The 72,089-nt window shown below is 43.5% G+C and overlaps 3 protein-coding genes across 7 annotated transcripts in view; all 3 read right to left on the bottom strand.

Moving 5' to 3' along the window:
• Positions 1 to 16,970: 16,970 nt before the first annotated feature.
• On the bottom strand, positions 16,971 to 19,386 carry phlda1 (pleckstrin homology-like domain, family A, member 1). The gene is made up of 2 exons (XM_042078458.1): positions 18,607 to 19,386; positions 16,971 to 17,957 (listed from the first exon to the last, which is right to left on the bottom strand). The coding sequence occupies exon 1, from the start codon at positions 19,102 to 19,104 to the stop codon at positions 18,634 to 18,636; it is 471 nt and encodes a 156-aa protein (XP_041934392.1). The 5' UTR covers positions 19,105 to 19,386; the 3' UTR covers positions 16,971 to 17,957; positions 18,607 to 18,633.
• Positions 19,387 to 22,363: 2,977 nt separating this feature from the next.
• Positions 22,364 to 45,314, bottom strand: nap1l1 (nucleosome assembly protein 1-like 1). Of its 5 annotated transcripts, XM_042078457.1 has the most exons (16): positions 45,181 to 45,314; positions 40,958 to 40,997; positions 39,250 to 39,332; positions 36,947 to 37,049; positions 31,695 to 31,836; positions 31,143 to 31,235; positions 30,301 to 30,435; positions 29,718 to 29,789; positions 29,435 to 29,574; positions 27,795 to 27,940; positions 27,675 to 27,694; positions 27,383 to 27,505; positions 27,246 to 27,278; positions 26,929 to 26,979; positions 26,201 to 26,239; positions 22,364 to 24,413 (listed from the first exon to the last, which is right to left on the bottom strand). In XM_042078457.1, exons 1-15 carry the CDS (start codon positions 45,296 to 45,298, stop codon positions 26,234 to 26,236), a joined length of 1,305 nt encoding a protein of 434 aa, XP_041934391.1. In that variant the 5' UTR covers positions 45,299 to 45,314; the 3' UTR covers positions 22,364 to 24,413; positions 26,201 to 26,233. The 5 variants fall into 5 exon arrangements, with proteins under 5 accessions (XP_041934391.1, XP_041934389.1, XP_041934388.1 ...); XM_042078455.1 differs by lacking the exon at positions 26,201 to 26,239 and having other exon boundaries at positions 30,307 to 30,435; positions 31,155 to 31,235; XM_042078454.1 differs by lacking the exon at positions 26,201 to 26,239 and having other exon boundaries at positions 31,155 to 31,235.
• Positions 45,315 to 69,314: 24,000 nt separating this feature from the next.
• osbpl8 (oxysterol binding protein-like 8) overlaps positions 69,315 to 72,089 on the bottom strand; it is an 85,276-nt gene continuing 82,501 nt past the window's right edge. Inside the window, 1 exon segment of the mRNA XM_042078471.1 lies at positions 69,315 to 71,874. Within this exon segment, the coding sequence (XP_041934405.1) occupies positions 71,742 to 71,874 (133 nt within the window). The 3' untranslated portion in view covers positions 69,315 to 71,741.

Consider the following 72,089-nt stretch of genomic DNA (forward strand, 5'->3'; position numbering starts at 1 on the left):
CTCCGCAATTTCCTCCATTCATTCTCTATGGCGAGTCTTAACAGTAAACATGTAATACTCTTTTTGTCCACCGGTGGTTGTTTTGGCGCTGTTTTGCGTTTGCCATCGAAAACGGAATGAAATGTAGGCCTACCTGCAAACAATGTAAGAGGCCTATGCTGACTGCATCAGTGCTCAAAGTATTTTAAAAGTTTATCAATTAATTGTTAATAACTAACTAACTTCTATTCAAGTCATATTTCTGGGACTTTATTTCTATTTTTTATTCACTCGTTCAAATGTTCATACAAAGAGTTCACAAAGTTCTCATCAGGTGACTGAAAGTTAGAACGGTGGTCATTTCAGACCACTTCAGCACTTCATAAAATTCTCATAGTTTGAGAACTTTAAATTATTTGTAGGATATTCACAACTTGAGCTGTGTATGCAAAGACACAGAATTCACACATTTTTAATAAAATATACTTTTGGGACTCCCTGCTAATACTTTTGGGAATGCAAACGGTTTTTAATTAGAATTATTTAATTTTACACTGATATGGCATGATGACAATATAAACACAGCTAACAATGGTATTACATTGCAATAGCCTATGATTAAATGTAATAGAATATTCAACTAAGGTAGACTGCTGTTGTTCACAGCACTAAGCTATTTATGGTTACTGATATAGAACTACTCCGAGTCTCTGGACCCTCTCTTGGAGCCAGGCATATTGAGCTGGCCCTCGGAAGAAAAAGTTTGGGGACCACTGGGTTAGATGTAAAACAGCATTTCGTTTCAGACTACTGTTAGTTAATTTGTGCATTAACAATAACGTTTCAGACTACTGTTACTTAATTTGTGCATTGACAATAACTAAAGATGACTAAAATCTTATGTAGAAGAAGAAACATTCACAAAAAATCCATCCATCCAAAAATTACCTTTGTTTTTGATAGCTGTTGAAAACGGCATGGAACTGACAGAGATGTTTTGTTTCTTAATAAATAAATAAATAAATAAATAAATAAATAAAACATTATGCTGATACCTTTTGCTTTTCCCAAATACAATGTAGCCTACAGGTGTAAGTGACCTTTCATCAATCCAGTTGCAATGGATGAACTGTGATGAACTGCCCTACTTGTGATTGTTTAGAGATTTTAAAGGTTTTATAACAATGCTACATCTTCTTTGGCTATTCTACAATCTATTCACCTTTTCAGCACCAGTAGGTTACTTTCTGTGCAGCCACACACACACACACTCAGGCATGCCAAACAAGCATACACAAACGTTTCAAGAGTGGGGGATGGAGTAAAATATGGAGACAAATTGAAGTGTGATTTATTTTCGCGGAACGGATGTACAGGACTGAGCGGCGGTCATATTTTGTACCGCTATGTGGTACATCTAGTTATTACATTAATTCATCTGTGGGGGTAGGCACATGTACACCTGTTGTATGAGTGCACACAACCGTTGATTTGAACATATTTGCTAAATGGAGTGTTCAAGAGAGAAAACAAGGAATTCATCTACTTTCTATGTATACATACTTGAGAGAAAGAATTAGCAAATTGGTCCACTTTCCATCTGTGAACTATTCCAGCGTGTGTGTGAGCGAGAGCCAGAGAGAGAGAGAGAGAGAGAGAGAGAGAGATAATAGACTTCCAGTTTTATGTCGGTAATGGCTGTATGCTTTCTCTAGAATGCTTTGATCATGGAAATGTGTATTTGTCCATGTAAATGATTAATGCTAAGTTGAACCGAATACAGGGAATTACAGAAAGAGAGAGAGAGAGAGAGACAGACAGACAGACAGAGATAGACAGAGACAGAGGGAGAGAAAAAATAAGATGAAAGAAAGAAAAAGATAAAGACAGAATGAGACAAAGAGAGATGTATAAGACTCAAATCATTTCTGTTGCTAATAAATGATTGCGTGCTGTCTCCAACATCCTTTGACAATGCAATGTGCATTGGTCATCTTGGTGATTAATATTGAATTAAACTGAATGGGAGAAAAAGAAGGAGGGAAGAGAGGCTGGGAGTGAAAGAGAAGACACATTGAGAGCTGGAGAGAGAGGGAGAGAGAAAGAGAGAGAAATCCCTCTGGAGATCCTCATTCAACTGTATCCCATCTGGAGGTACTAACACCAGGGAACTGTTAATTAGTATCCCACTCCACTCCACCCCACTGCCCACCCACTAATCAGCATTCAGTCGCCGCTAGCCTCACTGTCTGCCCGTGGGCAGCTCTAGTCAGCCTCAGCTAACGGTCAAATGCCCAGAGGTGTGAAAGATCAATTTACAGAATAAAAGTGTTACTAGGGTGTATTCTCCCTTCTGTCCATGTTTTGAGTCAGCTGATGTGATTGAGTGTTTCTCTCCTTTGGATCAAGAACTGTGCAGATGGAATAACCCGAGGAATAATTTGGTCTTGAAGAAGGGCTATATATTATGTTACATGATATTACATTATGTAGGATGTCAAAAGACTGTACTATCTGTAGAGCCAACTTGTGATTCACAGAACCATGTAACTTTGTCACTATCTCAATATTTCATTACAACATTTTCACCAAGTGAATTGAGCAGCTGAACTAGATTTATTCCAATAGTAATTATTACCAAGTTATTACACAGATGTTGTATCATGCTCTTATATTCAAATGGATATGAAGTATCACTGCTCGGTTTAGTGGTGTGCTACATCATAGTTCAGAAAAACACTATAATTGTTTGACGTGTTCATTTTAAAATTGCTATGCTCACACTGAAAACACTATTATGCTCACACAGTTAATTTCTCTGTAGAGGAGTTTAAGTAATTGGGGCTGTTGTCTTAATTGAATGGCCCTCTTGTCTAGTGCATTCTCTTGTGAGCCTTTGAGGAGCTGGAGACAAACTGTGCCCTCAGCCGCGGAGCGAATGGGAACAGAAAAGCGATGGGCACACTCCAGAAAAAGCGAAGACAAATCCAGCAGAGGATATGCAAAAAGCTGTCGTCTCGAATCCTATGCCGGCCGTCTCGGAGCGAAGCAGCTTTGTGGTCGACCGCACAATGGCTGCCCTGTGTTTTTGCCAGGCTTTCGGGCGACAAGCTTTGACCCATCAAGGGCAACTCTCATGAACTAGTGAATGTGTATGGAGGAGAAGGAGAAGAACATTTATAGTGCATCTCTACAAAGTGGGTATTCAGGCTGGATAGTCTATCCAAATTAGTTTTCCTGTTCTGCCAAAAGCTAGAACAGGGTAGAAGATAAACAACGGTAGTGCATTATCTAAATCTTTTGTATTCAGTCAAATTGTTATCTTTACTACTTGTCAATTAAGAGATACAGACTGTTAATGTATGATGTGATATGAATCTGAATTTACAATTTAAAGATGAATCATTCAGTAATTAACTGTGTCAGTTACCTGAATTATTTGTGATTAGCCATTGAACTTGACACACTACACACGGTTGCCTCATTCGAGACTGGTAAGTAAACAATTTTTGACATTGGGTGTGTGTTGCCTATTATCAATATATTTATAACGGTTGGGAAATAAATACACCTCTACTTGAGCAAATATTGAATGTGTTTGGACCTGAGCCAGCATGTGATGGCTTTTGCATTCCTCAAACAAAGTGCCAGTCATGCGTAGCATACAGCCGTCAATCACACTTGCTGCAATGCGACTGAGGTCCCATTTCAGACAGTAGGAAAACGATGCCAGGCTTTTAGGAGCAGAGTTAGCTCATACTGGAGAGAGTCCAATTAGGATTTAATAAGAACACTATCATGTCTATCAGTGACCATTTGGCTGGCTGATGCATGGAAAATTACTGTGTCTGTGATTGAGCTCCCAGTGAAGCATCTCTGTGTATTTAACAGGGCAGGAGTGGCTCTGTTAAAGTCATCGTGATGATGGTTTCTTTTCTCCCCGCCTTATACAGGAAACTGAGAGGTTACGCTCAAGCTCATAAAAGATAAGGAGGCTGTGACGCATTAGATGGCTAATATCCGCTAATGGATGGTGTCTTTTGTTCTAGTGGTGAGTTTGAAACAAAGGCCACAGCCGCCTGTGATGTGTGTGTCTGTATATGGGTACAGCACAGACATATGGTCGCCAGATGTTTTACGGTAGTGGATGACAAATTCTGTCGACACGTGGCTTTCCCGGCCAGTGACGGACCCCATGCATGAGCAAAACAAAGTGAGGTGGAAAGCTGCGGCCACATATCATGTGCATACACACACACACACACACACACACCTCAAACACATTCAATGTCACTGCCATTATTGCTGAGAGAGGAGAGAAATGTCACGCAAACAAAAGAATCGGTGTCGGTGACAGACAAGCTATCATTTTCTCTCATTGTTCTCAATTCTTTTTTTTTTTTTTTGCGTCACTAAAATTCCCCTAACTATCAGCAATTTTGACCACAGCTGCCAGTCTTTATTCCCACTTCTGATCAGACAGAGACAGAAAACAGTATAAGGCTGTTGGGTTTGTTGCTACTTTGTGGGAGGATCAAAACGTTTCCAACTCTAGCATCGGCAGTCAGGAAACAATGTATTTAGGCCTACCTTTGCTGTACATAAATTTACTAATTCTTCTTTCTTTTTATGTTTGCAGGTGTTGCTATACCGTTTACCACAACCACTTTCGATTTTGAAACTAATCCCATCCCTTCTCGTTGCTGATTGGCCGTATTGTCAGGTGCCTGACCAGTATCTCAAGTGAGATGAAAATGAACAGAGATACTAGGTGGGTGGGGCCAGGTTAGCTCTTTGGATGCACATCTGAGAGATTCTGTTGTTGAGGGGTCCTCATCCAGAGCATCCAGACTCATCCAAACCATCTGGCGGCCAGGACAGGTACCGGGGGTTTGGTTAATGACCCTGTCAAGAGCGGCCAGATTTACAACAGCAGTCGGTTTTAGACAACAGCACTGGCTGGCAAAGAGGTGCTGAATATTCTCACCTTGGAAAAAAATGAGAAGTCTTTCAGGTTATTGACCTAGCTTGGATCTGATGTTCATATTTGAGGTCCTCTAACAATGGCATCATAATTCAGAGCAGGTATCACCATCCCAGGGCTCCTAGGAAGAGGTCAAATGTCAGCCCTCCTGAGGTGCAGCACCAATCAGAGAGGATCGAGAGAAAGAAAGAGAGAGAGAGAGGGAGAGAGACGGACAACCAGGAGGACTGCTGCACAGCATGCCTTCACAACTCTCTCTCTCTCTTTCTCTCATTCCCTCTCCCTAGCTCTATCACTTTCTCTCTCTCTTCATCTCTAACGCTTTTTCTCTTCCATCCCTTTAAGTATTCCCTCACTCTTCATTTCTAACTCGCTGTTTTCCTCTCTCTCTCTTGCGCTCTCTCTCTCTCTCGCTCTCTCTCACACACACACACACACACACACACACACACACACACATCTCACTCTTTCTCTCATCCCCCAAAGTATTAAGGACTTTCTCTTCCGTCGTATTTGCAGTCCATCACTCTGGTCTGATAGCTTGCTGGCCCCTTGCTGACCCTACTACAAACACTCAAGAGAAACTACCCACTACCATGGTCAGATCATTCAACAACAGCAACATTACCACACTCCACATTAAGGGAACATGAGAAAAACAAGCTTTCTTGAAAGACTGTTGAATGGTTGCTTTTTCTCACACAAGATGTGAGAAATGTGATGTTGAAAAACAACTTTTCTTCATTGATATTCTTACCTGAGAGTGTTTGAAGAACTATATTGATCAGTGGTTATAAATCTTTAAGGGGGTGCAATTGGAAAGGTCAGACAGTATCACCTCACCTCAAACAGACCCAGCCTGCAGACAAAAAGATGAGCCGTTCCCCTCAAAAGCAAACACATGACCAGTCAACATGAGAACTGGCAGCAGCTGCTGCAGAGATGTAATTTGCAGACACACACACAAACACACACAGCGAGAGACAGACACACACACACAGACACACTCACTGGCACACACAGACATGCACACACACACACAGAGTTTGCCTACCAGGATATGGATCCTTTATTTGTTGAGTCTTGACCGAGATGGAGGGCAAATGGAAGATTAAAGTCTTTACTTTCCAATTAGCAGGGGAAGAAAGGGTTCTTAACAGCCATGGCGGCCATATTTTTCCTCTTTAATGTAATTCCGCTGCCTTGATGTGCCTGCTTTGTGACAGCTGGCGACTTATAAGGCACTGTCACATGTCCCCTTAATGTTCCCTTTGTTTGAAGCCTTTCATACATTTCCACTTATCCCCGAGGCCGTTAGAGCTCGGACTGAGTTCATTTAAGAGCTTTAATTGGGCTTGTATGTGTGTTATCAAACTGAACAGACCCCAGAAGCAGGCTGGCTCTGTCCCTGACTACAGCAGGTAGTATAGGCCCTGGCGTTGTATTGTTCTTCACATTGAATGAATCTTTTCAGCGCTGTGAAGTATTGACAGAACGGGATATGCATAATTTTTTGCAGGTTATTTTACCAAGAATTTAATCCCAGTCATTTTTTTTTGTGTGGATACACTGTTCTTTTATTTGGGATTGCATTCGACCACACATTATATTAAAGACACTCTAATGGGGAAACTTAAAAAATGTATATGTTTTTGTTTTTTTTACCTCATAGTCTTATAGTATTATATCATAAGGCTATGCTCTATGCTCTATGATACCAAAAACACATCAGTCAATCACAAAAAAGGGCTTGGCCCTTAGAATTAGAAAGAGAAGGATGGGCATTCCTATTCATAATGATGCTGTGTTCAATGAAAAATCTGAATAGGATAAACAGATCCGGTAGCCTGGAAGCCAGTCTGAATTTAACCCCTCCCACAAAATTTGAGGTTGGGAAATTCGGTCTGAATTTGTTCCATTGGGAAACCTCTATGCTCATAGGAAAGCTGGGCACACCAATCAAATCATCTGGGTGGGCTTTATACCATGATGGACAGATGAGCAATGGTGCCTTGTCAGTCACCTGAGCTTCTGTTGATTTTGTTTACAACAAAAAGGCTGCCAATAGAGAAGCTAGGTGTTTAGATTTCACTATCAAATCTGTTGTACAAGATATTGACTGTGCAATAACATACACAATGATACAGAAAACAATTATTAAAGCATTTGTCGAGAACAAGGATGCTTTGGCTGTTCTCCCAATTTTTTTTTTTTCTCATATTTCGCTTGATGGTTAGGTCTATCCAGTTGTGTGCAGAAGCATTTTTTCCCTGTGTCGGTTTTTTCCAGGTTTTTGAAAGACACTCCTTAATCACCTCCAAATGCTGCGGTTCCAGACTCAAATTCTGAATAGAATTGAGTCTGGCTACGTCAGGCTACAGATCCAGTCCAACTGGGGCAACAATGACGGAAAGAATATGAAATAAAGATTTGTTCAAGTGGTGGAAGCATTTGCCTCTGTGACCTCCTCTCCTCCACCCCCAGTTCTACCACTCCTGCATGCTACTGTCTCTCCCCCCAGCCCCAAGTGAACTCTCTCCAATCGGGCCGACTTAAACCAAAGAAGCCTTGGCACTGCCACTGACAGCACTCCATCACAAAACCCCAGCCCTGACCGTCTTCCCATTCTCTTTGTTTCCATAGAAACACCAGCCTGTGGAAAAGTACAAGAGGAGTGTGTATGTGTGTGTGTGTGTGTGTGTGTGTGTGTGGAGGTGGGGTGGGACGAGGATATGGAAAAAAAGGAGTGAGCACTGCACAGACAGACAAACAGAGGCAACAATAGTTGGTGGCACGCTCACTGACAGGGACTCGCCACGCAGTGCGAGCTGCCAACAGAGACAGGTGGAGGGGGGGGGGGGATGTTTCACTTTACCGCTCGATTTATGCAGTCTGACAAGCTCAAGCGAATACCGTTTAAAAACGAGTCCACTCCTCCATCACCCCCCACCCAAACACCCTGGCTGTCTCTGCCTACCTACTCCTGAGAGATGCCACCAGTGTAAATCACTGCAATGATTGATGAATGAATTAAAAGCAACTGTATTGGGGAAATTAACAACATCACTCATAATGTGTTAATTACTTTTTGATTTTTTGTTAATTGCTCTTTTTTGAGCCTGAAAGCAAGCCAGAGTGGATAACAGATTAGAGGCTTATCAGGAGTTATGTAAAGTATGTTACCTGTGCTCTCTGTTAATCTAGTTTAACTGGGCGGTACAGACAGAGGCGATGGCATCCTGTGTCTGATTTCTGAGGAGGGTCATTATTTCACGCAGAGCAGGCCGACGAGCCGAACACAGAGTGAGAATGAGTGGGAAGATGGATGGAGAGATCTCCCTGTGATTAACTGGCTTGGTCTGGCTCCCGGGTTGGTGCTGAGTGGTGCTCACAAATCTCGGCTTGCCTCAGCGGGCATGGTGGCAGGTGCTGAAAAGCATGTGTGAAGTATGTGTGTGGTTGTGTGGGTGGGTGGGTGTGTGTGTGTATGTAGGGAGTGTCTGTGTATCTGTGTGTGGTTGTGTGTGTGTGTGTGCGTGTGCGTGTGCGGGCAGCAGCCAGAATGTACGTGCTCTCCACTCTGTCGGGCCAGAGAGAGGCTCTTAGACAGACGCGACTGCCCTACCCCAGAGACAGGGTCACATTGAAAAAGAAGTGAGCCACAATCTCTCTCTCTCTCCCTATTTCTCTCTCTGCCATCCTCCTGGTCTCTGTCCCCAGGGGCTCCAGCCTTGAATGTCACATGGGGGCCGTCAGCACTCTGAGGTGCCGTAAACATTTTCCCAAAGCAATGTGAATGAGATCATTGTCCTCGAACCCACACTGGAAACAAGAGGAGGATCGCTGCAGGGTGTGTGAGTCTGTGCATGTGTGTGCCTGTGTGTGTGTGTGTGTGTACACATGTGTTCCTGTGTCCAAATGTGGATGTGTGCATTTGCATGTGTGTGTCCCGTGTGTGTGTGTGTCCCTACATGAAAGAATATGTGTATGTGTGTGTGTGTGTGTGTGTGTGTGTCTATGAATGTGCTACAAAGAAATACAAGCCGGGGAGCTGCGGAGTCCTGCCAAGAGCCTCGTGTTAATGACCGGCAGGAAGTGCAGCTATCAGAGGGGGTTGGCCAGGAGGTCGCTGCAGCTGGCCCACACGATAAGGGTTTAAAAGGCGCGAGTCTTATCCAGGCCACGGCCGCACATTAACAAAGCCCAGCGACTTAATCTCCTCACATTCAGCACGAGCACAGCCCCTCAACAACAAGGGCACAAATCCGTCCCTGACTCCTTTAATCTACAGTGAGGAAGTCTGGGTGGGAGAGCTCCCCACCCCCTCCTCCCCACAGGTCTTCATTAGGCCTAAACACATGCGTAGCATCTTCATATAACCCCATGGAGACAGCACAGCTTGTGATGTGTCGCTGCGATGCAGAAAATAACACTGATTGCCGAGGGGTTAGGTTTCACAGAGAAATAAAGCTCAGCAGTCAATGCTTCAACACGCCACTGTTACCAACCATGTCATCTGATTATTTCACACATACTGACTAGATGACTGGTGGCGGTGGTGGTGGTGGGAAAGGAGGTAATGAGTATCTGTGACTTCCTGTGTGTGCTCATTGAAGAATCCCTGGTGACATCAGTTTAGGTTGGGGGGGGGGGGGGATTGATCGGTTTTCACGAAAGCCATGATGATAGGGGGAGGGGGGGGGGTGCGAAGCGAGGCGAGGCCTCTCATATATCGTATGCCTCCCACCCACTGGCAGGCGCCAACCCTGGTGCACTGACGCAATGCTCTCAAATCAGTCTCAGCTGACATTCAAGCGCCACTTGGAACACCTGAAGACGTTTGCCACCACCTCAGGCTATAATTTTCTGCACTGGGTACTTAACAGCGTGAATCTTTTTCCTTTTTTTTTTTTTAGACGCGAGCTCACAAACTGAGAGACACAAGACAAATGTCACTGTAAGAAACGTTTGAGGAGTATCATGATTTTACTGGCTTTATTATGTTGTTTCTGTAAAACTAAATCAGTATTTGTTTTTTGTTTTAATTGTCGAGTTGCATCCACAAATAGAGATAAGATTTGACACGTTGTGCTGCTGGTGTTCTATGGAGGCAACATAGTACTTTTATCTATCGAGAGTGGATGCGGTCACTGCAAAAACACAGAAAGGAGAGGAAATGGAGAGAATGGTCTCAAGCTGTGTTTTGTTGATGCAGAGTCTGAAATGTAGGATGCCGGGGCCAAGAGGGTATGTCTCTCTTTTCCCCGCAGCCATAATATACCTGCATCTGAGACAAACACACACACACACATACACACACACACACACACACACACACACACACACACACACACACACACACACACACACACACAATGACTGCTCTGTTGCTATAATAAAACTCTATTGCTGACTCACTCAAAACAACACTGACATGCGACTCACGCACACACACACACACACACATTTACTACACATTACTACATAATGACACACCCAAGTTTCAGACGGAAATTTACCACAGAATATAGGCACCTCAGACCTTTAATCTGCTAAAAGGCTAGTGCGGAATGAAGGGATCTAGCCTTCGGAGAGTGGAAATAAAGGGAGCTAGCTAAGGGAGTGCCCTTTCTACCAGTCTCACCAGCAGGCACCAGAACGCCACCCTTCCGGAGACATCCGAGAAGCATATTCGTCTGACAAGCGCATTGTCACTGCAGAGCTCCTGTCAGCTAGGTGAATCCCCCGTCGAGCTCCTAGGGGCTTTAGCTGTGGATAGCGCACATCCGAACACGAGGCCGTTTATCTTGTAACAGCCTGCGGTGCCTTGAGCACACATTCATGCAGGTGTGTAGAGGTGGAGGCTGTGGAGAGTAGCCTACAGGAGAGGAGAGGAAGAGTGTGGGCCACAGTGCAGCATCAGTGGGAGAGTATACTTCCCAGTATAGACCCTTTCAATCTGTTCCTAGAAGGTTTCCAGTTGAAACGTTCGAAACCAACAAAATGAAAATGAATCGGACTTTAACCGACAAAACCAACTACAAAATGTCGACTTTAAAATATATATTTATTTATTTTTGTCCCAAAAGTTACCATTGGCTCAATGTTGTTTTCTGTGCCACCGGAAATGCCGTGGGAACGCACATGTTTGTGTATGCTGTTGAAAGGGTCTATAGAGATGTATTCAAAAGTGGACCCTGGGAAGATGTCATCAGGGCTACATGCTGTGGCTGTTGTAGTGTCCTTTGTTCGTCACTTTTTCAAAGTGTATATAACAGTAGTATGCAAGGAACTGCATTGACTGAGTCAGCAGTTATACATGATATCTCTAATAGCTGTAATTGTAGGAGTATATGCACCCTATTAATCATGCACAAGACATCAGATTAGAAAGAATAGATTATACGGACACAGTCATACACATAGTCGTATAAATAGATCAAATAAAGGCATGCTTTTGAGATCACCGCCTCAGTGATCTGCAAACACCTGTGTCGTCAATTTCCTCGTATGCAAATACCACCTGTCTGAGTTTTATGATGGCTTTATTGCATTGCATTGAATGCATACTGCTTTCTGGTTAAACAAAAGTGGCAGTTGCAGATTAGGCTCTCTCTCTCTCACAAGAGGGTTCAAACTGACACAGTTTTGCACCATGTGCACCATTTTTTTTTTTCATGCATGACACAACAACCCAGTTATTACTTTCAGATGGCACACTTAAAAGAGCTGGCTTTTGACCACATGAATGTCGTGCACTCTTTGGCGACACTGATGCATGTGGTCTGTCCTCTGACACAAACTCAAAGGATGATAGATTCAACTATAAAGAGCATGCAGCACATGCCGGATCATTTTCATTTGAAAATGACCTTCCCAGCTAGGATACAATTTACATAATTTCCTACAAATAATTCAACTATGTAGTCATTCAAACGAGTTGATGTTCAATTTTGGAGTCAAATGGCAGCTGTCTTCACGCCTGTATTAGGAGAAGCATTGTTCAGTTCACCTGATTTCCATTGACTCCCCACAGTGCTAAACGTCTCTCTAAAGGAAATCGTTTGCTTTTCAGTTAAGGCAGATAAATCCCACGCAGCCTTCAGTTCATGCAAATACGGCTCAACCACAGGGCTTTGTATTTGCCTGTTTTTTCAGACTCCCATTCCACAGACTACAGTTTAGTTTCCGATACAAACACAAACTATTTCCTTTCACACAAAAGATAAAGCTGTAGGCAACAACAGAAGAAGTGCTGTCGAATGCACTGTAGAGTGGGAGGCTTATGGCTTATGAGGTATCCATCACAGTGGTTGCTTCCTCCTGCGAGGTTCTGTTTCCATCACAGTGGTTGTTTCCTCCTGTAAGAGGTTCTGTTGTTCCCATCACAGTGGTTGTTTCCTCCTGTAAGAGGTTCTGTTCCTATCACAGTGGTTGTTTCCTCCTGTAAGAGGTTCTGAACTTCGGGAGCGCTTGACTATGGAACACTAGTCCCATGAAAACAGACAGACCACATCCGTTTGTACTCTAATTTGATCAAGACATAAAAGATCCAACCTGGCTGTTGACATAAAAACTCTGTAAAACTGTGAGAGTGTGTGTGTCTGTCTGTGGGTGCCTCTCTCTCTCTCTCTCTGTGTGTGTGTACATGAAAGAATGATTGTGTGTGTGTGTATGACAGAGCTAGAAAAGCAAAGGACATGTCCCCTTGTCCACCTCGTTCTGTTTGACCCTGAGGCACCTTACTGACTCTGCATTTATCCGAATGCTGACAGCAACGGAACTTCGGAGACTACAGACGACAACGGAAATTTAGAGACAGAGCAACAGAGCAAACCATCAGGGTTAATATTTGATTTGCATCCACATGATGGTGGTGAACTCAAATGGCTACCCTTTCCCAAGACATTCCCAATAAACACTATGGATTTTACATAGAAATGGGTATTTGTAGTATCTTACACAATGAATGTAGGGATTTCATGAACTCAAAAATGCAGATTTACTAGCACTTTCTTTTTTTTTCTTTGGCACATAGCTCATTAAACTTATGAATGTAAATGTCTCTAAATCTATTCCTGCATGCAATTAATGTCACGCAGCAAGCACGCTTTCCAAGCACTAACGAAGCATAAGCAAAGTCTCATGCCCTCTTGTCTGTGCAGTTTTAGTATGTCTCTTCTGTAGTCTCATGCCAGTGGCTGGAGCTCTTGCTTATGACTTGCTCGTGGTGCGGGGGCCTGTGTTGCTGTGAATTCTGCGGCCATTGGAGAGGCCAGGAGGGGCAGAGGGCAATGTGGGGCCAGGAGACACCACTTCCTACGCTCATACAGTACATCCAGTGGTGCACGCGGGGCGGCGTTTGAGAAGGGGCAACAGCTGAACTAATTCTACCCCGCTGTTGCTGCCGCCACCACTGCTGCTGGAGAGAGAAAGAGAGAGAGAGAGAGAGAGAGAGAGAGGAAGAGAGAGAGAGGAAGGGGGGGGGGGGGGGGGGGGGCTCTGCGGTGGTCGTGGAACAGGTGCGGAGCGAGTAGATATATGCCCTTCAGAGACGGCTGATTTAGGAGCAGAACGACGCCTCTGTTCCTGCACTCTCTTGCAGTCGGATCTCTTACCCCTGCTGCTGCGTTCACAACTCCTACACCATAACGAGGGGGGAGGGGAGAGAGAGAGAGGCCCCATGGTTTCAAACCAGCTCCACAGCCTCATGTGCTGTTGAACTGAAACTGATTTTTTCTCATTTCTATGCTATGTGATGCTGTTTACTGGAGTACTGTACACTGTATTGTGACTGGAGACATGTGTCTTCTGTTTCTACTATGTCCTCCTCCATTCATGCGTACAGCCATATAAATAGTTATGGTGAAGCTTTGATTAGGACTGATTTATTTTGCTGTTCTAGCCATTAAGAGCACTTCATAATCTCAACAAAAGTATGTGAACAACCTCTCCTTCTCTCTCTTTCTCTGCTACCCACTGTGTTTGTTTCTCTCTCTCTCTCTCTCCAAGTCCTACACTGATGCACCCACACACATACACACACTTTCTATTTTTTGAGTATTTTTGAGTCACGTCAGGCCATTTCCAGGGAACAGCATAGAGCAGGGCAGCCCGTCATGGAAATCAACGGTTCACTGAGCTAATTATGTTCAGTGGGTCCAAACTGACATGAGAGCTGACCTGGCATTTGGACCGGACCTGGTGGGCTTTATGTTCCAGAACAGGTGGGGAAACCCTGCCGCCGTAGCAGACCTGCGTCAGCTCTTTTCACACTCTACAAGGGAAACTTTGCTGTTTCTGTTTCTTCATGCTCATCGTTTTTATATATATATATTTTTGTGTTTACCCGTGTACTCTCTTCTGTGCCGTTCTCTCTTTTTTTTCTGTGAGAGTGTGGCATCTCTGCTTTAAATGCACGGGGCACTGCTGCTCTTTCCAGGATCCTGTTACGCGCTATCAAAGCCACACAAAGGGAGCGATAAGGGACGGGAAATAAAGAGAGAGAGAGAGAGAAAAAGCTCAAGGTTATCTTCCCTTGCCTCCGTTGTGCCTCTCAGGCGCTAGGAGAGGCAGTGTGGGAGTGAGAGAGTAGGGAAGAGAGATAGAGCAAGAGAGGGAGAGGGAAAGAGAGAGAGAGATTTTCTTTCATTATTTTTTATCTGTATTATTATACCAAATATATAAGCTTTGGCAACACAATATTATTGTCTTGCCAATAAAGCTTATTTAAATTTGAATTTGAGAAGAGAGAGAGAGAGAGAGGCCTATTATACTGTACTCACTGATGGAGGCTTGTTTTTTCTCATAAAAAAACTTACTTCTTTAAGACACAGACAGAATGAGAGAAAGTAGAGAGAGCATGATGAGATAGTGAGAGAATGAGAAAAAAGAGAGTGGATACAGATATGCCGTGAATTGACAAGGCATGGAAAATGAGAGAGGGATGTGAGAAAGTGAGGGAGAAAAAACAGAAAGTGACAGACAGGGAGGGGGTGGGAAATGGACGGAAGGTACGAGAAAGAGAGACGAGGAAGAGAGGAGGGAGAGAAACCTAAGAGGGCGAAAAGAGGAGAACCACAGATGGGAAAAGAAATGTGTTTCTTCACACCACTGATTAACCATTGCTTTCCCTCTCCAGATATGGGAACGGCTCCAGTGCCAGATGTCGCGCCAAGCCTCTGAACAACACGCACTAACACTGCCAAAAACACACTGCCACACAGAAAAGTATGCCGGCCAGGAAATGGAGTCATGCACATGGTGATAAGATTATGTGGACTCCATGTAATAATGTCGGTACCATCACCACGTACCTTAGTGTACACTTTCTTATTAATCAGTGACTAAGAGTTTCACACAATGGGCCCATAATAGGTCAATAATTACAGGAAGTGTGGTTTAAGTGACTCAGGGTGTGCCACTGAACAGAGCCTCATGTTACTATGAGGCTCACATGTGATGCTAGGGCCATGGGATGGGTGGGTGGTGCAGATCACAATGGGTCAACATCCTCTGAAAGTCATGTGAATGACATTCCACACCAGCAGAAATCAATTTAGCTAGAAAAGGATGTGTGTGTGTGTGTGCTGTGCACTCACTTTGATGGATTTGTGTCTGAGTATCTCTGTGTTGTATCTGTGTTTCCACAGTGCATTAGAAGCATATTTATCTGGTAATAGCTTGTGTGTACTTCTGATGTGCAATCTTGGCTGTGTGTCGGCTGTAAGCATATATGGATGTATGCGATTCCATACTGCACGTCAGCCACATATTTATCTGGTAACATTTTTTCCCATGATGCACTGGAGGAGGGCTTGAAGGAATCCCATTCATCCGTGCCATGGAGACCAGCAGAGCCAGTGGCTGGGCTCTTCAGTCTGTCAGCATGACTTAATCATCTGTAAGCTGTAGGCGGCAGGCCACGCGGCAGGACACACGCCACGCGTGATGCCGCGTACAAGCTGCTGTGTGGGGCCACACGACTGAGGACAGCACAAACACACACACACACACACATACATACAAGATACACATACACACACACACAAACACAGGATGCGCAGACACACACACATAGGATACTCATTTCAGGCTGTGAAGACACAACAGACACTTGTCTAGACATCTCTTCCAAAAAGAGCACAGACAGGCACACACGTATAAGTATATATACTCTTTTGATCCCGTGAGGGAAATTTGGTCTCTGCATTTATCCCAATCCGTGAATTAGTGAAACACACACAGCACAGTGTACACACAGTGAGGTGAAGCACACACTAATCCCGGCGCAGTGAGCTGCCTACATCAACAGCGGCGCTCGGGGAGCAGTGAGGGGTTAGGTGCCTTGCTCAAGGGCACTTCAGCCGTGCCTACTGGTCGGGGTTCAAACCGGCAACCCTCCGGTTACAGGTCCGAAGTGCTAACCAGTAGGCCACGGCTGCCCCACACGCCTACATCCAGTGCACATCCCACACATAATGCCGCACAGAAGCTGACTTGTTATATGCCAAACAAGACTGTGTGCAGTGCTTCCCTATGTGCATGTGGTCCACTACCCCCACCTCACCCCACCACAATCTCCAAAATATACTGACCAGCCAGTGGAAGCCACACGCTTGGCCTGTCCTGCGAGGGCAGTAATTGAGTTCGCCTGACTGAGCTTGGGGGGTTTTGGGGGTGGCAGGGGTTAGGCACAAGCGCCTGGCTGACAGTTTATCTCAATGACAGCCCTGGACAGGGAAATGTCATTCTGAGAACTGGGGCTACTTATAGCCAGAGCAGTGGGGTGTACAGTTCACAGCAAATGGCTGGAGAGGGAGAGACAGACGGCACTCTTGAGAGTCGCAGTGTAAATGAATAAAGGCGACAAGTGTGACCCACTTTGTTTTGGTTCACCTTGCCTGACAACTACCAAAACATGCACACACATGCATGCGCGCACACACACACACACACACACACACATCATAAGAAGGAAAGACCAATATATCACAACAGCCACTGCTCATTGGAAATGGAATGTATATTTTAAGTAGTATGAAAATAACTCTCAGATCAAAATAAGCACAAAACAAACAAACAAACAATCAAACAGTGAGTCCAAAGGGAGGTCATAAATCATCAGCAGTGAGGCAGATGTCCACTGTATCTCAAGAGCATGGGGTTACAGTGGAGGTGCAGCCACTGACAGTCCAACAGAACCCCAAAATCTTCTGGGGTAAAACTAGCCTTTGCAGGACATCAGCAAAGATGAACTCATATGTCTGATCATGTTCCTTAGCTAGCTTCTTCATGGTGCTCTCGGAGCAGACATTATTGTTCAAATAACATGTTTCATTTGCAATAATGGCATGTTTATAAGGAGACATCTTGATTTGACACAATTGATTGGATTATTTCATATCACTTAACTGCTTGTCTTTAAAGATTAGTTGTCTTCATTATTGTAAAATAAAAGAATGTGAATCTTTGGTTTAATTAAAAGATGAGAAAATCAGCTGAGAGGATGTTTGAGCCATTACATGCTTTGTCTGAATAAAGTCTATCGGCCTACTTCCAGGGAAATGGTATGGAAACAGTCACTATTCTGGAATTTTCTTGAGATTTTTAACAGGACTCTCAGATGCACAACTGATCATCGTTCACAAAAGGTTAAATTTATATGGTCAGATATAAAAAATATATACAGTTAAGAATAAATAAGACAACCATACTGCAGGCAACATCGTTTGAGTCAGTCGATGTCGTTCATGACAAACACATCACCATCTGTCCTCCATTTTTCCCTCTCTCTCTCTGCTTTTCTTCTTCCACTGAACAGTCCCGTACAGAAGAAGCCGAGTCAGAGTCAAAGAGGTTGAGGTGAGAGGGAGCTACGAACTGAGGAAGCATCTTGTCTTTCCTCAGCACGGAGCTCCTTGGCTGGTGCTCGGATGTCTCGAACCCGGTGGCCGGACCACTCCATTCACCCCGCGCGCAACGTCCGAGTAACCTGCGGGCAAAATAAATTATACCGACTCAGGTCAAGGGTCATAGAACCATCCGCGCGCCAACTGGAAACACTTCCGTGCGTCAACCAAAATAGCAGGAGGGCTCGAAGGGGACGTATCCAAATTACACACGGGTGAAAATAATACAGCAAAGGATATGTCAGTATACTATTTCATAACCTGTCACCTATAGCTTTCACAGCGGTTCACTTGGTAAGCTGTAGGCTATAGAATATTGTAAACGAAATTTAATGAATCTTCTTATTCGTGCTTGAAGCAAGGCTCCTTCGAATTTCTACTAACTTAATAAACTGAAATATGATGTTATGTCATAGCAGAGGTCTTCAAACCTCTGGTGTGTTAAATTCTGTGTAAAAATAAAAACACCTAGTAGAAACGCCTAGTAACCTGGACCTATTAGGCTACGCGTAAAGACTGCTATACACTATGCAGTATCACTAGGCAAAGCAAGATAATGAAACTAATGAGACTATACCCTGAACCTTATCAAATATCAGAGGTTGCTAAAGTGCTGTAGCATTTTGCACGAGATATTCCTTATATGGCTGCGGCTAAGCGTGGATTTGTGCGCTCTGAGTGTGCCCGACTACAAAGAGCTTGCTCTCTCTCTTGATCACATAAACGGCTTACCACAAATGTCAATGTCGATTGCGGGGTTCAGGCAACATTTGGCGAGTTCCTGATCATCTTCTGACCTCCTGGTATCTGAGCCACGAGTAGCTGCTGTTTCTGTCGCGTAGACTTAACCGCCAAGATCGCCTGACGGTTTTTGTACTGCACCATCTGCAGAGTGATTTCTGCGTTCCAGCCCTCGTCCTGCGGACACCTGAAATCTATCTCCTTGCCCTCAGTCATGACTACCGTGAAGTAGACGTATTTCCCCTTTCTTTCCACGCAGTCCACCGTCTTCATGTTGGCAAAGTGCAGCTCTTTGACTTTGCCGAAATAATGGTGGTGCGGATGGTCATGATTATGGTGGTAGTGCGGGTGGTCATGCTGTTTCGGCGGGTGTAGCAGCAGTCCGTCCTCTGTCAGCACGCAGCGTTTCTTTTTCCACAGCTGCAGCAAGCCGTCACTTCTCTTCTCCAGCAGCCCCTCTTTCAGCACCTTGCCGCCGTTCTCCAGCATGATCAGAGGACGCCAAATCGTTCTTGGATGCGAGTAGGGTGAAAGACCCAGGCGCTTAGCTCAGAGATCAGTGTGTGAACATCAGCCAGGCAGGACGGTTCCTTATCTCCCGTGCGGGCTCCGGTGTCAACCAGAGAGCAGCGTTAACTGAGATATGTAGTTGTTCTCGACGAGGGTTTTCTTCGGCTACGGCTGTGCGGACCGCCCCCCAATGACATCCAGAGGAAACAGTCTCATGTTGCAGAAAACCTGACACACATGGCTACTGTAGTGAATGTCAGTCACTCTCAATGCAAAGCATTACCACACTAATGGGCTCACATGTAACCCAACATTCCATAACACAAATTTAGGACTAGGCTACACGTTTTCAGCTATTGAAATGACGGCAAGAGAATCGAATGCAATTAGGAAATGGGTCTCCAAATGAAAAACATGCCAGCATTTTCCATAAGATCATGTGTCAGATTATGGTTTAGGTTGTCCAACTAATGGCCATGGCTTCTAAACTAGTTTCCACTTCTATTTTTTACACTAGGTAGTTCTATGGCTGAAGTCTAAAAGTTAAACTTATTCTGTTAAAACACCAGACCACACAATGCCATGTGAAAAATGTGAGTCAAAATAAGGCATTCCAGACTTATTTTTCTTATGGTGTACCAAATCAATGAACATATTATTCCTAAACCCTCCCTCAAAACTACAAATCATTCATATAACCCACATGTCCGTTAAACCCAGTACATTAATAGTGACCCGAATTCGGGACAAATACAGTGCCCCCCACCTCCCCCCAACAACCCCCATGCATTTTTTTGCACCTTATCATGAACTACCATAGTCATGCTATATACCATTTTAAAGCTGAGAATCTCAAGAATCGATATATGTAAAGCTTTCCATGAATTAACATATATTTTGTGTGTAAAATATAAGTTTATCCCGATATATAACATATCAGAATACCCCCCTCCACCACCCCCCAAAGTTGCTGCGTTCATACTTTGTCACTTGTCTGTATGGCCGTACCAATAAGTTAGCCCAGCATGCTTGGTCTTGAAATTTTCGTAAGAATCCATAGATGTAAAATATCTACATTGTTTTATTGCCAATATATTGAGTAGTTGTACACGCCAGTACAAACAAAACAGATGCATACGAAAAGAAGCGAAGTAAAAACTTATTTTTCGCGGAAATCCATATATTTCGGTTCTACTTCCATTATTGTCGCTGGATTCACGGTACTCTGCGTGTTCACGAGGCTCTTCTGATTCCATCGATACCAATTACATGTCTGTAGGACCAATGAGAGTCGAGATAGATGCCATCAAAGCCAATGAGTCACGTAAGCGATGAATCTGACAACCAGTCTTTGAATGGCAATAGCGCTGCGTCTGATTGAGCCAATGAGATGGGACCTAGATGTCTGTGTAGCCAATGAGGAGAGCTTTCTTTAGACATGTGACACATCGTCACATTCTACTTCCTTGTCGGCTAAATTCAATGCGTAAAACAGATGCGTAAACATAGTCACCGAAGCAGTGTTTTGGAAGTGTTTTACTGAACAAGCAAGAGGCAGTTTTTGAAGGTTTTTGTTTGTAAAAACATGCCAAAAAGACAAGCAAAAACGAAACATGTTGAACCGGAGGACATCGATGATCTGGAGGAGCCGAAAGTAGTTTCTCCGAATGCGACTCCGAGGAGGAGCACAACTTTTTAGCTGGGAAGGACCCTGATTTCGAGCTGTGAGTATACTACTTATATCCATATACAGTTACAGATACAGTTTCGTTTGCTTTTGTAATGTTTAGTGCATAGTTTTTAGGTGTTAGGTGAGAATGCAGTGTGTGTGTGTGTGTGTGTGTAAAAGAGAGTGCAGGGGGAGGTGTGAATAGTTCTGGTATCTGGGGGAGGGGAGTTAGGTGAGAATGCAGTGTGTGTGTGTTTGTGTAAAAAAGAGTGCAGGGGAGGTGTGACCTGAGTACACACATTTATATAATTTGTATAAGTTGTTGGGAAGGGTTTTCATATACTTTAGTGGGTCTGAGTCTAACTTCCATCTGTACAATTGTTTCAGTGACAGCAATGAAGACTGGGTCCCACCAAGCAAAACATCAAGAGCTGAGGATCCTGTGTCTGAGGAAGAGGAGCCGGTGGCTGAGACCAGTGGGACACAAAGAGGAAAGGGTGCTGCAAGAAGCAGGGGGAGAGGCAGAGGAAGGGGGAGATAATAATATTTACTATTTTTACCTTTGTTTCATTTTATAATACAAATGTTTGCTGCATTACCTTGTTTGTCATTTTTTCATGGAAATCTCAAAGGTGTTGGAGCAAAAGTAAGAGTTCCAGGTCAGATAATGCATCTCTAAATGTATGGCACAGCCACTGCAAAGCTCTCCAGGGATCACTCCATCATGAGACACAGACTGTAACCTTTCATTTGACACCAAGATCATGGTTCTGCATAAAGGGGTTCTTGTATAGGAAGAGTTTTAGTTTTGGGTAACCAAAGGTCCTTTTGGAGTCTCCAAATGGACACTTAGCAAAACGCATGTGTATGCCCACACAAATATGGGTCCCACACAGTCATACTTCATCCTATAAGGATCTACTTTGACATACAGATTCACAAGACCTGGTAGTGGGCCTCAGTGGTGTTTTCAAGAGAAAATAAGTGACCAAGAGGGCAGAATGTGGTCATTTCTAGAGATGTGCATAACCGCCTATAAAAAAAACTATCATTCTACCCTTTGCCACTCTCTGATAGTTCATCACACAGTCAATCTATTGGTACCAAAAAATTCTACAAGGCCTTAGCTTTCCAAAGAGGTCAGGCACTTGATTGTAAGTCAAAGTATGTGGCAACAGGGCCATTTTAAGTAGGCGGTGTGCAATTTCGAGGAAAAACTCCAAAATAGGGGTGGAAATGTATAAGGTTAAGTGGCTCCGGATAAGTTGGGCTCTATAAAACTGTTCTTGTAATTGATTATTCACTGTCAATGCAACACTGCCATCTGTGGCAAGCAAAAGGAAGGGACCAGTTTATGTTAAGCCATTAACTCCCTCAAACTTCACATACTAACTCAGCTATAGGTAAAATTGTTTCTTATGGTCAGAATCAACACCTACTCACATATTACATAAAACTACTTATATACATTATACTGTATTATTTCAGAACTAGTCTCTTCCAAGCTCTTGTCCACACCATGGACACCATACTGGCAAAAACAAAAACAGACCACAGAACAGAAAGGGGTCACGTTTAACCAATTTATTCATGAATATACATACACGTACAGATTTATTGAGTACATTAGTATTTTGTAGCATGGCATTTTGCTTTGACAACAGCTGCTTTAGAGGATCCAAACACAATCCCATTTAGACCCCCAACAGGTACTCATTCTTCATTATTCATCCTACGGCTTATCTGTACTATACCAGGGAGCACTGCAGAGGCTAGACACCTGTGCCTCTCAAACAAACGCAGGCACACACACACACACACACACACACACACCCTGTTCACACATAAAATGTTTAACTGACAGGACCAACGGAACCGGTGTTATTTTACACTTTGTTCCCCTTAAACAGTATTGCTCGTCTGGTTGAGGAGAGTCCTGCTGGGTTGAGCTACAAGAAAACGTCAATCCCCAAGCAGTCACCAATGATGTGGAGACCATCCTCTGTACAACACGCGCACACACACACACTTCCCCTTCACAGTGATGGGCCTTACTCTCAGCGGCAAGGGACGGGACAGACCAGAGTCCGAACCCCCAAGATACTGACTGGGTCTCACTCAGGGCCATGTCCACACGGCATGCACACACGCACCCAAGCGCGCTCATACACCCCTGGGCTGTTAACGTCAGCAACTAGATTGAAACGGATTCCTCCCAAAACAAACAGGGTAAGGAAGATCAAATAGAAGTGGAGAAGCTTCCATGTGCGACAAATGAGAACCCAAACAGAATCCACCGACTCAAACAATTCCAGAATAGGAACCTGGCCTGCCACTAGTGCTTCGTTGGTAAGGCTACTCTAAGCACACAATTCTCAGATTTGTGAAAAATAATAAGGGGTGTTGGGGGAGTAGGAATACTTTAACCGGGGGCAAAAGTGCTTTCTAGGGGAAGGACACCACTGCCTACATGTTCTAAAATAGTACAAACTGCTATAGAAAAGATTAGACATGCAACAGTGGGTCTAAGAGCCTCAATCAAGGAACTCCGTTTAGGCACTGGCTCGCTGACGGTTCTCCACCCAGTCCTTGCTTCTTCCGTGAGACAGATGGAACCCAATCTGCTGGAATGTAAGGGTGATGCAAGGCCACAACAAGCCATGTTTTTGATACCCTACCCTTGACGGCGTTAAAATTTCAGCATAACCCCAGAAATCAGGTAGAGAAAGATTAATAATTGGTCATCCAAATACTGTAAAAATGCTCAGGCGGTCCTTAAAACTATTAGCTCAGATCAATATGCATATCCGAATGTTCTGAATGGCGGCTGTATAATCAGAATGTTGGAAATTACTTGGCTTGCAGTAACTGGCTGCAAGTTACTTGGGCTGCCTCTTTTCCCCTAGGTTCGCAGAGCGCCAGAGGCCTTGTTCTAGAATGTAGGATACATTTAACGTCTTATTTTCATTGGGTGTGTAAAAACTTCAAACACAGACATACACACACATGCACACTGTTCACTTCATGCAGCCAGGGCATCCACAACTTTGGTTACTTTTCAGTGGGGCACGGAATTGGTTACAGAGTTGGAACGTATAAACAAGGGTTTTTGTGCACTTTTTTTTTTTTCACCCCACCCTCCCCCTCATTGCCCAACGCAGACATTTGTTCCACAGCTGTTGTCCAAGAGCGATACGACAAAAGACTTCACAAAAACCCAAACTATTTTTTTTCCCATTTTGTTTTAAGCAGTGAAGTTCATGCTTTTTTTTTCCTCCGAGGGATTTTCTGCATCCTAACTATTTGTACAGAGGAAAAAAATTATAAGAGAACAAAAAAAAGCTAATAAAATACTATGCATGTAGAGCCACGGCTCACATTATCCGAGTTTCATTTTTTTTTTTCTTCTTCGTTGTAACAAAAATTCTGAATCTGTTTTTTTTGTTGTTGGTTTAGTGAAATCATTTCTACCAAGAAAAATACAAAACATTATAAGGCGTTAAGTAACTATGTTTTGTTTCAGAAGCTGTTACAGTGCAGTTGATCCTCAAGGCCGTCGGATGGGGAAGGGGCACAGGCATCACTGTTGCTTGCACTCCGCTGGGGGGTTGGCGTCCTTCTGCAAGACAAACATGATGAGATTTAGAAGCTTCAGTGATTCAAACAAGCAGTGAAAGAACACAAAAGCACTCAAAATTAAGGTAGATAAAAAAATAAAATAAAAAAAAACACAAGAACACTCCAAACAAAATCACTCACACATACATCAGATGCCCAACACCATCTCACAACACTAGTTGTTTCTGTTATGTGCTGGAAGGTGACCGATTACTGAGAACTAAAGTCACGTCAACAATGAGACAAACTGCATACATTTTTTAACTAGTGCGCCACAAGGCATCTGATAAGTCTGCCGATTAAGCATGCAGTTTAAAAACATCAACACTGTTTCTTTGCCAGTCCCAGAAACCAGTCACCAGAGGAAATGGGGAGTCTATAGGTGAGATGATATGCATGACTAACTCACAGGCCTACAGTGCTCAGGGAAATGTTTCCTTCTTGGCACTGTTAGGAGGTACCACGATCACTTAAGTGAAAACCTGCCGCAAAGAGTGCCGCTGTGCACAAACTACCCTGAGAAAGTGCTAAAAGGGATCAAAATGCCCCCATCCATGGTAGATACACTTCAAAGCCAAGAATGATCAGTATAGTTACTAAGGCCATATCTACACGTAGCCGGGTATATTTAAAACAGATATTTTTTTATGCGTTTTGGCCTTTTGGTCTAGATTTGTCTAGACGAAAACTGTTTTCGGTCACTGAAAACAGTTATTTTTAAAAACTCCAGTCAAAGTGAAGATTTTCAAAAACTCAGTTTCAGTGTTTGCATGTGGAAAAAAAAAAAAAAAAAAAGCTGCCTTCCTGTCTGTCTGTCCACTCATTTTAAACCATTTATGCACCACGTGCCTATTACCGTGTATCACATTGCACTTTTCTGCACTTCTGGTTAGATGCAAACTGCATTTCATTGTCTCTGTATTGTACTCTGCACAATGACAATAAAGTTGAATCGAATCCAATTAAAAAAAAAAAAAAAAAAACGACTGCTTATTTACTGTGGCATAAGAACAGCAGAATTAAAAACTACAATAAACCAATGCACATCTGGGCTGAGGGTTTAACTGCACAGGACCATTTAAGATCTAACTTGTACAGTAGCACTGTAGGAGATCAGAACAAAGTCGTTTCTAATCGAAAGGGAAGAGAGTGAGGGGAGGAGACGAGAGGAGGAGCCAGGCATGGAGGATACAGGAAGTGAAGCAGTGACATTGTGGGGAGGGATCAAAAGGCACCCTGGCTTCATAACGACAAAACGGCACAAATGAGATTTGGGGAAAATGGCACACCAAAATGACTAAATGAGACAGTCTGTTCACGGAGTGCATTTTAAATAATAAAATTAAATACAAAAACACACACACTAAAATCACCACAATCAGGTTCTTTTCCCCGACCAACCAAGAGAACATTTTCATCGTAACTAAAAAGGCAAGTTGGCATAGAAACAATTTATCCAAAAACAGGGAACTAGGGTCAAAGAGAGGGTTTGGGCAATCTTCAACATACAGAATTAAAGGCACTGATGTAAACTAACTACAGTTAAGAGGAGGGAGGGGAAAAAAACAAAAACCTTAACAAATTAAACAAACAAACCAAAAGGCAACCAACTATATTAGTTTATGTTAGTCATAAGTGCAAAAGAGAGACAAGAAATGGATGAAAAGCCAACAAGGAAGAGGGGTAGAGAAGGAACGAGGGAGTGTGTAGAGAATGAAAGGGGGATGGAGGGGGAGGAAGGGATGATGCCGGGGTGCATTAAGCCAACAAGTTACAAGCTGTACCTACCAGGATAGATAGGGTTATTTCTATAGACATCATTTACACCTAGTAAGGAAAAATTTAGAAAGGAGCTGACAAAAGTGCCCAAGTGATTGGAGATGAAAAACATCAATGATTTTTTTTTTTTAAAAAGTAAATAAATTATGATCAAATCAAAGAAATAAAATAAAAAAAAAAGCATCTGGCAGAGTAAAAAGCTTCACAACAGACAAGCTTAAGTTGGTTGAGAATGCATGCCACACATCAAAGGAGAATCTGTTTTAGTAATATTGTGGAGTTTGGATGAATTTCCCCAAAGATCATGTTTGCTAGACTGGTTCGCACTGGTGCTTTTTAAAATTTCTATGGGCTTAATGACATGCAGTTTTAAAAGTTAAGCAAAGATGCTCAATGCAAACACTCATGGTGGCATGCAATCAAAAGCATTTCTTTTAAATAAACAAAAAAGAACAATTTCTCCCCACATATATTCCTCCATAAAACAAATAACTTGTATTACAAAAATTAAAACTACTTCATAGGATAACCATAGATAATGTTACACACCATCTAGAATATTATTTATAATAGCATTGAAATTGTATTTCATGCCAAATATGCTTATGACAAGCACATGGCTGCACCGACTAGTTTAGAGTTCTATTGTGAATCTGAGTCCACTGATGTGTTCTGTATGTTGAAATCTGTCCAATGCCCTGATCAGCTGACCAGCCCAGTCATGCCATAAAACCCACCTTGGGATCGTATTCTGGATCGTTCTCCTCATCTGCCTCTTCCTCTCCCTCCTAAGAAAATGTGGTCAAAGCTTTAGTCATGCCAATATCATTTAACCGTAATTTACAAATAATGCCAATTCCTGTTAGCAATAGAAGGTTAGTTGTGTTTCCCCAATAGTTGAAGACCGTGGGACCCAACAAATGACCAGTGTTATCAGAAATGACTGAGTGGTAAACAAGCCAAGTCATTGTACCATTACAAGATGGGAACAAGTCTTGGCATACATTTGAGTACACAAGGTGTAATGGTGACATAATAGTCCGTAAAGACATACCTCATCATCAGCTTCTTCCCCTTCCTCATCATACTGCAAAGGATGAGAAAAATATGGAAATGGGTTAGACAAGGCACATCCCTGGCAGATAAACAAAATGCAATAGACAGACGAGAGACACAGAGAGGAGTGCTCACATCATCGTCGTCATCTTCGATGGCCTCGCCTGTGAAGTAGAGTACTGCCCGGGGAACAATACGCTCGCGGATGAAGTGACCGATCTCAAAGTCAGCAGCCAGCACAGCCTCAGAGTCCTCATCCTGGCACACAGAGACCACACAACTTCAAGATATAGCCGACAGATATGACAGAAAGTTGTGTTGTGGGTGAATAACGACTAAGAATATTGAATTGTAATATATATAAACTACTACTCCTCCTCATTTGGTTGTTAACAACCAAATGAAATGTCAACTTTAACAGACTTACCATTTCACCACTTTCTGGGACTACAGGGGGAAGAAATGTAAAAAGAAAACGGGTTAGATCAAACCATTACACAAACACACACAAAAAAAACAGACATGGACTTAAGAGTAGGTCTGTTACCTTCTGGGGGAGAGAAGAAGTTGAAGAAGGAGTCGTTGGGAACGGTCTTGGTGACTGTCCGGACAGTTCCGCGGCCCTTGTGCTTCTGCTTCTTCTTGATGGTCTTCAGCGTGACATTCTTGCCCTTCGTCCAGTCAATCGGACACCTGGCACAAAGTCACAGGGCACATGAGCCAGAGTAGAGAGCAGGGGCCAGGCCCAAAGAGGCTCATTTTTCTCTAGAATATCTGGACCATAACAAGTACAACTCAAGACTAATCTGGTGAGCTTGCTAGCAATTGCCTTTAGTGAAGGGCTCTACACTAGCATTTTTTTCCAGGAGCACTTGTGCGCCCAAGTTAAAAAATTTAGGAGCACAGACAAAAATTTGGGCGCACAGTCAGTTCTGTACTTAACTTACACATAATCTAACATTACACTGCAGCTAACAGTTAAACATGCCAGTGCACCAATTGCAAATATTATGAATGACTGACAACATTTAGGCTACAGGACACAGGATTTTAAAGATCAGTGCCTATTTTATTTTCAGTCTGTTCCATTTTCCTACATTTTGTTAATGTAAAATAATACAATACATTGCCATATTTGCATGTAGCCTGTATATCAAGTATCCTGCCAAATGTAGGCTAATTTATTTATTTGTGAAGCCATCTGTAGTAATATGCCCATGGTGACCCATCTGACTGCATACTGCACTACTACTAAAACAGTCCATTTTCTCTTCCACAAAACCCAACATAGGCTAATCAAGGAGATATATATATAATAATATTTTTACTATAAAAAATATTTTTTATTTGAAATATCTGAATTGATGGGGGCAGTAGGCAAACGTTAGACCTACTTTCGTTTCGCACTTCAGCTTGTATTCGGTGTAAACAAACAAGCATGCATGGAAGCCTGGAGTTGTCAGTAGCGTTCAGCTATATTTTGCATATTGCAGCCAATACGTCAACTGGGCTAAAAGGCATGTTAGGTTACCTTTCCTTCTCTCACTGCATTCTCAGAATCTCATCCTGTTCCTCCTATATCCGATGACTTCGGTGGATAGAAGAACTAATTTCTTCAATCTTTGCATCTTGGCTGGCTAGTCTAACTATCCGCTTTTTCTGCGCGCTCTTGGATTCGATAGAAGCGACTACTAGCGAGTCACAACGCGAAACTGCTAACGTTGATGGGAGGTGTAGTTTTTATGCTGCATTCGCAACGTGATTCTATGGTTTGCACCAGAAATGTTTCTCGATGTTGCGGTGTATTTTGTAGACAAACATTGACATGGTTAGAAGTCATTCGCACCAGTGCGGCCAAATATTTTTTTGCACTCGCAACGCCATCATTTTTACTCGCATGTGCAAGTGAAATGGGCGCACTGTAGAGCCCTGCTTTAGTGCCCTTTAGTGGAGGGCCAATCTGCCACTAAAGGCAATTTTCAAAATCGAAAGTAGCTGTGGTAAAAATAATACACATGTAATTACATTGCTAAGTAGAAAATAACGTTAAGAATCCATGATGAACACGTTTGAAATCATTGGTCGAGCCTAACCAAATCTAAGACCCAGTACAATGCCAGGGTTGGAAACATTTCACAAAGGGAAACGAAGCAGTGAGTCTGGTGAAAGCAGGCTAATGTTTCTTACCCTGTGCAGCGCATTATCTCTGGTCCGTCGAAGGAGAAGGGGTCCGACTCGTCGGGTTCAGAGCGCATTATGTACGTTTTTGTCAGCAATGTGTTTGTGAAGAAGTCGTTGGGCTCAAAGAAGAATTCTAATGTGAAGCTCTACAGGGAACACAGAAAGGGCCAAACCAAAATGAGACAAGAGTTGCCTGATGCAAAATGGACTGAAACCTTTACTGGCCTGTACAACTTAAAAAGGTGCATATAATTGCCATTTTACATGTGATCTTTTCAAAAGCTCTTACCATTGGCTGGCCAGCATCTGAAAATTTCACTTTAATGTCCTGTAAGTGCTTAAGAATGGGCTCGTCATGCTCCTGAAGAGGGGAGAAAAAAAAAAAAATTGTCAATTTAAATGGCGAAAAATGTATAACACTGACATTTTTTACCTACATGAACTGACCAGTTTCTGAATTGACCCGTTCACAACTGGGTTCAAATTTAACAAAACATTGATCATTACACATATTCCTACTTTTAATGTGTATTAGAAATCTGGGTTATAGCAGATTTGTTTTCACACAGACTGTCTGAGTGTCAGAACTATGATTAATATGCAGGAGAAGCAAAGCTAAATTGGCAGCAGCTTTGATTGCAGAGAAAATGAAGTCCTGAGACCCCAACTGGAGATGGCAAAAACCAAACTGTTCTGCCCACCACTAGGTGGCAGCAGTGTAGCATGTTTATCACTTAAACAAAAACAAGGAACCAAGTCTCTCTGCAGTGAATGACCTACTTAAAATCAGCTGCCATTGTCTGATGCTGCACTAGTGTTAAAGGATGGGCTGTGCGTGCATAAACGGTGATCGTGCTAGTTCGACTACACACCCGCACCTGCAACATGTCGCTAAGCAGGTCCACGTTCTTGAAGACAGTCAACCAGAACTCGGGGATGCCTTTGGGATCCTCCTTCTCCTCGTCCTTCTTCTCCTCCTCCACTTTAGCCTTGTCCTTCATCTCATCCTGACATTGAGAGAGAGAGATTAAATTCAGCCTTGTAGACGGCAGGAAAAAATAAAATGGCTTGGTAATTTACATCAGTTTTTCTGGGGAAGTGATTAAGAGACAGCAAGAGGAACAGAAAGGGCTAAAAAAAAAAAAAAAAAAAAAAAAACACAGAAAATGGCCTATGGTCACTGAAAGTAACACAATGCAGGAAATCACCTTTTTGTCAATTTCCAACATACTGGGCACCAATTTAGCAAAGGGTTAACTCTTCAAAAACTGATTAAAAGAGTCTTGCTCCTACATGCAACAATGTTGCATAGAGCAACACCAAATGTTCTGGGGTGCGTTTCCCAAAACCATAGTTGCTAACCTTTTAGCAACTTTGTTGATTGCAATGCAATTCCCCCATTGCCAACCAACAAAGTTGCTGATTTAGTTAGCAACTATGGTTTTGAGAAACACACCACTGGGTGTGGATCAACAACGATGAGTTTGAAGCAGTAATTTAGGTAAAATAACTACATTGTGCTAATTTACGAGGCCACAAGTAAATAGCAAAAACAAGACTATTTTTTTTTTTTTTTTTTTTTTAAGGAGGGGGTTGCAGGGCAGAACATGTATCCCATGTCTTTGCAAGTAGCTGAATAAGATGAAATTTAGTGCAAGAGGAGGGGTGAAATTTTGTGCAAGAAGAGAGCATGCAGGTATTGAGTCACCTGTACCTGCTTACTTACGCTCAGCTCTTCCTCGTCATCTGCCTTCCACTCACACTCCTCATCTGTGGGCTCGTATGCTGCCTTGACGATTTCACTACGCTGTTGACACACACACAAAGCATGAATCATTTATACAACCATACAAAAGACCGAAAGGTAAAATAAAATGACCCACTTTAACCTGCTACTAAAAGTGAGGATGGGAATGGCCACTGCGGTGATGAGTAACGATACCATCAATACCATATCTGAGCCACAACATGATTGTATGAAAATTCTTGCATTTATATATATATATATATATATATATAAATAAAAAATTCTACACATTAGATACAAATTCCAATTTACAAAATCCCAATTTATGAATCCTATACATTTCTCTTCTGCCTCTGCAGCCACCTGTCACAAATGTCAACAGAGTGCATGTATTATTTAACACACTGTTGTACACCACTTTAATGCTAAATGACAACGCCACATTGGTTCCTCCTTGAATGACAATTCTCAGGGCACACACACACACACGGCCTCTCCCTGGTTTTCATGGCTCCTCACCTTGTCAAAGAGAGGCTGGTAAAGAGCAGCATACTTTCTCTCCAACTCGTGCACCTCCTCGTAAAACTTGGCCTCGATGTGAGCGCACTTCACCTGCAGGTTCTTCAGGGCGTTCACACGCCTCTTCACAACCTTCGGTAAGCTGGTAGGAAAACAAGTTCCAAAGTCAGTCAGTCACTCTTATTCACATGAATAGATGCATTATGCATGCTTTATGCTGGCAGACACCTTCAAACCAATGTGCATTTTGATGGTAACACACACACACACACTGATGAATGAGTGGGAGAATGTAAAGCACAACCTAAACAGTACTACATGCTCAACTGGTAGAGCCCTTTGCAAGCACCATGGCCATGGGTTAAAGACTTCCAGACCACACTGTACAATGTGCCAAAGTAGAGCAAACTGTTCATCCAGATTAAATTTTTTGTTTGGTTACTATAATAGGTAAACCTTAATCCAGATTATATCCGGGGGAAAAAAAATATTGCAAATGTAAGACATATGGTGTAAAGTTCATGCACAAATCCCTGAATTTTATCTGACAGGAAGGAAACCGTTAGGGTCTTGATTTGATGACTTGCCTGACAGAAAGACTACTGGAGGCCTATTTGAGAGAGTGAGAAAAAAAAAAGACCCCAATCCCCTTTTGGCGAGGAGTGGAGCCCACACAACCCAAGCTTCATACTCACAAATAAATAAATAAATAAATAAATAAATAAATAATACATAAAAAGGACAGGGAAAAAAAGCCATTCCTGTGTACGCCAGAGTGTCTCCCAAACACCTTTGCCCCATTCTCCAGATTGGCCCTGGTGAGCGAGGTGGGAGGGAGCCAGGCACTGCCCTGCTCTGCTCCTCCTCTTCCCACAAGCCCACAGACTGGACACGAAGAGCCACATTCAGCACGCCAACAGTGTCAGTCTTATCCAGCACGCCTCCTGAGAGGAAGCCTGCAAACAATGCTCGGTTAAGCTGGCACCGGTCCCTCACCTTGCTCAGGTAAGCCGCTTAAGGGGCAACTCTGCCAGTGTGTTCAGGACAGTCATTAGCCCGTTGTGTAGTAGACTAGAGGGGGAGAGCCCACATCTCACAGCCCAAGACTACTAGGAAGAGAACCGCTCTCGCAGCCCAAGACCACTGGGAGGAGAATTCGCCGGCAGTCTCCCAGCGCCAGTAGCCGTTCAGATACAGATCCAGTTCAGATCTGAGATGTCTGCACGTCGTCGTATTCTGCACTACAGCCTGCACACCCCTAACCAGACCCTAGCCAGATGAATTTCGCTCCGCCTAGCTCCACTCATCCATCTGGAACCGATCCATTGAAGTGTTGCTTCAGAAGGCTGGGCCTAATCAAAAAATGCTTGCATATGATTGAATAAGCCACTTGTCAGTCATCTATTGACGTGCTACTTCAACCACTCACATCGAAGCCAACCCGTGACGCTAATAACAGTCTCACAGTCGCTTCTACGCTATGTCACATCTATGAAACCCCCGCCCTGCGTCCTGATTGGCTGAACCATAAAGTCGGTTGCAGAAATCACTCTCAATGGAAGAGGTCCCAGATGGATGTGAGTGAAGCTAGGCGGAGCTAAGCGAAACGAAATTCATCTGGCTAGGGTCAGGTTAGCACACCCCCACAATGGCCGATAATTCACTGCCCTCAGAACAGAAAATTTTTCGCAAGAATATGCATCAATATATTAAATGAAGTCATAATGTACTGGTGCACATTTCACGGACTATCCCCCTCATGAACTGGCAGACAGATGAAAAGAAACAGGTCTTTGCCAGCCTTCTCAGCCTGCAAAGGGTGTCAGATTTCGATGACGTTGGAATATATTGGTCTCGATGAGAGCCAAAGGGACAGGTCAGCTCAAATACAACCCCACTTGAAAGGCCGAGAGAACACAGTGCCAACACTACTTGGAGGAAACACAAGAATGGTGAGGCCTTCATTCTCAGCTCTATCCTGTTAACCCTTACGAGCCCGACCGTTCTAATTCCGTTACAAAAGTATCGATGGCCAATCGTCTAATATCTCAGCTGTCCAATGACTGATTTTATTTCTGAAATCTTCCCCTTAATGCTGACAACATAAGCTTCAATTTGATATGATTGGTTAAGGGGTTTATGGCGCGAAATGTTTTGGATACTTGATGAGTCTTGAAAAAATATTTTCACTTGAGTCGGTGCATTTGATGTGGACAGCCGGATGCCACCTGCACTTAAGTTGGAGTTTACCTCGACTGGAAACCACACAGCTGAATAAACTGAGGTAATATTGTTTTTACATCGGTTCTAGTTATGGTTTATCTTAATTTGAAGTCCTTAAATCATGTTATTTGACAATATGCTTTCTCATCATTATGGCTTAGCGGGGGGGCTAGTGCATCGTCACGTAACTTTAGCTAACTGTATAATTCTGAACTGCTTGCAATATTATCGTTTGCTTTTGATTAGGGATCGACCGATGTGGTTTTTTCAGGGCCGATACCGATATCAATTATTACCAAAACAGGAGGCCGATAACCGATATGCAAAAACGATATTTCAGTTGACATTTTCTAAGATGGCATGACTTGAAATAGATGAAGCACAACTCCTCTCAATATTTAGTTATAGAAAACATGTGAAATCACATTCCGTCAGAAATGTCATTATTGCATTTCGGCAGTTTGTTACTAGGTGAAATGTAATCTGTCTTTATCTTGATGCCAGCCAGGCAATCAGATTTAGGGTAGCTAAACCCATGTGTAATACAATGACTTTTCATAGGCCTACTTAGAAATATTGAGTATATTCTGAGGATGCTTTAATAGTTTAGGCTACCTCTTCTTTTGTGTGCATACATGTACGAATCTGTAGTTTTGTGATTTTATTTTTTACATTAATAAAAGGTATTTGTATGATTTCGCTCGTTTCAGATGGAGGATGACAAGACCTACACAGACCTTCTCGCAAGCCTGAAGAGGTAGCTGACTGCTCATGAGCTTGCGCTCACAATGCTGAAGACCATGAGGGGATGGAGGAAGAAGGTATAGATGCATGTGCCGTGCGTAGGATGGTGCAGACTAAAAAAAAAACTGAAATAGACTTATGTTCTTTTTTACGTGTAACGGTAGGCGAATTTGTTTTATTGATAAACAAATTGCCGTCAGATTTGGCATTCTGCAAAAGGGGATGCGTTTAGTAATGAGTCATAGCTCTTCGTTGTTCAACCTTCAGGTTCCCCACCCCACCCCACCTTTCCCTATCCTCCTCTGTAAGTGTGTGTGGGTATGAGTTTGTGTATGCGTGTATGTGTTTATTCTGCACAGGCTTGCTCTAAGTATGTAATCCTGTAATCCACTTTCAAATGTTTAGAACACATTGAGTTTTGAGTGATGATTGTATTCCTAGCTTTTCATGAATAATAATACATTTTATACATGTATATCATTTTCAAGTTGTATTTGTTGAATCAAATGTATTTTATGTCTTTTCCGAAATGGTCTTCAATGAATACAGTATACTTCCTGTATTACTGGTAAGGTACAGCATGTTTTTTTTTTTAATGTCATTCTTATTGACTGTAGCATTTGCTTATACACAAATAAATGGTTTATTCTTATAGACCAAATACATCTAAACCATCGTTTCTGACTTGATTATTAGTTTTTATGCATACTTTTATGTTGTTGGTGAGAAAGTGAATGTGAATTCTGTCAACATTCTAAATCCCGTTTCCTGCATTTAAACTGATCACTAAAATTATAATAACTTTTGAAAGGTTAATGATATTCCATTACAGTCTTTTTTGTTAAATAGCCCACAACTTGCTGAACATTTCATACACTTTATATTTTTCTCTATCTTGCAGAGAAATATGATTTAAATTCATTTTTATGTGAATGAAATTAAATTGACAAATTCCAGATATACATTTGGAGAGGATTTTCAAATACTGTTCATTAATATATCAGCATTACCATATGTATTTTACATCATTTCATAGAACCGATCCTTCTCATTACAATGATATGTATATCCCATTGATGGTATGTATTATACTCAAGAAATATGGTTTTTTGTGTGTGGAGGTCATCCAGCACTAAAAATGGAATGTTCGGCACGGGCACTAAAGGGTTAAAAGCTGAGAGGGCGAAATAGAAAAAGCCCTAAGAAAAGCCATGTGTTTTAGTGCCCGAAAACGCTCATCTGCTCTAGCGGCATGCTACATTGAACCATAACCCTGTAGCAGCAAAACACTACATAGCTCTTAGATGGCAAGTGTGATGCCTGCACTTAAAAGCCTGCAACGAGGACCCACTGCCAAGAACACTTTTATGGAGATTTACCCCCCAACACCAACTGTGCAAAGCAGGAACTTATGAGAGTCATAAAGACTCGATAAGCGAATAGTCTTGACTATGCCACCGCTTTTATGCCCATCACATATCATGCATCCCTACTGTGAGGAAAGATTAACTCTTTTTTGGGTGAAGCAGATGCCAAAATAACAGTGTTAAGAATGCGTAAAAAAAACAAAAAAAAAACAGGTGTACGAGCAATAAGGCCTGTGCGAAACCACAACAAAGCACTAACAGTATCGGGAGGAAACAGGAGGAGACTAGCAACTGCAAAAACCTGTTATTTTGAGCTGTTAGAAATACTGCTATTAGCATCACACACACTCAAGTCTGAGTTGAGTAAATTATGAACACACTATGGTGACGCACAATTATTGTGCCTCAAGTAAGCAGTAGCGTTGAGGGGAGTAGAGTGAAGTAGACACAGCAGATTTATTAGCATTACACAATCCTATTTAATTTGACAAACCAGGATTACATGCCATTCCAAGCTCATTAGTCTTAAAACTAAATGTTAACATATCTATTTCTTTCAGACAGTGTAATTACAAAAAACTATTCCTAAAAGGACATTTTAAGGCCAAGTTTGCATTTGAAGAAGAATGTAGGTCTAATTTATTTTTTGACATGGATCACTTACATCCAAGTAAAGTCAAAGCTGTGAGATCAAATCTTAAGTCATAACTCTTATTACTGAGATTGTAATCATTGCTATCTGAGGATGACAGCAGGCAATCAAGTGATCCATTGAAGTCTCAAAATATTCCATTTCTTTCATCACAATATAAACATGGCTTTTTAAGAGTGGGAGGAGTAAGACCCACAGACAACGACTGGGAGAAACGCACAGGTGCCTGGCCTGTGTGCGTGCGTGCACATGCATTGTTCCCTCACCTCTCCATGTAACCAGACGGTGAGCCCACCAGTCCGTCCAATCGCTCCTGCAGCGCTGCCAGGATCTGTGGGTTCTGCATCATCTGCACTGTGAGCTGACGAGCTGCAAAAAGAAAAAAAGAAAAGAAAAAAAATCAATATATTATACAGAAGACACAACATTACCACAGTCACGATTAACACAACACTTTTCCAGCAGCATAACCAGGACATGAAACAGCATGGAGGTCAGCGCTCAGCAGCCGCCCAGCAGGCCAGCAGAGAGGCACACCGCGGCCACGGCGTGCTGGGTACTCCAAATAAACCCGCACCACCTTTAATAGAAATCACACACAGGGAGGCGCGACTACAGGGACGTGGGCCAAGACTGAGCCATGCAAAAACGTAGATTTCCTCGATAGGGAAAAATGAGCAGCGGAAGCAAACATTATGGATAAGATAAAGAAACAGTCACTAGAAAAACATTTCATTGGCTACTTTTAACCCAAGTGATGCCCCACCTGCTCAACACAAGGTGAGACAGATTCTCTTAATCCATCGTCTCCTCCTACTCTAGCATTAACTCAGGATTGTGTTAGAAGTGGGTGTCCAAATTTATGCTACAGGAAACGCATTTAAACAATGTTACTGAAGAACGTACAGTTGTCTATAGATTTGGCTATAGACCCTTTCAACAAGGTAAACAAAAACAATGCTTGAACGTTCTATTTGGGCCCCAATCTACTTCCTCTGCATTAAGATAACATATGGAATGTTAAAAAGGAAGTCTTGTGGGGCCAACTATGATGCTGATAACGGAACTCTTGAAAGGGTCCATATAGGACTACAAAAAGCACAGGTGACGACCAGGCAAAGTCAGTCAAATCAATGGGCTGGAGGATTTAGCGTGGTGCTCTAGTTAGTCTCTCAGCATAGATCAGTTCTCAGATCAAGAGTGACGTCCGGCCATGCCTTATGAGGCCACTGCATTTCATTTTGTCTGACGAACCAATAATATGATATGGCTGAGGATTTTGACATATCAGCTTGGGCTCTATTGTAAGGGCACTAATGTGAGGTGACTGTGCAGTAATTCACTAAAGCACCACAGACCTAGACCTCCCTGCAGTCACCATTTCCTCCTGATTAAAAGGTCACATTCAAATCTAGCACACACACAGCCCAAACATCAGATCAATGGCAAGCTCAAGTCTAGCAGGGCTAGCAGCGACTGACATGGCATTTATAAGGTAATGGCCTAAAGGCAGACCGGCATTTAAAGACGATAGACAAGAGCAGACAAAGTACAGCTAATGAAAGATAATGGTTTTATTGGGAATAATCCCCTGAACTCATACTAGCCATGCAGATATTAATCATGTAACGTTAATAATTTATCTCTTTGTTTGTTTGGATAAGAGACATACCCCTAATTACCTAGATTTTGGCTAGGACAGTTAAATAAAATTGCACACCAGTGTTTCCCATACATTGACTAATCTGTGGCGGGGCGCCACAAAATAAAAAAATAAAAATCGGCCGCCACACATAAATATTCTATGTTTAATTTAAATTAAATATAAAGATCAAATCCTTGCATTGCCATTGAGCTGCCTTTTTACGCACGCAGCGTTTCCTTGCCCCGCCCCGCTCTCTCTCCTCTGCATGTACATTTAACAAAATATTCACGATTGTTGAAGGATTGTTGTTGCCACATAGAAGCATTGCATAGAAGACGTCTGGCTAAATTGCTATTAAATCCACTTAGCATCGTGGCATGCTGCGCAAATTTGTTCAAAACTGCTGCATTGAAGTTAACTCTGCTAAGATCTTATCACAACATGGTAGGCTACATTGAAGAGACTAAACTAAGTTAAGTTATGCAATCAAGCAGCATCTCAAAGCTAACGTTGGACTACTGTTGGGATGTCGAATTTAGCATGCTTAGCCTACTTACAGCTGCTTGTCAATTTCATTGAAGGACTCATTTTATTGACTCAGACACTGAATGTTTGCAAAATCCCAATGTAAATGGAAAAGTGTTTTCCAAAATTCAAGTGCTTGTCCCAAGGAGAAGTACGAACCTTTATTTTAACTATGTAGCAACCGTTATGAATCGCATCCACACATCAGCAGCCTTTAAACTGTGTTACAATTGCATCTTAAAGTGACAGGCACTCAATTAGACCTATACACCCCCCACCTCCCCCCGTTGTCCAAGTCAGCTACCGCCACGAATTGAATCCAATTCTGTGAGAAACACTGCACACACACACACACATCCCTCTAGCCTCAGAGAGTTTAGCAGAGAGAGTGACTTCTACCTTTGCTGTCCTCTCCAGTCTCCTCCTCCTCGACTTCTTCTACGTCCTCCATATCTGCAGGGTCCATTTCAGCTTGGTCTTTGCTGCAGATAAAGAGAAGCATGGATCACACACACAGGTACATGAAAGCATATTAGACAACCCAACTTCAGAGCAATCTAACATCTGTTTGTAGCTCTATATATATATATATATATATATATATATATATATATATATATATATATATATATATATATATATATATATATATATATATATATATCTCACAATATCCTTCTTCTCAGGTCGCATTTAAGATACCTTCACGCTTCACATCAGTTGTACAAAACTTGCACCAAAGACAACTTAATTTTGGTTCTGTAAAGGGGGGGGGGGGGGGGGGGGGGGGTTCCTGTTAACCTCAAAGGGTAGGACTGATGCCAAGATCTAGTGGCACCTGTGTGCGTGATGGCAAATAGTTGCTGTTGTGTGTATAAAAGACTGAGAGACTGTACTCTTGTACTCTGGCAAAGGGAGGTACAGGTGTGTGTGTGCATGTGTGTGTGTACGCATGTGAGCACCCAGTGGGGAGCAATCAAAGCTGATCAAAAGCTACACATGGGTAATGTAAGGCCCAAGATGAACTGCTGTGTATTAGTGTGCAAGCGTGCATGTGTGTGTGCTTAGGGAGTGAGTGATGGCATCCAAAGTCAGTACACTCATGGAAACAAGAGCCATGAGATCCTGTGCAGGACAGGCAAAAGGGAAATGGCCACCCAGGCCAGGAGAAACACCCCCTCACACACACAAGCACGCAATGAGGGACCCTGCAGCTGGGAGATGGGCTTCGAGGCGGATCAGTTACCCCTTTTGACAACCAACACCCTCTCCAAGTTTATCTATGGCACCAAGAGGAAGAGAAGCTTTTGACACCTGCCAAGTTAGCAAGCACCCATGACAGCTCATCAACACTCTAATGTTACTGCTCAAAGTGAGACAAGGGTCACCAGTGGACAAGCCAACTGGGTGGCAAAGTGCACTCAACTGACTTGTGTGTGCACGTGTGTGTGGGGGGCAACATCAAAATGTAGATGCAGCGACTCCTTGCTTCTCCTGAACGTGCAGTGTTTTTTTGTTGTTAAAAAGTGTTTTTCGGAATGTTTATCGCATGAAACTACGTCGGAACGCATGTACAGCCGACAGCTTGCACTTTAATTTAATGTTTATTGTCTATGGCTATGTCTATGTCTGTATTTAAAGTATGTCTAGGACTGCATGGGAAAGTAAGAAACGAAATTTCAATTCTTTGTATGACCAGTGCATGTAAAGAAATTGACAATAAAAGCCGACTTGACTTGAAAAAAAGTCTATGGTGTTCCCAAGTTTCCGCTGAGAAACTTCATTTCTCAGAATTCTACACCAGGCCTTTAGATTAGAGACTGCGCTAGTAAAGATCCTAGAATGTCAAGCGGCGCGTCAACGTGCTGAACATGCAACGTGCAGCCCGAGGCCAAGGAGGCTCATGGGAGAAGAACTAAGCTGAAGCCTGTGATGTGGCAGCATCTAGTCAACCATTCAGGAGTAGATGAACAGGGGGTAAGCTGGACAATGTTTTGTGCTGCTGTTGAGTCATGATCAAGCGTGTGTATGTGTGTGCGTGTGTTTAAGTGTGTCCCTTCCTGCATGCGTGGTGGAGAAGGTGGTTTCCAAAACCAGAGGCACTTACTTGTCAATGTCTGCCATGTTGTAGCTTGACTGGTTTATTTCTGTCCAAGAGATGAATAGAAAGAAAAAAAAAAGGGGAAGGAAAGAAAGAACACATTACATTTTTTAACCAAGATTAAAAAAGTAAACAACAAATATGAGCATGCGGCTTACAAACACCCTGACAATAGTTCATATTTCTCACCCTTATCATCTATCCCAGCCTGCAGTTTGCTAATAACCACAGCAGACCAGGAAAGGGGGTGGGGTTAGGGTGTAATTGTTTGACTGGTTGTGTTGTATAAATAAAGATCATATGTAGGTCAAAAGTTTTTGGGAGATGATTCAACGCATTATGCACACATACAAGCGCACTCACACATGTGTGCGTGTACACACAAGCACATTTAGTGTGCCACTATTTGGGTTACAAATACCCATTAAGAGCTTTCGCAGTCAGGTCTTGCCACTGAACCGCTTAAAATTTCTTTTTGCCTGGTTGCTTACAGCAAAACGGCTCCAAACGAATCCGTCTGGGGGTGTTACTCCACTTTTGGGAGGGGGATAAAGGAGGGGGGGGGGGGGCAGTAACATAAGTGCAACCAGGGTTGGCACACAAACATCAGTCAGAGCATCCTTCAGAGCAGTGCTCCCAAAACCATCGTCACACTATAACCTCCTCTGCGAAACGTAAGTGTTCAAAAATAACAAGAAAGTCGTTTTCTGTGATTATCAGAGTACAGCGCTTTGTAGTCACAGCACTGTGTGCACCAATGCAACCTTCCTGCTGAGATCCCAGAGGAGAGCAAAGATGGAGTTAGTGCTTTAAACAGTCGCCAAGCCTCTGCAATCCTCACTACTGCTGCAGCTTTACACTGCCAACACACACAAACATCAGATAACCTCACAGCAGTGTGTGTGTGTGTGTGTGTGTGTGTGGTGGGGGTGGGTGGAGGTTCTCTGCCGAGCGGGAGCGAACGAAAAGCTGGAGCATACCACAGCGCCACTGGGTCCCAGTCACCGAAGGCATCGACTGCTCCTTCCCACTCACTCGTCTCACCCGCCCTCGCTCGTCCCGCGGAGACGGGCCAACACGTCTGGACCTACCGGCCAGCTGCCCACCATCACACCCAATCAGATCAGCCCGATCGAGCAAGCGGTCAGCAGCGTTCCGATCTGCTGCCATTTCGCCTGCCTTCACCAGGCATCAGTCCATTCCCACACACACTCGTTTCACATTTATTTAGCTTTTAAGACTTATTAAGCCTAATTCACAGCGGTGTGCGAGATGGACGGGTGGGCAGTCAGGATTTCTTGGCCGAGGGAACACTTGAGCCTGATGTCACACCGGGGGCTGAGGGAGTGAGTCACTCTGGTCATCCCGGCACGCCGCGTGGCTGCAGCAGGCTTCCCGTGCCAGAGACTGACTTAAGGGGGGGTGGGGGCGGGTGGGCTGGACGGCTCTTGAATGGGAGCATGACAATGCAAGTTTGGCATGCAATGAATGGAGGAGTGAAGAGGTAAAGGTTGTATGTGTGTGTGTGTGGGGGGGGGGGGGGTCCGATGGGTAGGCCGTCGCTCGCTCCAATGCACTGAGGCAACTGGAGGCGGCTGCCACCTGCTTAAAACACAGACCCCCCCACCCCCCGGCTGCCCCCCCCTTTCCCAGCAGTGGATGTTAAAACTGAGTATCTTGTTCATCCACAGACTATGACAATTGTATATATAGGGATCACAACCAAGGATTAAAATAACTCAAACTGGGGGAACACTGCAATAACAATGTGTTGGCAAGGCTACATTTTTCATGCAACCTCTGACACCAAGAGCCGGATTGTAAGTCACATTATTTTAATCATGAAAGTACTTTAATTTTCCTTTTAGCTATAGACTAAACATATTCAAATCAGTGAAATGCCACCTAGAAATGACTGGCCTATTATTTACTCTCAACACTGCAGGTAAACAACTTGGGTCACTACATGGTCAACTTTTCAGACAAAGGTCAAAATGTGACCGGCTGTTCTGAATGGCTGGGAGAAACAAAAGCTTCAGCATGTGAGGGCTTTTTTTGTTTTTCTATGAAAAAGTGGTGTGGACAAATATCCCTACAGGCATTCTTCACCCAGAGGTGAGGATGCAGGAAGCCCAGGCCTCCAGGATGTCAACTAAACATGAGAAACCAAGTGATGGATTCTAGGACAAGGTAGGGCAGAAAGACTTGCTTTCAATTTGCTAGGCCAACTTGCATTTTGACCTCTGTGAGCATCCAACTCCACAACATCTGCCCAAAGAGGGCAAAATAGGGATGTGGGACCTCTTGTATTGTTTAAATTTCTAACAAATCCCACTATAGACTGCCCTCGCCTCCCTGCTGACCAGGTACATTCAAGCCCGAGAGAACAACCTCCTGGGAAGGGCACCTCACCTGTACATGTCAAAAAAGCAAAACTGAACAAAGTGCCCAAAGGCTTATTCTGATGGGGAGCTTACCGCATGATGCTACAAAACACCAAAATCCCTGGTGCCTAGCCAGAAACTGTCATTACGTAAACACAACAGACACAGAGGCTACAGTGGTTTGTGGTTTGCAGAGGTGTGGGGGAAATAAAAGGTCAAATTGAAACACTGCCCAAGAGTTGGCATCAGTTCTATACAGATCATGCTCCAGCAGGTGTCCATGGGAATTTTTGACCAAAAAAAAAAAATATTGGAATCTTTGATACAACCAATTGTTTAATCCAAATCATAACAAACATCCACATAAGGATGAGTTAATAGAACAATTATATTTCTACAAAAGTCAAACCAGAGAGGTTCAAGGACAAGTGTTTAAATAGTAACCTGGTTCCATCCAGTTTTAAAGCAAGGCCCCTTTCACATACACATGGGACTCCCAACAGATGCATGCCTAACATTACCGAGATGCTTCGGTTTATACTAGTGACATTCCAAGCCATTATCAGGTTTCCACCCTGTGAAATTACAGAAGTCATTTTAGATTGCCTCACAAGTTGGGACATCCGAGCATTAAAACTGACAAGGTGGCGAGCGTAAACCAACCACTACACATTTAAACAAAGAATTCTTCTTATCCAAGCGGCGAGTTAACGTTGGTTACAAAAAGTAACTTGTAAGATGCATCTTGCTTCCCGTCCTCATCACCACGTGTTGCTCTTATTGACTAGCTAGCTAACCCGACAAGTTGGATGACTGGCTAGCTAGCTGGCATCTGCTAGTCGGCTATCATGACAAAGGCCATGCAGGCACAAGTAGGACTGACAAGTGTGCGTAGCTTGCTAATCTTCGTCGTTAAGAGAGTGCCAGTCTCGCTAGCTACATTCAAGTTACCCACTGTACGCTAGGTACAGGCCAATTTAATCCTCGTTTCCTCACATGACGCGGACTTTGTCTCTTGACACGCAACCACGTCCAGTGAAAAGCACCTGAGCAACAACAATCTTTACTACTAAACTTTAAAAACACCCCGTTGAATGCCTTAGGTCGGTTACTATATGTGTGTGTACATAACTTAATGTTTGGATCAGACAGAGGACGGCAAAGCTTGCTTGCTAGCCATCTAGCTAACGTTAGCCAGCCAAGTAGCTAAATGAAACAGCCCAAGCTGCCACTGAAGAAACATCTCTGCCTAGCAACTTGCCAATCGACAACGCCACACACATTCAGACAATCGATGGCTGTCGTAACAAGAAATGTAACAACTAATGATTAACCATTGACTGGTAGGAGTTTAAATTTTTTGCATAACCGACATTCCAAATGTTTGTTATTACTCCCATGTAAGGTCTCAATGTGCTCAGATACAAGCTACCGCTAACTAAAAACTTGCGCCCGCCACCTCTCCCTCCCTCCTATAGTTCCCCTCCCATTAGTCTACTCAAGAAATAAGGTCAAGTTTGCGTTAACATAAATATCCAACCTATCAGTTTACCACATTCGCTATAAAAACCACATGCATATGCTTCATTGTTTCTAGAAAATGTTCCCAACTGGGACAGTGAATTAACGTTACAGCCATTTTCGTCATCATGTAACACATCATGGAGGTGCTCCCGTCTCAATGGCTGCTTTCTGATTTAACACTGTGGCGGGCGAGGTATCCATTCTTTGCACCACCGATTCGAGCGACAAATCCTCGATGACAGTTGGCAGTATAACACGAAATGTCAACGCTTGAAGCTAATATTAAAAGTCACCGGAGAAGCTTCCCAAGTGAACCCTTACCTTTAGCTGACGATTCGGCTGTGATGTGGTGCGCAGTGAGGCAGCCTGAGAGAGAAAAGGACCCAGATCTGATGGCGGTAAAAGGGAGAGAGATCCCGCCGCGTGCGCTCATATACATCTAGCGTCATCACGTAACCCGCCAGTCACCAGGACAACGCGGTACAATGGGAGGGGCTGACATTTTTGAGGGAATTGAATGGGTCTAGTTTTCTGGATGATAGGCAAAGAGTAGGTTATACTTTATAGGCTTCCATAGATGTGGAAAAGGCTCAGTTTGAGCAGATATACTATAAGGGGATCCAGGGCAGGTATAGCCTACCGATAGTTTTGGACTGATACCTATAGCCTATCATGGTTGACAATGTGTAAAGCCAAGAGAACTATGACACCACCACTGCTGGCACTATTTCCCTGAGACTATTAGTTTGCAGTTAACAATGAAAGGACGTAGGCCTAAGTATAATGAAGGCTAATGTTTAATTACCTATAGCCCAATGTGTCTTTGTTTCAAAATGACTCATGAAAAAAACAGTCTTGTAACCTGGATATTCAGTATAGGGACCTGGACTTGTTGCTGTGGTTTGTTTTCTGTTTTCTTCATTGTTGTGTTGGACTAGGCCTATAGCCTATGTCCAAATGTTTCCATAAAATGTAGGCTACTCATATGGTCTAATTAAAGCCATCCTCTTTAACCTCTGTACTATCCTTGTCTTCATTCATTACATTGACTCCTGTTCTAGTGTTTATTTCTCTCTTCAAGATAAATTTCACCAGCCACACAAATGGCATTTTCTGAAGTGTTTATCAGTGTTGTTGTTCTCCATTATGGCACCACTGTTCTATTCTATTTGCCCTCACTTTGCATCCTCTGCTTTCATGTTTCTTTTTAAAACTGTGTAGGCCTATCCTATAATGTGCAATTTAACAATTTATAACAATTCATTGATCTGTTGCTGAGAAAATTCATTGATCTGTTGCTTAAAAAATAAAAGAATATTTGACTGTGGCGTCAATAAATATAGCCTAGAGAGCATATATTATGGTGCATTTTCAGTGAACATTGAGCTGAAGTTCAGTGGTAGCACAAAAAATGGCAAAAAGTAATTCCCGTTGGTAAGAAGAAAAGAAGGCCTTATAGTAATAGGTAGGTGTTGTCATGTCATCATTATGCAAGAGAAGTTACAACTGTATCCTAAATAACTCAAGGTGAGTCTGTGGATGTCATGTGATAAATTGTCCCCTTCCAATCTCCATTCCAATAGATACTGACTCAGTTTGTCCATGCAGGGAAGTCATGTAATTTTCAAAGATCTGGTTGTGAAGAAACTAATGGAGTGATCACATACAAGTGACCAAGTAGTGCTCTCAGATGTCTTTTGGCCAACGGCTTTGTTCACATTGCATTCCACTGGGTTGGAACATGGCAGCATTTTCCAAAAAGCAGCAACGCAAGGCAGAGTAAAAGAAAGATCAGATTGTCAAAGAACTGGTTGTCTCTGAATGATCTAAATACAGGGATATCTTCAGAAGTCTTGAAAACATCACTATTGAAAAAAGGAGTCTTTATTTTCTTCACTGTTTAATATTAGAGGTGGTAAATGGTGGGTCTTAACTACACATTTTGAAAAAAAGAAAGAAATTAAAGCAGTGTGAGTGTGTTTCGCTCTCTTTTGAATACAGCCTCCACAGTATATGATGGTTGAGGTGTATCTTGAGGTGACACAATGAATGAGAGAAATTACTAAATTATTTACTATTGACAGTGAGTGTGTGTGTGTGTGTGTGAGAGAGAGAGAGAGAGAGAGAGTTGAGCTAGGACCTGCTGTTGACTAGATGGTATCTTCGAAAGTATTAATTAGACAAGAGTTACCTTTTAACCTTTAAATGTCACAGTCTCGTATCGTTGTTGCCTCTGCCACATAATCACACCACAGTGCAACCTTCCTTTTAGCATAAGGTAATTCACACTTGCTATCAAGTTTTGACATTATAAATAGACTCGCTTTGTTCCCAAACACAGTAACACTGTCCCCAATACGCTCCGCAGCAAATGTGCACCAGATAGTTAGCGCAAATCCATTCAGCTTGAAAATTAAAGATGCTCCCTCGTGTTGCATTATTTAACAAAGGGACTTGAGAGCAAAGAAAATAAACATTGCACAGAATATTAAACAGCCGCCGCATAGAACATGCATCGCCTAAGCATAACAACAATAACAACTCCGCAATTGGTTCAGGAATGGCTAAATGGCAGTCTTGCACAAGAAAATGAGCGAGGCTGAAGATGAAGATAAAATGTACTGCTGTGTCATGTTGAGCATTTGACTTGCCTCATCTTTTGAGGAGAGATTACTCAGCAAAGGATTGTGACCTCTGGCCTGATCTTTGTGACCCCAAGGTTGACCTCTGCTCCCCTATAGGAGCAGAGGTCCCTAGAGGAGTTTGTCTATTGTTCAGACACCCCTCCACAACGCATGCACAAAAGCACAAAAGTATGTAAGTAAGTAATAGGGAGCGGTGGCCTGGAACTATCCTCTGGTATAGGTCAGCCTCTTTGATGGGGGAGCAGGGGGATTTATTTTCACTATAGACATCAAAGCACTCTAATGTGTTAAAACTCTGACATACAAAATACATTTAAAAACATTGGGTTCAAGACTATGGGCAATGTCTCCAAGGGATAATTGTATGTTTCTGATGATGATGTCACAGGTTGACTTCCCATAGGCTCATGACTCATTTTCCCATGAATATTGTTAACGTCAGGGAGTAGGGTCCTATAGGATTCTTCTTAGGAGATGTGCTCAATGTGGATTAGGGCGCGTGGGGTGGGGGGGGGGGGGGGGGGTGGGTGTGCTAAATGCATCCTGAGGGTTGAAGATGAACCAAGCAACACTGCTAATGACAGCATAGCCAAGGTTGTCATCAGATGTGTTCAAGCGTATGATATGTTGTTAATGAATAAAACATACTGTCAGCTTCAAATTGGTGCAGATTTCATACCTTGGTTGGCTCAAAATAAGTGTGAGCTGAGACGATTAATGATGAAAAAACAACCCTTCTCTTGTCTCAGAGGATGGAAATAATTGATGATTTAATACTCCCTTTTCACACCTTAAGATTAATAGCGGACCTGGCACATCGGTTTCAAGTCGTTTGCATGGAAGAGAAGAGACATCATGGAGAAGCTTCTGATACAAGCCACTTTTTAGAAATGAAGAAGACACTGGGGGAAATGTTTGTGATGTGAGTCCCGCTGACAGGTCACAGAGGATGAGACACTTATAAAGTGCTTATTATACTACTACATGAGAATGCTCCGAAACATAATCAGATGATAAAGCATTTTGGCACAGCGGCACCAGGGCTCCTAATTGAGCCAAGGTCTTTTAAGGCAAGTCCCTCCACTCGGCGGCCATATTGCAACGCTTTTTGGGCACTCATCGGGCATCCATTTCGGCAGAAATGCGCGTGCGTAAGGCTTCACTACACCAATCTTGCTCCAGCGGCGAGATCACAACACATGATTGGCACAATGTCTTCAAAACACATCACATTATTGGCTCAATGTATTCACAACACAGCACATGATTGGCTCAATGTATACACATGTCGACCTTTTGCCGCGGAAGGGGTGTGATGTGTAGACAACTGCCATATTGGCATTACAAACCTATTTCTATTGAGGAATTTTTGAGTGCTGTGTCTCCTCATTAGAAAGTCTCTGATTGAGCCCTTAATGGCATGGTCGTATGAATGGTATCGCCTGGAGTGCTTTGTTTATTTTCCCCCCAATGAAGTTTCCGTCACAGCAGCAGTGTGATCACACTAAGCTTCTAACAAAGATCCTTGATTACTACTCCGCTTGAACCCTCTCTGCTTCTAACAGGCCCTCAAGTCAAAGGTGTGGGTTTTTGAACATTCTAACATAGGATTCTGTTCCGCAACAATTCAAGGTTCTAAAATTCTGTGTTGAATCAAAGATCCTTTAGAACACGTCTCTGGTTGAATTCAATGAACCCAGAGCCGTACAAAGGCTCTGAATGAACCCAGATATTCTTTAGAACGTTCATTGTCCAACATTCCAGTCACAGCAGTGTGACAGTACACCTTTAAGGGCTTTAAGGGTCACTGATCTGGCTCATTGTTAATTACCTGCACCAGCTGAACAGACAGGAACTTCACTTCATGTCATGGTGACACAGAGATCATTTTAGGTCCGATGAAAGGCATCTGCACCACAGTGTATAAAGCTGCCATTAAAAAATAAACAAGCAATTAAAGTACTTAATGTAACCCTTCTGCTCTATAGCATGAAATGGCTACTCAGTAGCTAGATGATGTGTTGCCACAAATGTGGGATAAAGTGAATATGATGCTATGCATCATCCGAGCGTCAGTATTATTATAATGGCATTTCTACTTTAGACAGTTTCCATTTTAGGACCCTTCTCTGAGCACTGATGCAGGCTTGTTTATGAAGTTAAAAAATAGCTGTTTCAAATGCTGACACAGAGAACAAAAGCAAGCACTTAAATAAATATTTCAGTCTTTGGTGACAAGCCGCACCTTTGTACAATGAGAAAAGAGAAAGACAGAGAGAGAGAGAGAGAGACAGAGAGAGAGAGAGAGAGAGAGAGAGAGAGAGAGAGAGAGAGAGCATCTCACTCAATTCTCCTCTCTTGTTTGTCTTTGACTGCTATCAGTGGCTGCTGAGGCTTCAGTTCCACTCTCATAGCTTTGCCATTGACTGTAAGAGGAGATGACATATAGATGCCCACAAGATTTAAATATTAATGCAGAGGACTCACCACGCCAGCCTTAACCCTTCAGAGGGAGACTTTGACTCAGCATTCCTGAGGGTGACACATGTACGCATGCCACACACGTGTATGCACACACACATGAACAGGTACTCTCACACACTGACACACACACACACAAATGCACAACACACATTCTAGTGTCCAGGAAAGTGGGAGATGGACACATGACACGATCCTCACATATAGATGAGAAAGCAGTGTTTCACATGACAAGCGACTTAAAGTCCAACTCTATTTTGGCTTCACGATGCACATAGTACTTAAAAACTAATCTCTAACCTTCACCACAGTACATCATAGTATACTAATATCAGATGCAGAACATCCCAATCCATATTTCAAGCATGAAGTACATAATAAAGTCACTGATCATAAAGTGTAGCCATGTGGTGTTATACAATCATGGACAGCTCTCAACACATTCCATTACAACCATGTACTGCAGTAAGCACACAAGGCTGGATCCGAGTTACTGGAACAGCTGGGTGGACAGTGGACATGAACAAAGCACACCCACCCTCTAGAGAATTCTGCAAGGCCAGAGCCAGCATCCATCCTTAAAATGTTGCCATGGTTGTTGTTGTCCTTTAGAATAAATGGATGAGTAAACAAGTGGTCTCTTGACACTGTGGATTTGGGGAAGGCAAAGTGTCCCTCAACACCTCCCAAAGGCCTTGGGGAAATTACTGTAACAAACAGTGTGTCTCACAAACAGGAGCATGCAAATGGTAGCAATTGGAATGAGTATTACAGTAACAAGAGTCAGAGAGGGGAGGAACCAAGCAAAGCCATCATCGCATCACCACAGTTTAGATGATTTGAACCAAAACATGTAACGATTTCCATTTTATACGTGTAGCAGGGGATCACTTTGGATTTGTAAGATCACACCAACAATGAAATTCAGTTCAGCTTGAACGTTTGTGAGTATCAACAGATCTTTATGTAAAGACATCTAATTACAGTTTTTTCTCGATTGCTTAAATGCCTGCGTCAACTCTGACATCACGTTGTCAAAACAGTTAACACACAGGTTTAAACAGAATCACTCTGGCCCAAAATGACACATTTTGTTTCCAAAAGACTGTAACACTATAACAACATTTAAAACACGTAAAGCCCATTTTGCTTTCAAACAACACAACTTGTAGTCAAATCACTGTTCGCTTTCAATCAATCATTACACACTGCACAACAAAATGCTAAACACTGTTCTCAAAATGAGGAGTTTCAACCTTCATTTTTGCTATGTCTGTGCCATTTTTTTTTCATTTCAATTTCTCCCAAGATGTAACTGCCATTGACATGTAAGACCTACAGTAAGTGTCTAGACATGACAAATTTCCTTGAACTACAACTTGTAATTTTTTATTAAAATAGACCAAACACCTATTTGTCACCTTTTGTACTGTTTTCGTCACCAAATAGGCAATACTTTCTCTAAATGTACCTTAGAGCCACTCTTGCAAAGGAGTTTCACACAGGTGTATCAGAGATTCAGACTTATGCAAGGAATCTCACCTGTTAATAGATGTTTTCCTTTTGTTTAGCACAGGGAAACCAATAGAGTTTGGGGTCTTTGAATGACATCTGCATTTTTTGCAAAAAGGTGTGAGAAAGGTGTGAACCCAATGAAAACGTGTGTTTTCACGCAAATATATTTGCAAGATATGGCTGTGCAAAGAAGGTGTTCACGAAGACCAAGAGGATCCAGTTTCTTTAGGTCAAAGCAATCCAGAAAAATTGTAAACGAATGAGATAAAAATATTTTACTTGCACGTTTATTTATTGTCAAATATTATCCAGTATTACAAATGTGCACTGTATTTTCTGAATGTTTGCTTTTAGGAAGCTGCCTGCATGTGAGGTGTCATCATACAACACGGATAATGGAACACAAAATCCATACACTGAATAAATATGGTGCACATTCTCTATCTTCATGCAGAAGTCTGTAGGTATACACATGTACTCAGTATTCCCAAGTGAAGCTAGCAGCAGTGCCTGTTCCAGTCATCCTGCTGCACAGTTTCCATAGCTCAGGGACTCGATCGGCGTCTGTGGTGGGGCACCCTGCTCAGGGCTTTCTGTTCTTGGTGCCAGCGCACCGGTTAGACACATCTGGACACCCTATGTTTGCCCACGCCGTCACAACACACAGAATGAGAGAGAAAAAGAAAGAGAGACAGAGGAAGACAGAGAGAGAGAGAGAGAGTAAAAGAAGCGGAGAGGAGAGGATGGAATGGATGGTGGGGGCTGGACTTGGCGTTGAATAAGAGAAGGCAGAAAACGAGGAGGGATGTGGCAGCAGTGACCCACCCTCGCCTGCGTGTTGAAGGCGCATTATAAATACTTAACTACCTGACTGAGGCATAAGGGCTACAACAGCGTTATATAAGACACAGCCAAGCAATGAGGCAACACCGAGGATGGCTAGAATAGTAAAGCATAAATATATATGTGTATGAGTGTGTTTTGTGTATTTGTGCATGTGCATGTGCATGTGTGTGTCATGTGTATGTGCATTTTAGGAAATGTATAATGTATGCCCACAGCAAGTAGTTGCATGTGTGTGTGTGTGTGTGTGTGTGTGTGTGTGTCTGTCTGTCTGTCTGTCTTTATGTGTGTGCATAGGCGTATGTGTTTGAGCTGGTCCAATGCACATATGTACTGTGTGTATTAGTAAAAAATAACCCTAGGAGTCTCTCACAGGGTTCCCCCGCCTTGATGAAACGCGGGATAATCTTAAAACCTCTGGAGGTCTAGCAGACGGGTATTGCACCAGGATTCCCATGGCAACTCTCTCTCCCTCCCTCCCTGCCTTCTGGCTCAGAGAATGAGACAGACAGAGAATGAGACATAAACCGAGTGAGCAAGAGAGATTAACAGAGACGCGGTGACAGAGAGATTGGGAATGAAGAGACAAACAGACAGACGGTATAGTGAGAAGAATTAGGGAATAAGAGAGAGGGAATAAGGGAGAGGGAAGGAGAGAGAGATGGAGGGAGGGAGAGGTGCAGATCAAGATTGAGACAGACAAAAGTGAGAAAGATAAATGGGCATCGGGTGAGAGACTTCACAGAGTGGGAGCGAGAGAGGGAGGCTATCCTCTCTAAAATGAGAATGGGACTGTAGAGAAGGAGGAAATAACCCTTCCCCTCCTCTCTTTTCTTTTCACCTCCCTCCCCAGCTCATCTCTCCTCACTCCTTTTCTCTCTCTCTATCGAGTGGCGGCGCTGGCTGGCAGACTTGGCTGGGCTTCCTGTTCCTGCGTGCTGGCTGTCTCAGGGCACCGGGCACAGGGCGAGGCAGGAGCCAGTGCTTACCACCACAGTCCAGTGTCTACTCTACACCAAGCCCAGAGACTCCGTTATCAAGGATCTTTAGGTCAAGGTAGTCAAGGTAGTAATCAAGGATCTTTAGTTCAAGATTGAGATTAGCATAGCAAATGTGACCTTTTCAGAATTCATTTCAAGGTCTTGATATTTGGGTTTGAGGTGAAGAGGAGCTTTTTTTTCCCCCTCTGCATATACTGGCAGAAATGATGAGGTAGTCCTTTTTCAAACATGATACCTTCACTTCAATCATTCAAATGCAGACAGGCATGCATGGGCACATCATGCATAACCTTTCACTTTCTCACACACACACACACTCATGTGTACGCACGCGCACCCACACACACCCATGCACACACACACACGCACAGCCACACATGAGGAGACACCGTTTTGACCTCTTCACTGACCCACTGACTTATTCATGGAGCACTTTCTCATTGTCCCTCCATCTCCTCTTCCACCTGATCTCCATCTCTCTCCCTTATTGACCTCCTCACCACCCTCCCCATGCATCCTCCTCCATCCCACTCCTCTCTCTGGCTCAAGCCCCCCTGTAGAGAACACTAGCCTGTTAGGAGAGGACCCTGGTTAATAGTGTGCTGGGAGGTATGGTGTTCCGCAGTGTCTGGGGAGCTATGGAGTTCCCCAGACAGGTGTTTTGGCAGCAGTGGAAGGGGACCTGTCCAAGGGGTTTCCATGGTAATTTGACCCACAATTCACCATTCTGGGTTATGGTTAACATGACATATTAAAGGGACATTACCTGATTAAAAGGCAGGGCTGTGTTGGTGTTAAACACCACAAACGGCCCAGGGAGATAAGGAAAGAATATCTGTAGTGTCGTTGATGGTGTCAGCCTGTATAACCTGTTTCTTTCACAACTGAAACACAAAACTATATGGAAAAAACAGCCTGGGTGATACAAAGATTGTTTCTTTTTTTCAGAATCCACCAACCTGCTTGGTAATTAAGGGTGTTTTCACACTTGGTCCCTTTCAGACTTCTAAACAAACTCAGATTGATGACTCCGCATTTTTTGTGCATGTGAACACACCATCCGAAATCAGACCCCTCTAATACGAACCGAACTGAGACCACCTCAAGAGGTAGTCTCGGCACGGTTCGCTTTGAAGTCTGCGGCACAGGTCACATTATCTGTGCATTGTGAATACAAATTACCCTGGGTTCTCTTTCACATTTTGCATTGTAGGCTAGCCTATTTTGTCCTATTTGACTTACCATTGTCAAAAGAGAAGGCATGTTGTTTATTATATAAAAACAATATTATCATTAGGCTCATGATAGGCCTACAGACATATGTGATTGATATGTGTTTGCCCTTTCTTTCACATCACTGCATAATCAAAAGGAGTTTGATAATGTTCTAAAAAGAAACTAGCTTAACACATACTTGCAGATTAGACAGTTGCACATTATGATTCGTTTTGACAGTCAGTTAGTAGAAGTGGGCTGTTGAAATGCAGTCTGAGACGGGCAGAGATGCTGAGGCTGAGACCTTGTTGACCCCTCTGATGGCTCTGTGCCAAGTAGCCAGTGGAGTGAGAGAGTGCTCTGTGTGAGGGATCACGTTTCACCAGGACTGGCACAGACTTCACAGAAAACTGGCACATGTATTTTAACACATGCATTTCACAATTGGACTTAGATATGCCTAAGATATTAGGCGATTACATGCCTGGTTTTGTAAGCTATAACCTACTGCTATTGATAAATTACAAGAATTACACTTGAACTTCAAGCATTATTGCAGTATTCATGTTATGTATAATGTTTCAATGCAATTAACCCAATGAACACTATGCTGTTGGTCCTCCATGTACCAGGAAATGGACTCGACAAGGTACCCTGTGGCATAGATATTAGAAAGCTAGATACGGCATTGTCCATCGAGTTATATTAGGTGGCATAGGTGAACATGGCCGCCATATTGCTGGGGCAAAGATCACCTTACTGTCTATGGGCAACACTTGCCCGCAAACAGAGACACCTGTCTGTTTTCCAATCAGACTCAGAGACACCTGTCTGTTTTCCAATCAGACTCAGAGACATCTGTTTCTCCACTGGCCTCCAGTGATCGTTGCCCCCACCATGATGGTGGCACTATTTATGTATGTTCTGGAGCCCAATGCGATATCTAGCTTTCTAATATCTATGCCCCCGGTGGTACACAGCACATCCTGTCAGTTGTGCAGTGGAGCCTCAAACTTCCCCTCTGTCCCATCACATCTTAAGATGGGGAGAGACCTCCCGTTTTTTTCCATCGCACCCAATAAGAACAAGATTGAGACCAAGTCTGGAATGATTGGGAGTTAGTTATGAGCACAAACATAACGACTGAGCTCTGTTTGGCTGTTTAATGTCATGTTTATAACCATGGTGACCATAAAACAGACCGGTCAAGATAACACCAAACACATTTGATTGAATCTGGATAGTGTCGACAACGGAAATAATTCAAAGGATTTTAATCCATCACCCAAACATACACAACGATTCCTGCCGTATCTGAACACCATGACTACCGTTGACTCCCTCAGATTTCCCATGAATCGGTCTTAAAAATCGGTAAGTCTTCCCAGCTGAGCTGAACTGGGACATTTGGAATCCTTGAATTGTTCACCATGTGTCTCGAACCATCCCTGAACAATGTGGCACAGTACAGTATGACAAAGCGCATCACCCTGCTGAAAGAGGCCTCTGCCATGGGGGAATACCTGAAGAGGTGATGTTTGTAGGCAAACTGACACTACACTACACTACACTAAACTACACTACACTACACACTACACACTACACCACACCACACACCACACCACACACGTCAGATTAATGCACCAGACTCCTCCGGGTTGCCCATCACACTCTCTCCACCAACTTGTTTCTCGTCCCACAGTGCCTTACAGTGTCTTGCTTCTCCAGTTGCAGACTTCCCATGTGAAAGAAAACAGGACTCACTGGGCCAGACAAACCTTTTTCCACTTCTCCAAGGTCCAGCTGTGAGACGGACATGGCTGTTGTAGGTGTTTCGTGTTTATGACAACAGGGATTGGCATGGCAACTGAGCGCATGGTCTGAGGCTCTCCCCATGTGTTGTGTGAAATGTTCCTCTCATAACAATGATCTGCGACTAGCCAAGGAACCACTTCAGACAGTTTGGACCAGGCAGGATAGCCTACATTATTGGTGCTCCAGTCCAGATGACACTCCAATCCAGTTATCTGTCCATGACAATTTGATTCTTTACCTGTTTTACTTCTTTACCTCTTCTTTACCTATTTTTCCCACATCCAGCAACACTGAGAATGGTCGTTCACTGATCAGCCGAAATATTCAGACCTTGACAGGCAGCAAAGCTAATCAATCCTATTCGCTTCAACTGTACTGTTCATAATGTTTTGGCTCATCAGGGTATATTTCAATTCAGTTAGCGAAGTCTTTTCGATTCTTCCCTGCCTCTACTGAACAAAGATATCAGAGAGCTTTTGAAGGCTGAGCTGTTGATGAGTGGCCTTCCCAAAATATTAATGCAAAAGCAAAAAAGCTCTCTGTGATTTCACCTATGCTGCACTGCTCAGGCTGGAAATAGCACTAAGCATCAGACATGAAAGCAACGGCTCCCCAGCTTCACAAGCACACACGCACACAAACACACACAAACACACACACACACACAGTCTCATTTCAGAACATCTACATTCAGACACACATACATACACACATGCACATACACTACACTTACTGTACATGCCAACACACATACCTTTTTGTCTTACTGCCTCTAATGAAACAAACTTTAAATTTAATTTGGCTGCCTATAAATTATTCATACAGTATACCAGGGACCCTGTGGATTCCATAAGTTATGCAGCAAGCTGAATACATTACTCGTACCTTAATTACAAATTGATAATAGCTAATGAACTGCCTACCTCATCAACACACTGTTAAATATGTATATGAACACCGTGCGTCTATCCACATCATTATTATAAGGACCATTTTGAGCCCAATGTGTGACTTGAGAGTTAGCTTAGAATAAAGGACTATAGTTATCAAGAACATTTAGTAGTGTGTATGGATATTTACAGGAGTAAGAAGTAATGCATTTGCATGCATTTGGACAAGTGCAGCTTAATGCAAAGAGGTTAGTGGGGCTGGCTCGATGACTCTTTCTCCCTTTGTGACTGACTAGCCAAGTTGCTTTGACAGCCTCCATGCTTTCCCCCTTTTGTTCGGGACCCCCAGCTCTGGCTGCCGACAGACCTGTCACACTAATCCTCCCTCGAAAAAGAAAACTGCCACATCGGCTGGTTCAGGCGGTCGGTCATAGCCATTGTCACCCCTGTCTGACAGCAGCACCAGCACCTCCGCCTCAACTGCCGTTCTGAACCCCCACCCCCACCTCCCGCGTCCCATGTCCAGAGTCACATGTCTTTGGTCTCCCTGGACTCCAAGACAGTGCGATGCGATCCCCCATTTCCTGAGTTAATGATCATCCAATTAAGAGATAAGAATCTATCAGCAAACTCTGCGGGCCTATATTCAATTAGACTGCCTCAACCTTGGCTCAGTGGGAGCATAATCTTAGCCGGTGCGGCATAAATTAGCAATAATCGAAAGACAAAAACAAAATCATCCCACAACAAAATGGATGGGGCGTGGGGGTTGGGGGTTATTTATGAAGATGATCTTGGAGACAAGGTCGAAGTCATCGCGTATGCTGGCACTGGCAGCAGCCATTCACAAAAGTGTGTATTGAGCGCGGTAATTGAAGGTGGTGGAGGAGGCTGGAGGTGAAGCGACTGAAGAGCACTCCTGGTCACATGCACAGTGGAGCTGGGATGAGCACCCACTCACACACTAGACATACAGGAACACCTACACCTACACACACATACATACACACACACACCACACCTCATATGCACACACACAAACATACGGCGAAACATGCACAAACAGACACAGGCAGGCACACAAACACTCACACATAATACAAACGCTCAAACACACACACATGCGCACATAAACGCACATGCACATTCATACACACACACTCACTGAGTCAGTCTCCTCCATCGCTGTTCTCTTATGGCCTCTTCCAGGAGAGGGCTTGCAGGCTTGGGTATTGGGCTGATTCACAAACAACAGACCCATTCACTTCATAGAGAACAAAGGTGAGAATAATGGGAGGCAGAGACTGTAAAGGAGCAGTGTACTCTTTAAGAGTGTGTGTGTAAGTGTGTGTGTGTGTGTGTGGAGTGAGTGAGTGAGTGAGTGAGTGAGAGAGAGAGAGAGTGTGTGTGTGTTTATGTGTCCAGGTACACAAATAAAATACACAAATGAAAGGATTTTTCCTGAGTGTCAGCACGTTTCACATTTGAGGTGTGAGCAGTGTCTAATGTGAACAGTACCTCTACAAATGACAAACAACAGATAGCACAGTGTTTTGGAGACTCACAGACTTGAGGAATGAATGGCATGTCAGTGAATGGCATTCTTGATGCACGATGTGGCATTCTTGATGCAGTCCGATAGACTTCATTTTCAAAGTCAAGTCAAGTCAAGTAAATAGTGATTGTAAGGTTTGTAGATACCATGTTGCTTTAGCGGTGCATTGTAACTGAGGCTTTGATGAAGCATGTAACATATCAAATGAGTTTGACTGAGTAACTACTGTACATCATGGTATATATATACCATGTATATACTATTACCATATACAACCACTGACACACAGTCAGTCATACAGACACACACACACACACACACACACAGTCCCTCTGAACCTATTTATAGTGGTGGATGTGTATGCCTCATGTTTGTACAGTAACTCTGCAGGTACTCACCACACCCCCAGAGACCCAGTGGGAGTTTGCACGGTGCTGTTGGGGTCAAGGAGGACATGAAAGGATGGATGAGGATGAAAGTTTAGAAAAAGGATTGGAAAAGGTGGGGGGTGAGTCAAATGAGAAGAACATAGCCTATAGAAAGATATGAAAAGTGAAAAAAGCAAGAAGAGATAGAACAGAGAGAGAGAAAAAGAGAGAGAGAAGCAAGAAAAGATCATGACAGGTCCTTTCACCAAACTAACAGAGTCCCACACAACATAGCAAAGGCTGAAAGAAAAATCAATGGCAGGTGTGGCTGCCTACGCGGCTTAATTTCCCAGAGGTCATCAGGTTCATCAACAACATGCTCCTCACTAACCTCTAGGGCCTGTATCCAGCTGAACAGAGCAGCACTGAGAGAGAGAGAGAGAGAGAGAGAGAGAGAGAGAGAGATGGAGAGAGAGAGAGAGAGATAGAGATAGTAGGAGACACAACTTGCTACTGGAAGAGTGCAGTATAACCACACATAAACAACGCAAACTCGGCAAACAGACTCGATTCAGAACAAAAACCCGCAACAGAAAGACCACAGAACAGAAAAGTGTCACGGGGGAGAAGTGTGAATGCTTCTCCAGAATGTGGTTAAGGTCTTAAGGCAGAGATTCTCAAGCTGTTGTCGCAGAATGTTAGCAGATGGCTCATCGTACTTGTGCTATTGGGCTTCATTTTCTGTCAAAACAAACACAAATGAATACCTTCATGTTAGATGTACCATGCTTTCCTAGAGGTAATAAAAAAAAACATAGACAGACATGATTCATGTACTTACTGTAATCATTATGGCTGGTGCTAAGAGGCCATCAAGGCTCTCCTGGTTGCCTAAAATAAGCCGGCGCGTCACCATGGAATCAGACAGGATGCCACTTGCCTCATTTCCCTCACCGTCTGGTGTCCCTGCTCCCCCGCATGTCTTGGAGGTCACCCAAGGTCAAGGAGGCGTTCTGTGATTATCATTCTGGGCACTTGTCTGTCTGTTCTTCAGCCAGTAACATCGGACAATTGTAGCCTGTATTATTTATTATGTTAGTCACTTAGCAGACGCTTTTGTCAAAAGTGACTGGTATTGTTAATATATTTAAAGATGTTCAGCATTTGTGGTTCTTACGTGTCACTCACAACCATAATATTGATGTTGTTAGAACCTTCTTCCATCAGCAGCACTACAGGAGCAAAACACATGGCAGCCTAAATGATGTGATGAATGCACGATTCTTCCATTTTCAAATGTGCAAGTTGTCTGTGTGTATGTGTGTGTCTTTTCAGAGACAAAAGGAAAAAAATAAATATTTTACTTAGCCAACAGTCTAACAGCTAACAGATGCTAACAGTACCCAGATCCTCCAGCTGCTACAGGCTATGTGTGTACTGGTTACAGTCGGATGATATATTACAAAAGCAAGCCTGACCTCGCTCTCAATTGTTTTTTTCCAGGTTTCCACTGAAATGACAACACTCATTGAATATACTGTAAATAGGAGGTATGCCTCAACTATGTTAGGCGCTACGGAATAGGCGGCGACATAACAGCTTAGAATGACTACAAACAAAGAGACAGTCTGAGTGGCCTTTCAAGCAGAGCCCAAACTGTCACACCACTTTGAACAGACTATTTTTGGACCGGTGTCAGAGCCATTGTCGCCTCTTCTCGGTTCTGACACGTACGGTGAGGTGCAGTAAAACACCCACTAGTTCCTGTTGTCCATGGCTGAAGTCCCCCAGAGAGGCGGCTGTATTTACAGACACTCTGTGAGGATGCCTGCCCACAGACCGAGGGTGGCTATGATCAATGTTTGCTGTTACAGGAGAACGCTCTCTTTCTCACCCACACACACACACACACACACACACACACACGCACACACACACACACACACACACACACACGAGTGCAGACACGCAAACACTAAAGCACTCATTCATCTACATGACACATTCACAAGTCGCCCACACAGATGAGAGTGAAAAGAAACACGTGCGTGCATTCGCACACACACAAACATATACCGGTATGCACACACATACAATTACAAACATGGACAACAAACATATACTGACAGACTCAGGTAAAGATTTACAAAAGTTCACCTTTTTACAGTATACAGACAGACAGACAGAGAGACACACAGACAGACAGAGACTGACTGACTGACTGACTGACTGACTGACAGACAGACAGACAGACAGACAGACAGACAGACAGACAGACACAAACCCTCACTGCACAACAGCGGGGAAGAGAAAAATGAGAAGAGCACAGAGGTTGCGGAGGTAGCAAGAGGAACCTCACCCAGACCAGCAGATGAGACCTATCACTCACACCACCATGCATGTCTCTGCTGTCACACACAGGCACAGGCACACACACACACACATACACACACACACACACACACACACACACACACAGTGTTGTTCAGTGCCTCAAGGCTTTTAAGGGCAGCTGTATCCCAAGCCCATTGACCTGCTCCTAGCTCCTACTCCTCGTGCTCTTCCTCAGTCTCCAATGCTGTGTGGTACTTATGACCAGTGACTCATCCTCACACTGCACTATCAAATTATCGTCTGAAAATAGGACATCCTGACAAACGAGAGACTCATTTCGAATTAATGAATATATGACACACGCACGCCCAAATTTGTGATATGATTCATTCAGTTTGATTCTTAAGTTAAGAATACCTGTCTGTCTGGGGGTAATTTATAGCACAGTGAATATGCATAACGCTACTGCCCGGGGGGCTGAATTTCTAAGATTAAGTCATGCTCTTTCACTGTCACTGACAAACGACTGCAGTATGCTGCACATATCTGAGCGTGGCACTTTGTTGCACTGGTTGTATGCTTCCTTGCAAGCTGGGTTTCCATTGCAGCTGCAGAGTGGCTGTGGTGGTTCCAGTGAATGCTGGTGGAGGTGGATGGCGCACGCCACAGCGTGACTGATCTGGGGCCAGTTGGTGGGGGGAGAGAGGAGAGGTGGGGAGGAGAGGAGTGCAGAGCAGAGGAGAAGATAGGAGAGGAGAGGAGAAGAGATGAGAGGAGAAGAGAGGAGAGAGAAGGTGGAGAAGAGAGGAGAGGAGAGGAGAAGAGATGAGAGGAGAGGAGAAGAGAGGAGAGAGAAGGTGGAGAAGAGATGAGAGAAGAAGAGAGGAGAGAGGTGGAGAGAAGAGGAGAGGAGAAGAAAGGAGAGAAAAGGTGGAGAGAAGAGGAGAAGAGAAGAAAGGAGAGGAGAAGAGATGAGAGAGAAGGTGGAGAAGAGAGGAGAGGAGAAGAGCAGAGTGGAGATGGGATGAAAAGGAGAGGATAGGAGGGGATGAGAGAGGAGAGGAGAAAGGAGGAGAGGGGAGGTGGCGGCAGTCAGTGGAGGGGACTTGGAGGGGAGGGGGCTGTTTGGGGCTACAGGACAGCCAGCAGCAGGGTTTCCCCCCTCGGTCATACACTGCACAGCTATAAATAGAATGGTTCAAAAATATCGCCCCCCCCCCCTCTAAGCGGGAGAACCGACAGAGAAAAGTCTAATGAAAATGCACCAAAAAACAAACAAAAGACAGAAACAAACTGTGCTGATGGGAGTGCGTTGCTGCACTGGCCCCCTGACACAACAATTCATGCTTTAGGTGTGAGTGTTTGTATCGGCATTATGTGTGTGTGTGTGTGTGTGTGTGTTCAAGAGAGACCGAATGTACAAATCTGTCTACATATGTGAAATATGAGAATATAAGATATGTACACGATTGTGTATGTTTGCATACATTTGAGCAGGTTTATGTATGGGATAAATGAATGCAAATGTGTGTGTGTGTGTGTGTGTGTGTCTGTGTTCATGCACATGTATGTATGAATGCATGTGTGTGTGTGTGTATGTGTTTTGTGTGTGTGTGAGCATGTTTTTGAGTGTCTGTGTGTGTTCATGCACACATGTGTGTCCATGCACGTGTGTGTATGTGTGTGTGTCCATGCACATGTGTGCATGTGTGTGCGTGTGTGTGTGTGCGCATCAGACAGAGGGCAGGGGGACAGTAATGCACCGCTAATCCCGCCGCTGAATGGGAGCCGCTCTGCAGCAATTCTTTTATGTGCCGGCCATTCCAGTGGGGACAAAGACAGTGCTGAGGCAGCAGCGTCCACACCCGCTGCTCACTCGTGTCCACACCACACCACGCCACACCACACCAACACCAACACCACCACGCCATGCCACACACCACACCCTGTCCCCGGCCCTGCCCTAGCCTCCGGCGCTTTTATGTGGTTTAAGGGCATTCCTCTGTTTCAGCTTAAAAGGTCCAGCACATGGGGAGGCCAGGGGACATGCGACGGGATTCAAGGTCCTGACCAAAAGGATGGGTCAGTGGTGGAGATGGGGTGGGGGGTGGATGAGGGAGAGGACACACGTGACCCCCCCGCCAGTGATGGGGGAGTGCAGAGAGAGACCCAGCTTCTGTTTCAGGGTGGAGGCTTTAGTGAGTGTTGTGAGCGGCTGCCTCGTGATAAAGAGAAATGCCTTGTTCGTCGGATTATGAGGGCATACAGTTGTGTGTGAGTACAGTATGTGTGTGTGTGTGTGTGTGTGTGTGTGTGTAAGCATGTTTGTGCAAGAGGGAGGTGGGGGAGAGAGAGATAGGACAAAGAGAGAGGGATAGAGTTTGGGAAAGGAGGGGTACTGAGTATTGCTATTGCATAATGAGTGCATTAAAAACGAGGGTACTCCTCTCCTCTCCCTCCGCCCCTGAGAATGTTCTTTTGCTCTGGTTTCTCTATCCGTGTCCTCCCCCTCTACACCCATCTTTCTCTCTCCCTCCTTCTCTCTCTTTCTGTCTCTCTCACTCCCTTCATCTCCTCTCCTTCCCTCCCTTTAGCTCTCTCTCTTTTCCTTCTCCTTCACTCTATGTACACTCCTGCACAGCCAGGGAAGGGATCCCTTTTTGCAGTGCAGAATGTGAGAGAGGCTTTCTCTACCTTAGCACCGAATACCGACAGCTCAAATGCCTGCCACTATCTGTGCACACACACACACACACCCCACACACACACACACACACACACACACACACACACACACACACACACACACACACACACACACACACACACACACACACACACACACACACACACACACACTCACACCATGCGCGACACATATTCTCACTGCCACCGCTCCAGTTGCCACCCTCTCAAAATAAATAAAATAAATAAAAACCCAGACAAACTGTAGCATCCTAAAGCCTTGTCAGAGATGGGGTAGCTTAGCAACAGTCTTCTCTCTGTCAGGCAAAAGTGTGCCAAATATGGGTGTAGAATCTGCCAATGAGGACAAGGAAATCCTGCCATGCAAAACTCAAAACCCACCTGCCAACGTCCCTCAGGTATTCAAGGGAAATGGTCATCACTAATGTAGCACGAAGCACGTAGCTTAGCGCTTGACTGGCTATGCAGCGTGAGGCATCACTATTATTCCTACTGAAGAGAAGTCCGCCAGAAGCTGCAGAATGTAAAAGAAGCTGTGCTTTTGTGAGCGTGTGAGAGGATTACACAGTTGACCTTGCTTCTGTGGTGATCAAAGGTGCAGGTAGCCAATTATCTGCTCTGCCACTGAATCCCTCAGACTTCTCAACGCGGGTCCCTCTCAAGCCTGTTGGCGTGGGCAAGAAAAGAAAAAGAGTCTGATATCTGTTAAAAAGCAAAGCGACAGAAGAGCTATAATATCTACAGTAGATATAGAGTAGAACGAGTACAAAGAGGCTGAAATACACAGCTGACCATTAATAATCTACTTACAAGGCCTGAGGCAGGTACTATTTTTGGAAACTGTTACAAGGTCTATACCTCAGAATCCCCACAGCCAGGTACAGGTACAGCTCTGTGCAGACAAGCATGTGGTAAAGAGAGAGAGAGAGAGAGAGAGAGAGAGAGAGAGAGAGAGAGAGAGAGAGAGAGAGAGAGAGAGAGAGAGAGAGAGAGAGAGAGAGAGAGAGAGTGAGAGAGAAAGAGAGAGAGACTGTCACTTTTAAAATGCATACTAATTCTTAACGCAGATGTTGGGAAGGTCTCATAGTGTTTCTCAATGCAGATGTTGGGACGGTCCCCTGGGTAGGAGAGAAGGGATGGATCATCTGCAGCCTTAAGGCAGAGGGGGATGCTACCGGCCTGTTGGAGGACACTGGCAGATGCTTACAGTAGATGTGATAGGGGACTGGACAGAGAGTGGTAAGGTCGGAGTCATTAGGGAAGAGAGAATCACCTGCATTTTGTGAGGAAACCTTGTAGCCCAACTGGCCAACACCTAGAAGGCCTGATAGAATCAGTAACAGGTAGTGGATTTCACAATGTCGAACCAGTATTGAGGGGAAGATCACGTGCATGTATTTTGCAGAAGGGGAGAGCCATCTCCTGTTAGGAGAGCAGTCTTTGTTGTTGAATTAGGCAAATATTATGATGAGGGGGATTAATCTGAGTGGTTCCTCTATGGTGTGTGGAGGTACTCTCAGGGCATGTGGGGGGTGGCTCTGAGCTGTGAGGCACGGTGGCTCAGCACCTGCATTTTAAACACGGAGGGGAGGTGCCGCTACCCTCTGCTCGGAAAACTCTCTCTCTCACACACACACACACACACACAATATCTGAGCCCCTGTTCACTTGGAGGGCTCAGATGGGAGACCCATGGGCCGCACAGCACTCTGGATAATTTCTGGTTATTTATTAGCAACACATGCAAAACCATGCAAATGACATTCATCATGTTCACCCATCTCACCTGTGAGGTATCAACCTGTACCAAACAGAAACAGTCCTGGTTTAGGGAGTAGCAATCCCTGCCTGAACAGAAGATAAAGTAGCATTTGTTATGAGGGAAGTTACTTCCCTCTGAGATTGTAGGCTACCTGTGCACATCAACAACCTCCAGAGAGGAGAAGAGGGCGTTCCACCACTGGGAACATTTCAGTACATTGCCAATGCTGCAGGTATGCTGCTCTCAAGTCAATCAATGCTGTAACAATGATATCTTTAAAGCTGAAGGAAGCAGCACACTAGGGCTATTTTCAGCACCGACAAAAGGTTCTGTCTGTCCAACTCAGACACAGTGGCCGATTGTGTGAAGCTCTTAGGCCTAATAGGTAGTGAATGCATGGAAAAGTACGAGACTCTATGCATGTACTAAGTTTGTATCTGTGTGTGAAAGTGAACGTGTTTGTGTGTGTGTGTGTGTGAGTGCAAAGGCTGATGATGCAATCCCGACTGACAGGTGGGATGAGCCGCAGGCCCTGGGATGCTGCGCTATCCCACAATGCATTGGGATGGAGGGGGATTAAGAAATAAGAACCAGCTCCAGCTGTTCAATCTCTCCTCCTCTCTTTCCCCCTCACACTCCACCGAGCCACCGCCATCTTCCCTCCCTCTCTTTCTCTTTTCCTGTCCACTCCTGCGTCCATACAGAAGCCCGGCAGAACAAGACAGCTGACCTCAAACCAGCCCGCTTGTCTTTCTCGCAAGGCGCCAAGACCGGTGATGAAGAATCTTTGCCGTGGCGACGACGTGCATCAGGGAAGCCGTTGCGCCATCAAGAGGTGAGAGGTTTGGGGTCAGATTCCCTGTCTGCTCGTGTCGACACGTGAGCTCAAAATGAAGAGGGGAAAAAAGAGAGAGAAAAAAAGATCCATTTTGAGTGAGGGAACACACAGCATTTATTCAGCGGCCATTTTTGTACACGGTGGGTGGGACAGGGGCTGGGACCCACAGAGAGGAGACGCTAACCCACATCGGTCACTGCCACATCTGGACCAGCTGACATGGCCACCAGCTGGGTCACATCAGAGTGGCAGAGCTCTTTTTTTGGCAGACTTTCATCAAATTCATTAAAGCTACATGCTCGAGGGGGAAGATATAAATAAAATAAGAGAGTGGGAGAAACCCTATCTCGTGTTGAGATGGCTTTTACGAAGATGCCAGTTCTGAGCTGAAATGTGCTGCTGCTACTACTCAACAACGGGGACAAGGAAATAAAATGCAATCCACATAAGCCACACACACTCTCTCTCTTACACACACACACGCCCCTGGATTTGTTTGTGGGGCAAAAGCTATGGCCTTTTGCCCCTTTAAGGACCCTTCCCATCAGCTCCTGCCAGACTGCTCTCCCTCTGATGAATATAATTACTTCCCACTTCAGTGGCCTTGCTCCCAGACAGAGCTGTGTGTGTGTCCGCCCCGTCAGCCAATGCGTGAGGCTGGCATCCTGTACACATCACCGGTGGCACTTAGCAACGCAAACCCTCCGAGGGAAGCATAAAAGAAGAGTTAAGCTGTGGTTAAATCACCCTGTTATGATTACCCGCATGCTGAATTGATTATGAATAAACGTGTCCCTGCTGTAAACAGAATTCACTTATGACTGTCTGTTTCTACTTTAAAAATGTAATTAAAGAGAGTGGCTTCTGTTTCAATATTGTTTAATTTTGCTGAGGTTAATGTTACAATGGTTTTGCTGAACAACGGGAAGACTAAACACTTACTGTGTGACATTACAGTCTTTCTTTTGTTAAGAGCTGTGGACTACGTCATTAGCATTGAAGTTGCTGACACCCAGTGAAATAAAAACCTAATGAAAAGTGCAAATGAATAGTGTTGTTGATGATGATGATGTGTGTGTGTTGAGGGGTTTAGAGCCAGATTAAGTAGCTCCAAGGTGTGGGCTTGGAGGGCAAAGAAACAAAAGCGCTGATTTTGAAATGCAAGCTGCGTTATACGATAAGGCTTGGCCCTTTTCTTCTCCTCGCGTCAATTCATTGTCTCTGTATCTGTCTCTCGCTCTCCCATCGACACAGCCAATTTATTCACTGTGACTATGAATTAGTCATCACTGTCTGTCTGCACCAGTTTGCTTGTTATTATAGCAAAGTGATAAAAAATGTTCTGAAGGAACAAACACATACACACACACAGTTTGTGTGGAGAATTAGAAGCTGGATATATCTTCCTAATACCTTGCTGTGCCCTCTTGCCTTGATAGACTACTGAATGTGAAGCCGCTTGAGATGGCAGATCTCTCGAGAAATGAAACTGTTTTACTGCATTGTCAAGTGCATATATTACATATTATGTAATTACACTGTAAATAATTTCTGCCTATATTGCATCTTATTTTTTAAATCAGGTCAGGTATATTAGTGCCTATGAGTCTGCACATCCCCTTCTGCTAATGTACTTGAGCGCCCTCCAATGGACAGCTGTAGACACACAATGCATAACCATTCCATCTTTTTATTTTCTTCTAGCAAGTTCTGCAGAGCTGTGAATTACATCGCCTTCTTCAGGCGTGGTGAAAAGGTTTAAGGTTATGAAACATCACAGATATTCAAAGTAAATGTCTGGCGCATGATAAACTCCACCGCTTATCGCTGCGTTAACGCTCCAAATCAACCGCATGTGTTTGATGGAATGACCGACACAAGCGCTTTCAGCACTCGGGCTACATCTGACGCTTAGTGTCACCTGATGATTGACATTACAAGTGAGTTACTGTAAGGTGCTCAGCAAAACTAATGTTTACTCTTTTCTTTCCCCCCAAAATCCCATATTTCTTACCCAGCTTTCTTTCAAACCTGTTCTGTACATGGCATTTTGAGCATTCATCTTTTACCATTGTGAATGGAACTCGTATACAGTAATAATTTAAAAGATAGGCAAAGGGCATAGTCGGCCAGTTAGAAAAGTTTCTTGGGTCGAATGAAGCTATTGTGTAGCGTGAGGCAGCAGCATTGAATTTATCCACTGCAGTTAGTGCTTAGGAATTTGCTCATGGTGTAAAATCAGTCAATAGGTTTCGCCAGTTATTAAAGATGTTTTGTTTTTTTTGGGGCCCTAATTTAAATTATGGCAAATTTTGCCATCACTTAAATTAAAGCCCAAAGGAAACAGGACACACACACACACACACACACACACACACACACACACACACACACACACACACACAAACACACACACACACATACACACACACACGACAGACAGAGGTACAAAACACACCCCATAAATGACCAGGCAGGATGAGGTGGTAAAGGATGTCACTGTTTAATTTTGTGATATGTTACATATGACAACAACACATCCCCAGGTTATTATTACAAATAAATACGGATGTGTGGGGAGAGAGGTGTCGCTCCGTATTCTCAGAGTCTCCTTTGTGACAATGAACGACACAGAACAATAAGATAATTACCTTGTGTGTATAAATTGGTGCTGGAAAAATAGGCGTTGCACTAACCCCTAGAAGCAAAAACGTGACATAGAAAAAGAAAGTAAAAATAAAATGCTCTTTTACATCAAATGAGAACGACAAAGCCGACATATTAGTTGTTCCCTTAGTTTGGTGCCACAGTGGAGAAGAGAAGAAGAAAGATATAGATTAAGAGAGATATGGAGAGAGAGAGAGAGAGAGAGAGAGAGAGAGAGAGAGAGAGAAGAGAGAAAGAGAGAGCTCCAGGGCATCAGTGGCAGGAGTCAGCTCCAGAAACACACACACACACACACACAGCCATATAGACTCACACACAGGGCAGCACTACAGACTTGTCAGTGACAGACAGAGAGCCACAGTCGCCAAGTGGACCACTCATCTAAGGCTTGTTATGGCACGTCCAGTCATATTATGGAAGAAAAGAAAAGCTCCTCCTTCATTCTTAAGCCACTCCCCCATGTGATATCTCTAACCCCACCCCCCAAAACTCTTGGACCTCAGCTAAAAGGCACAGTTGTTTACTGTTGTCTGTTAATTGTCGTTAAAGTGATTATGACCACATTCAAATCGTCTGGCTTAATTTTGACATAGAGTAAGCAGTAAGCAGACAAATAGGCGACTACGTGCACACACTCACATTATGTACAAACCCACGCAGACCCACACACACGTGCGCATACACACAAACACACACACACACACACACACACACACACACACACACACACACACACACACACACACACACACACACACACACACACACACACACACACACACACACACACACATACAGAGAGGCCCACTGAGCAAAGACACATGGATAATGAAGGACAGAGACGGACAGAGCTCTGAATCTAAAACAAAATAAAACAAAAACATTAAAAACAAGACACACCTGCTACGAAAAACAAAAAACAAATCAAGTAATATTTACAGGAAGTCTTCAGGACTTATTTCTCTATAGTCTATATACTGTATTTGGCTCTCCACTTTACGTCTAATCATCTTCTCAGGAAGAGAATAACATCTACTACAAAATTAAAGTCACTTCTTTTTCTTTCCCCAAGGTGTCTATTGTCTAGGAGGACTAAAGGTTCAGAACGGCACGGGCAAGTGTGTAATGCAAAGGTTTCCATTCTGTACATGCTTATTCATACAGCTGAGATATAATGAGCATTTCCCCCCATTCAGAGTGAGACAAAAAATGCAAAACGATACTCAAAGAGATGAAGTTGTGAATGAAGCTGTTCCCAAAAGATATTCTCTTTTGTTTTTTTTTGCTGTTTAATTCCCATTATACAAAATCTTATTTTTTTTTAAAATCACTTTCCGTTATAAAGGTTTTCTTCCTTTAAAGCAGTTTAGACATCAAATAAGAGTATAGACTATACATGACAACAAATCAAGTAATAATAATCGTAATAAAGTTTTCTTTTTTTAAAATCAGCAATGTGTTAAAAAAATAAAAGAACCAAGGAAGAAGCCAAAGATAAAAGCATCCTGGTGTTTAACAGATGTTGCGGTGGATCCTGTGATGAGAAACCGTAATAAAGACTGGAGTGATGTCCAAGACGAGATAAATAATAATAAAAAAGACATCCAACCACCCACAGTGAAGTCCAGCTCAGTTCAGTTCATTTCCTGGTGGGATCTGATTGGTCAGATGTGCTCCAGATGCTAAGGGGGTCATCCACTGGGAGCAACTTTTGGAAAAGGCGTGGAGTGTTCCCATGTTGATGACGATTTGTTTATTAATTTATTTATTAAAAAAAACAACAACAAAAAAAAAAAACAATAAATAATAAGTTTGTTTCCTTCTCTGACCTCATAACAACTACAGAGAGAGAAGTATGAGGAATATAAGGATTGCGCACTCCACATTGGCCAGGAGAGAGGGAGGGAGGGAGGGAGGGAGGGAGGGAGGGAGGGAGGACAAAATAAAAAGATAAAGAGGGAAAGAAGTATTCCAGGTAAGACACTAATCGTTCTTCTCTCCTCTCTCTCTCCTTCCTTCCATCCTTGCTCCTGGTAGCAGTCTGTCTTAAGTGAGAGTATGTGTGAATGAGTGCGGGATTTGGGACAGACGCTTGTGTGACCACAGCTCTGTGTGTATGTACAGGAGTGTGTGTGTGTGTGTGTGTGTGTGTGTGTGTGTGTGTGTGTGTGTGTGTGTGTGTGTGTGTGTGTGTGTGTGTGTGTGTGCGTGTGAGAGAGGGAGAGACTGAAGCGTCCATTGCCGCCGTTACTTGAAAAGGAAGTTGATGAAGACCTGGAGTAGGATGAGGAAGAAGATGATAAGGTAGTCTCGCTGCTGGAGGAAGCCTCCCTCCGACGCCCCATGGCCTGCTGCCCGACTACGCAGCGTGCTCACACTCCTGCCAATGCCATGGAAACAAACAAACACACCAATGGTTAGAGATGTATCTTAGAGTGTACGTATGAAACCAACAGCACTTATCAATTAATTTACAGTTATAGTCTTATCCAAAGAGAGACACAGAAGGATCATTGTGACTTTTACATTTCTTTGCGCTTTTCGCCTTTATTTGGACAGGACCCGATACTGCATCTTAAAATGTCTGAGGCTAGA

Source organism: Alosa sapidissima, chromosome 22 (genome assembly GCF_018492685.1).
Source record: "Alosa sapidissima isolate fAloSap1 chromosome 22, fAloSap1.pri, whole genome shotgun sequence".
Classification (NCBI taxonomy): Eukaryota; Metazoa; Chordata; class Actinopteri; order Clupeiformes; family Clupeidae; genus Alosa; species Alosa sapidissima.

Excerpts from the sequence above, each read along its gene's own strand:
- phlda1 (XM_042078458.1), bottom strand. The coding sequence starts at position 19,104 with ATGCTGGAGAACGGCGGCAAGGTGCTGAAAGAGGGGCTGCTGGAGAAG.
- nap1l1 (XM_042078452.1), bottom strand. The coding sequence starts at position 45,298 with ATGTATATGAGCGCACGCGGCGGGATCTCTCTCCCTTTTACCGCCATC. Across the intron at positions 27,941-29,434 it reads GAGATAATGCGCTGCACAGG|GTGTCCGATTGACTGGACGA; the intron begins GTAAGAAACATT and ends ACTTTGTGCCAG. Across the intron at positions 24,414-26,928 it reads ATCCAGAATACGATCCCAAG|AAGGACGCCAACCCCCCAGC; the intron begins GTGGGTTTTATG and ends TTTGTCTTGCAG.